The sequence below is a fragment of the Zalophus californianus genome, chromosome 14 (genome assembly GCF_009762305.2).
Source record: "Zalophus californianus isolate mZalCal1 chromosome 14, mZalCal1.pri.v2, whole genome shotgun sequence".
Lineage (NCBI taxonomy): Eukaryota > Metazoa > Chordata > Mammalia > Carnivora > Otariidae > Zalophus > Zalophus californianus.
The window spans coordinates 33985306-34057394 of NC_045608.1; the positions used below are offsets into that span (position 1 = coordinate 33985306).

General features: G+C 40.6%; 1 protein-coding gene across 1 annotated transcript; it reads right to left on the reverse strand.

Moving 5' to 3' along the window:
* Window positions 1–2811: 2811 nt before the first annotated feature.
* On the reverse strand, window positions 2812–39522 carry NAPG (NSF attachment protein gamma). Its single transcript, XM_027576798.1, has 12 exons — window positions 39306–39522; window positions 21998–22065; window positions 19924–20008; window positions 19165–19182; window positions 18478–18508; window positions 14899–15008; window positions 14717–14783; window positions 14364–14434; window positions 8689–8767; window positions 6805–6884; window positions 6131–6260; window positions 2812–5070 (listed from the first exon to the last, which is right to left on the reverse strand). The coding sequence occupies exons 1-12, from the start codon at window positions 39359–39361 to the stop codon at window positions 4930–4932; spliced, it is 936 nt and encodes a 311-aa protein (XP_027432599.1). The 5' UTR covers window positions 39362–39522; the 3' UTR covers window positions 2812–4929.
* Between the last annotated feature and the right edge of the window lie 32567 nt (window positions 39523–72089).

Below are 72089 nucleotides of genomic sequence, written 5' to 3' on the forward strand. Positions count from 1 at the left end.
CACCACTCCAGCAGGCTGGGGTCTCTGGCAGCTGCAGAGCATCTCTTGGCAGCCCTAGCTCTAGGTCATCTGGGAACCTTGCGTTTTCTCCCTTGTGCGGCTGTCCGCAGCACACAACTGATGCAAGGGAGTGCGGGAAGTGGGGAGCAGGGCCATCGCTCACCATCCTGTGTAGCCACACACTAACATTCCAGTCCGTATTCACCGGATGAATTCACACCAGTGGGGTAAGAAGTCTCCAGGGTCTCAACAGCAGTCAGGGCCTGATAAGTCCTAATACTTCCATCACATTCATCTTTTCTTTTCGTGCCTTCTATGCCTTCTACACCCTTCTCTGATAACACAGATATATAAACCCACCTTGTTTGCCAAGATAATTGGTTAGGATTATTGCATTAGAATGTTTAAGCCAATGTTCAGCTCTGAACGTAAGCCTGGCTACCCCTCTCAAACATGTCTGCCGGGTGATGGGACAGTCTGGCTTCCGGGGGGGTGTTCAGCTGTCTGTATGCACACAAAAGCCATGGAGGTGGACCTTGAGCTATGAGGCCTCTGTAGAGGTGATGGTGGGACAAAGACATTCAGAGAACGAAGAAGCTGTTGAGGATGTTGGAAAGTGCAACTCAGCTACAAAACCACTTCCCAAATCTGGGAATGTATCAAAACACGTGTGGTCAATTCTACAATGCTCTAAACATCACAGTTCGATTGAGTTCACTTAGCATGCTTGATTTTGGCCCTGAAGTTAAAATTATTTACCCACATCGTTCTGGGAGGTATCCCTCTGCCCAGGGACATTTATACAGACTCAGTTTAAATCCTATTCCATCAAACCCCAAGAAACGTTGGCTGACACCACAGTTAAAAGGAGCTACTGGCATCAGGATTGAACCTGAGCACACTGAAGGTGAAACACTGGTTTGTTTTGAACAGAAATCCTCTGCAAGCTGTCTATGCACTAAGCTATGGCAATGCTGACCGTTCTGTCAAGGTCTTTAGGGCAGACGTAAGCTGGAGGATGTTCCAACTCTTGAACTGGGAAGCCCAGGTTCTAGAAGGAGCTTATGAAAGGCTTCAAGAGGAAAGGCAAGGTTTCTGTGTACGAGTTCTAAGATTTGAACAGTGCAGCTCAAACCACTTTTATTTCAGATTTCTGTTTCTTTCCCAATCACCATCCCTCTGATGGATCACCCCCGGGGATATCAAAGCCAAACTGTATCTCAGCTTCAAGCTATAAGACAACGTTATGGTTTGGCTCTGGTATCTGTAGTAGCCTGAAAATCACCCAAGATACCCTGGAAGGCAGGTAGCTGAACTGATCTCCATGTGCTCACATAGTTCTCAGAGCACATTATTATTTTTTTTAAGATTTTTATTTGAGAGCGCAAACAAGCTAGAACATACAAGAAGTGGGAGCAGCAGTGGGAGAGGGAGAAGTAGGCTCCCCGCTGAGCCAGGAGCCCGACATGGGACTCAATCCCAGCACCCTGGGATCATGACCTGAGCTGAAAGCTGACGCTTAAGTGACTGAGCCACCAGGCGCCCCCTCAGAGCACATCTCTAAATCTCTCATGTGCTTTAGCCTAATAATATCTAGCAGGCTATGTTCTATCCCTCTAAATTAGGCATGGAGGGGGAAAACAAAGAAGCCCGTAAATTAAAAAACGTTTTCATGAAATTAGTAATATTACACCTGTTCGGTTTGAAAAGCCCTGGGTAAGTACTGGCTAAGACACATTAAGAGTGACAAAGAGCAGGACCGGAAACCAGCCAATTTCAGAAAAAGCAAACAGTAACATTTGTTGAGTGCTTTTGTTCATGCTATTAATATTTATTTAATTCCTACTATGAGCCAAAAACTGTTCCGGAAGACTCACAGGTGAAGAAGAGAATGAAGGCCCTGCTCTCATGGAGGCCGTATTTTAATTTAATGGAGTTCACATTTTATTCACCGTTTGTAGATAATAAACTCATAAATACATAGCATAATTTCAAGTACTGAGAAGTGCTAGGAAGTAAAACATGATGAAGAGAGAGCAGCCGGGATAGTGAGAGCAAATCCCACCCTCTCTGGGAGGGAATGAACCCTGATTTGCTCAGCTTAAGTCAGAAGCCAACTTTGGGACCAAACCACTGTGGCCAGGTGTGGACACAGTGTTTCAACATGACCGTTGAGGGCCCACCACAGGGCTGAAAGGTAGCACAGTTTCCAAAGGGAGGAGGGAGATGTTGGGCTGTCACCCCACTACACCCCCAGGTCCAGAGCCCCCGGTCGTGGTCTGAAGGCAGGCAGAGGTCGGCCTCCAAGAGATCATGGAGCAATGAAGGATCCAAACAATATTAAGATGCACTGGAAACCGATTTCACTCCTGCTCCAGGTGCATCGCAGGTGACCTGAGGGCTCTGCTCCATGGCTCCCACTATCAGGGATGGACAAGGGACCATTACGGTCCTGAGTGGCAGGGGAAAGGGAACTCAAGTGTCCTCCACAATAAGTGGTCCGTCCCGGAAGCGATGCACTTCTTTCCCTCATCTCCCTTAATGAAAGAATGATCCTCTTGAAAGATGCATAAAATCTTCCATCTCACCAAGTAGCAGGTAGTACAGTATTATAGTAACTGGGTGATCAGTATCTTAAAAAGCTCGGGTAGTTTAAACTCCTAGAGGTACTTAACTGACTCCCAAAGAACAGAACATACAACTTAAGAGAACAAAATATCATTCTTGTGTAATATAGCTGGAATCACATAAATAATTAAGAATGAGTCCTCAGAAAAAAGGAAATAAGCAAAGCAAAATGAGCAATAGTAATAAATCACACTTATATAGTTTCAGGTTTTATTTTCATAATTATCTTCCCCATAGAAGCAATAATCTACATTTCCATAACAACACATTTAATATTTACTCATCAAAGAACTGGAAAAAATAGGAAGCACAGATTCCATACACAAATACCATATTCTGCATATGCACAAATAAATTCAATATATTAAATATATTTCTAGATTGACTTCACTTACAATATAATAGAACACTGAGCATATTCATGCAGGCTTCCACTTTGGTAAAAGTGATGACACGAGTTCTGGAAAAGTTTTTCCTGTTGTAAACACACGTTTCCCACTTCTGACCACACTCTCAGGATAAAGACTTCTATACATGGAAAAATAAAATGCAGGAAGATGGAACGAGGGTTCTTTCCTGGACACCACACAGAATAACCCTGACATCAAAGAAATATCCCGAAGTCCCGGCTCGTTAGTTCCCAAGTGTGGGCGGGGAGGGGTGGCAGGGTCGGGGGAAGAGGCTGCACTTGAAAGAAATAGAGCCTTTCATGTTGTTAAGGGTCAGCTGCCCTGCTGATACAGAATGCACTGAATCACTCCTCATTTTTAATATGTAACACTTAACTTTTCCAAGGCTGTAATGGGTAATGTAGTCTATAAACAAATGGTCTAAAATACCTTTTAAGTGCTGCCAAATCTGTTTAGACAGATGGTTGCTTAGCTCACATGAGCATGAACACGAGACTCCCGAAGTTTCTGACTGGATATAAAGGGCCCAGCAGCAGTGGCGGGCTCTCGAAGTATTACTATGCCATTCAGTACAAATGTCTAAGTACAGCCTCGCTGAGATTGTTCAAAGTTCGTCTCCACACGATTACTGAAAATGAGCTGCTACTGCAGAACTATGCAAGTAAGTTGAAGAATCAAAGCATTAAATTTGTTGGGTGTTTTAAATCAGATCTTCAATAACAACTTCTACCCTCCCACCGCCCCCAGCCAAGTGCACAGAGGATGCCATCCTGGCTAAGTCCTCTTCTCCCTCAGAAACAGCTGTGGCTAAAACCAGACATCAGGATGGGCCTTGGTGTCTTCAGGGAGCAGCAAAATGTGCACCTGCACTTGGAGAAGGCCGGCTCTGGGAAAAGGCAGATGGGCTGCGTGAACAGGGACCACTCTGGGTGGCATCTGCCTGCAGAATGCACACTGCTGCTAATGGGTGCCTCTCTTCAGTGAATAGATTTGGAGATGGGGCCAAGCCGCATGGGTGAAAAAGGAATGCTTCACAAATAGCTTTCTAGGACTACCTACAAGGACTGACATGTTGGCGGCTCAGTCCTCTCAACAGAAGTACCTCAGAAACAGTTCTCCCCATTCAGCTACACGTCTGCGGTATACACAGCGTCCCCGTGCCATGTTACTGTCCCACCGCAGCTCTAGATGAATCAGAAATTATTTCGGAGGGAACAAAGGCCTATATTCTAGACTGATGGGAATATTACCTCTTTGTTAGAATGCACAATAGTCCTCATTAGAGTTGACTATAGCTTCAAAACTTTCAACTTACACATAAGACTTTAAACATACCTTTTATTGGACTAAAGAATATTGTAAGGCTCCAAAGAGCATCCTGTCCCCGTCTTACCTCTGAAAAGATTTAAAGATTTGATAATTTAAATGTATCTAATATCAATGGGGATAAACTTCCTTTTCAAAACAAAAGTTTAAAATACTACTTTGTTTAACTCAGCAAACTTCACTTTTAGCAGCAATTATTAAATAAAACGCAAAGGAAATTCTCTAACAATAAATCACAAAAGCCCAAGAGAAAAGAATTTCTATGCCTAGTGTCCCTTTTGTTTGGAACATAATTTGTGGCTTGCAAATTTAAAAATCAACTGTATTAAAATGTGACAGTATATTTTTCTGTTAATTCCTGCTGATGTCTTAGAAAGGCTCTTATGGAAAGAGAAAGAAGTGTTTTCACATAGTGGGTACTTAGGGAAATGATGACTAAACATGAGTCTTTATTAGCATTTTCAAAACCACTACTGCAAAGAAGTCTGGATCCCCTTAGACAAGGTCCAAGTCCATGAATGGCATGTCAGGACACTTTTCTTCCTTTCTGTGGCAAAGCAAGGTCCTAGCACAGGCCTCCTGCGTACTCATCTTCGTCTTCCTCCGCTGTGGGGGCCGTGGCGCCTTCAGACTTAGCCTGTGGTGCTGCAGATTTCTTCTTGATTCCCCCTCCTGGAACCACCAAACTCAGGCCTAGCTTAGCATACTGTCAATGACAAAGCATGTTCTCAGAAGCCAGATAACCTGAATCTCAATATACCACGTGTCAAGAGTAGCTATCAATAAGAGACAGATCCTCATTTTCTACCTCAGGAAAACCAATACTACCATTTAGATGGAAAAACAACCAGAACAAAATTCAATACTTCTCTGCCATCAGATGGCTTGTGACTGTGACGTGGCAGGTACACAACTGGTAAAAATATCAGTTACACATCACACTTAGGAATTGGAGATAATCGGGACACACTCAGCTAAGTAATACCTACAGTGCCTACAAAATAAAGATCTGCTGAGTAAACGAAAAGAGTTAAGCTAGTGACAAATTCTTTAAAAATAATCAGACTTACAAAAGCCTATGTAAAACTTTAAAAAAACCCAAAAAAAACAAAAAACAATAGATTCCTTCTACATACATCATTACAAAAAAAACCTGAAGGTCTCAAGCTGATCTGATACCAAATCACATGAACAGGGGCTCAGAAATCTAGTGAAAAGGGAAAGCCAGTAACACTCAGGTTCTGAATACAGCAGTGTGTGAGGCCGTTTTGCACATGCAGACCACTCTATTCTGCGGGACAGGTTGGCAAGACAGGGGCCAGTGGCTTACAGGTGAGTTAATGGAGGCTTACAGAGTTAATTACTAACCTGCATCATACAACCAGCTGTCACAGAAGTGGGCCTCCGACAAGTCTATCCAATTACAAAGGCCACTACCTGATGAGCCCCTTTCAGACAGTGAAGCCTAAAACACACTTAAACTAAGCAACTACAGAGGTCAAGGGGTAGTAGGAGAGGCTAAGAAATGGAGCCCAATTAAAAAATACACATACAGTCAATACCACTGGATGGCTGGAAAAATGGCTGTAAACCCACACTGCTGACATCTCAGCCTTCTAAGCCTATGGTGAAATTCAGTGCCAATGCCACATTCCTTTGTAAGCAGTGGCTGGAGGTAAAAAATAAGAGGGGGAAATCTCACAAGTCCATAGGAGAAAAATCTAGAAGCCTCCACCTATCAAGAAGAAGGACAAAAGGCCACTTACATCATTGTCCATGTACTTGAAAAGCGGCGAGTTGCAGACCTCGGACACTTGGTCTTGGTCTTGCTGGTCATAGCCTTCAAGAAGCTGCTCCAGCGCAGCACAGTCTTCGCTCCCGCTGAACCCTGGGATGCTACAGCAACCACGAGTCACAGGTCTCCACCTGCCCCCGGGGGGTCTGCCTCTGCCCCCACTCCCAACAGATGTTTGCCAATAGCTGCAGACATTTTTGTTAACAAGTGGCTAGCAGCCTGGGATGCTCTAGACATCCCACAATGCACAGGACAGGCCCGAGAGCAAGGAATTAAGCAGCTCAAAATGTCAACAGTGCCCCGATTGGACCACTTATTTTAACTACCTCCAAGAAGAAATGATCTTCTTGTAATGCAATCTGAGAACATTTCTCTACTTTTTTTGGTTCTTTTTTTCTCAGAAGGCAAATGGAACAAAATAATTCCAGTCATTCACTCCCATGAAATCCCCAGGAGAAAAACCCAGGAAAGATCACAACTTGTAAAAATCCTGTTGAAATGGTAGGTAAGTCCTCCTACCACTGTGAAATTTATTAAAAACCAAAACTAGCTTCACGGCCAACAAGAGCTGTCTAAGCAGTGATCTTACACTGGGAAACAGAAATGCTGACACTGCAAGTCAAGACAGGGCTGCCAACACCTTACCTGTAGCTCTCCCTGACACACCGCTCGGCAGCCACGTAGTCATTTCTGTGGAGATGAACTAAGACTTGAGCAATTGTTTTCTAAAACAAAAGAGGGGATTATGATCCAAACTGACATCTATTTATTAGTAAAGTCAATTTCCTGACATCTGGAATTTAATTTTTAGAGTCTAGGCTTGCCTACAGAGATTGATAAATTCTTAGTAACTTCCACGGCACATGCGAGAGAGAATATACTGCGGCAAGCAGTATATCCCAAACTCTACTGTGCACAGAAACCACTCCAGCTCCTATTAAATGAAGACTGTGATTTAACGGGGTCCAAGGCAAGCCTGAGACTCTGCTCCCAGGTGGTCCCAATACTGCCAGTCTGAGGACCACACTGAATAACACAACTTAGAACACAAGCACCACACGTTGTAAAAAAAAAAAAAAAAAAAAGTCTCGTAACTATGTAAGTTTAATCTTGAAAAGGGAAATCTTGAAGCAGGACCCATGACTCCACAATACTTTGGAATTCTTAAAGAAATAACAGGAAAAGGTGAATGAACAAAAACTTTAGATAATAGGAACAATACTATTTATACGCCAACAAAGGCATTAATAAAACCAAAGATGTGACTGATAAGATCTTACTGGCAAACAGCTCTTCAAAAAGTGTTTTTCCATCTTTTTTCTTTATTTTTCAGATGACTTTCATTGATCTGTCCTTAAGTTCACTAATCTTTATCATCTCCATCATCAGATTAAGTTCATCCAGTATTTTACTGCAGACATTTGCTTTTTCAGTTCCAAAATTCTCATTTATTTTTAATTTCTATTTAAAACATAATAAAACAAAAACACAGTTCTCTTGTCCATTCATCTGTTTACCTTTGCACCTCATGGAATAGTTAAGATAGCGGCTTCGAAGTCGTGACCTGGTAATTTCCACATCTGGGTCATCTCTGGGTTGGCACCGGTTGTCTTCTCTTGGGAACTGGTCCTATTTCCTATGTTGAGTGCTTTGGGACTGTATCCTGGACGCTGTGGGTGTTCTGCTGCATAGACTCTCCTATAATTCTCAGGAGAATGTGAAGGTTTTCAGCAGGCAATCCAGCAGTCAGGCTCAGATGCATGGTCTGTCCGCACATGGTGGGCAGTGGCTCTAGTCTTTAGTGCCTCTGCCCCCTGCTGCGGCTCGGCCCCAAGCAAGAGCCCTGCGAGGGCGCTGTGAATCCTGGGCAGCGATCATACCTTACTGCAGCTCTCAAAGCTTATGCTCTGCTGCTCTGGGTCTGTCTGCCACACGCAGAGCTGGAGAGTAACCCCAGGCACCTGCTCACACCCACACTCGGGATTCCTGAGTTTTTCTCCTTGCTCTTAGCTCATTGTCCTAGCTCCTCTGACCAAAGAGACTCAGCCTCTTGGGGTGTTTTATCTGCTGCACCACTCTCACAGCCACTGCTCCATGACTAGGGCTCAACCTCAGAGCAAAGCCAAGGGAGAAACAAGAAGACAATGGGGCTGCTTTTCCCAGTCCCTCCAGTTAGAAACTTCGGATAGATGGGTTCCTTGGGCGTTTTGGGTGCTGCACCATCTGTTCCATGACTGGGGGCTTCTCTCAAGCAAGGCCACAAGAGAAACAGGGAAAGCCACTCCCGCACCAGCTACTTCTCCAAGTGCTCACTCCTCTTGCTCTTATTTTTCAGAGTTCTGAAGTTTTTGTATTTTGTCCAGAAGTTTTAGTTGTAATCAGCAGGAAAGATAGACTATAGTGGGCTTACTCCATCTTGGTCAAAATTATTTTTTAAAATATCCATGGAATGCAGAATTATGTACATAGTTACACCAATATGAAAAATTAACAAATATAAAGCCAAAAATAAGCACTTTCAAAACATACCTTGTAACAAGTTGGATAATTCTCAATCTCCTTATAAATATTTTTTTCTTTCTGAATAGAAAGTGCTGCCTCATCAAACCTAAAGACAAAACAAAGAAATGTCAAATAATGCAGCTCTAAATGATTTAAAGCAGAGATCACTTTTCTATTTGAGATTCTAGCAAGAAGGTATCAGGCATATTTAGCAATTGCTCTACCACAAAGTTTCCATGAGCTCTGCACATCTGGCTTATCTTTTAAACTCTTTGATTTGCCCATTCATGCATCATGCAGACAGACAAAAAGCAGAAGAACTTAAGGATAGGTTACTTCAAACAGAGTAGTTTAAGTCTGGTAAAGATCATCCATTAATGAGTATCTTAACCAATTCAACAAACTGCTCTCTGCAAGCTTTTGTGAAAAGCATTAGAAAAGCCCCAATTTAATCATCCCAGAGTTCTTTCCTTCCACTAAAGCCATCCAGACACCCCCAGAGCACCTCCTGCCTGCTGGAGAATTCCCTCCCCTACTCCGTCCTCACTACCATATTCCCCACTGCTGCCTCAGTGAGCCAAAGACAACGTCCTTCCTGCCAACTCTCACCCATTTTCCTTTTCTTCCATCCCACTCAGGTGGAAGGATGAAGAGGAAAGGCATCGCTAACACTGTTCCCCCAATCCTCCAAAGCCCTCACCTTTCCCCTCCCCCAGCCTCAAGCCCAGCACACCCTAAGCAGCTCCTCACCTCTTCAGATAGGTGCATCGTGCCCCTGTCCCAAGACTCTCTTCCTGGCATCTAACCTGTATCTGAAGGAAGTGTGCAGGCTTCACCCATCTCTCTCACCCCAAAAGCCAAAATGGCAAGCAATCTGCATGTTAGGATGCAGTGGGGGAAAAAGCTGTTTTGTAACCCAAATTAAAATATAAAAATGTTATACTATACTTTTCTGTATGTTAACAATTATGTTTTAAAAAGATCTGTGCACGTGCATACACACACAGTATGGCCTGTTTTAACTCATATGAATTAAACTGAATTTTTGTGGGCCATGCCCTGGTAACTTACTACTTCATACAATAAGGCTCATTGGAGAAATGCATTCTGAATTTCCAAAGATCAACTTGCTAAATTCTGGGAACAAAGCCAGTTTATAAATTGGGCACGGTAGCAGACTTCTAAGATTGTTCCCCAAGATTCTTGCTCCTCATATACACTCCTTGTATAGTCTCCTCTTGAAATGTGGGCACAACCTCTGAATATGATGGAACTCACTCCTGTGAGGATACTAATCAACGGACTTCAAGTGAAGCAGAGAGAATGTGTGGATGGGTCTGACCTAATCAATGAGCACTTAAAAGACCAGAGATTGAAAGTCAAGAGAGATGTGCTCTCACCAACCTTGAAAAAGCAGCAAACTACCATCTTATAAACTGTCCAGGCGGCACAAGCCAAGGAACTACAGGCCACAGCACCTCTAGAGCTGAGAACTGCCCCTTGCCAATAGCTAACAAGAAAACATGGGTGTGCGTCCTACAGCTGCAAGGAAAGGAATCCTGCCAACAACTGGTGAGCCGAGAATGAGATCGCAGTCATACCAGATACCTGAGTCTAGCCTGGTGAGACCCTGAGCACAGGATCCAGCTATACTGCGCCTGGACTTCTAACCTACAGATCTGTGAGGCAGTAAGTGATGTTGTTTTAAGCTGTTGGGTTTGTTTGTGGTTATTTGTCATATAGAAAAGGAAATTAATATGGGGGATTTTATCTATCTGTATCATTTGTAATTATGACCATGAGCTTAGCCCAGACTCTATTTTATAAAAAACATTACACCAGAACATTCGGTGACCATAACATCCACATTGTATCATTCTAGTAGGAATCTTAATGTTTTAAGGTTTTCACATATTTAACTATAAAGGCTGCATTCTTCCCACATGATTTATTTCCTTGGCATAAAAATAGCATTTCCATGTGCTAAAAGCTAGCTAGCAAAACAGCCATCTAAGAGAAATACTGTGTATTTATATGTAATCAAAAAAATCGATCAACTTGGCTAAAGGACCATGAAATTGACATATAAAGCCAACTGTTTTCAACTGTATCCAGGAAATTACTCATAAGTTATTATAATGAAACCCAGAGGTAATTCTTAATACTCCTAACAAAATAAAATGCATTTGGTTTTGCTAAAAAGAGAATAAATTGTTTTTATCTTCCTGTAATTCAAAAATAAAATAAAATGTAAGTCCCACAAAAATTATGTGCATACAACAGGAAATTGTCATAGGACTTCACTCAACCCAGCTTTCAATGGTCATCTCCCTCACCATGACTCAAAACTCCTCCTCTGGCCCCAACTGCCTCCTGAAGTCCAGAACATATTTTTAACTACCTACAAAATTTTTCAACCAATTCATTATATTGCCAACTAAGCTTATCACCCCAATAAACCTTGGCACCAAAATGGACAGGACAAAATTATGCAAGACAGAAACCTAGTGATTATGCTTAACTAGTACCTACTCCACAAACACATACCCAGGCCTCCCTGAGTTTAGAATGTAGTGACTGTCTCACTCAACTGGTAAAAGAGTCTGAGAGCCTCAGAAGTGGGGAGTCAGGTGGGGGTGGGGGGGTGGTTAAATGACAGAGAAGTCAGATTCTCCTCCTTGTTGGGAATCATGACAAAGCTCTGGAAAACTCTGGATTTGGTTCACTGAGTGCCAACCACACAGTGTTGCCAACCAGCTCAGCTGCCACAGAACCTCTCTGGAAGGCACAGGAATGTATGTCTCCCTGCTAAGATCAACCGGAAAGGCCTTTTCCAGGAGGGAACAATGGCACTGGTGTGGGACTGATTTAAGGCCTCACAGATGCAACCTAATTAACTCTGACTCACTTCTGAATTACGGCTCTCCAGAAATGGGGGAAGAGCAGGAGACTAATACAAACATATTACATAGGTTATTTAATTTTGCTATACTAAGATATAAACTATTGTTAACTTAGGATTAAATGTTACTGTAAAAATATACGCATATTATTTTAACGTAACAAACATAAAACTTAAAATTGCATGCTATACCCTATTAGATGTTATTTTTATAAACATACAAAATTATTATTTTCTTTTAAACAAATGGCAGCCCCAATTCAGATTATAACGAGAATATATATTCAAAATATTCAAATATCACATAAATTTTCCCAGCTATCTTTCTACTAATAAAAATCCTCCAGGTTTGGGCGCCTGGGTGGCTCAGATGGTTAAGCATCTGCCTTCGGCTCAGGTCATGATCCCAGGGTCCTGGGATCGAGTCCCGCATCAGGCTCCCTGCTCCTTGGGAGCCGGCTTCTCCCTCTGCCTCTCTCTCTCTCTCATGAATAAATAAATAAAATCTAAAAAAAAAAAAAAAAAAAATCCTCCAGGTTTTTCTCACCCTGCACTACAAAAATTCACGATGGCACTACTGTGACAGCTGACTTTTAATTCTTTCATGCTATCCATACCCAGTGGTACTTTTCAAATACCAAATTCCTTAACATTCCTGAATAAATTTAAATCAATTTTTGTTTCATTATATAACTTAAATTATTTCCATAAAATTTTTGTTTAAAACACTGCATGAAATACTATCAATTTTCCAATGCATTTTTACTAAAAAGAAAGAAAAAAGCAATAAAACAAAGCAAATAAAAGAAGTACCGGTTGCCCTAGATTTATAAATGTCCACCTTTCCAGCATCTCCATACCACTGTCCATGACAGTGAAGAAAACTTGGTATTTGTTCTAGAATAACGGTTCTCATTACACACATCACAACCAACCAGTAACTTCTGCGAATGATAGTGGCTACTACTCAACGGTGGAGCTTTCCAGAGGAACATGCCTATGTAGCTGGAAAACGCTGCAAAGCTGCCCTCCTGGGGAGGTCCTGGCCCGCTCCTCCCCTTTGCTACTCCAGCTACAACCCAGCTTTAGATAATCTCAGTCTGGAAAACAGAAGGAGAGCAGATGCAAAAGCAGAAAGACCCTAGGGAAGCTGAAGCAGAGCCCATGCCTACACAGAGGGGGGGCTTACTCTCTGCCCCTACCTCCAACTTCTGCTTCGTAGGCCTTCAGTGGTTAAGGAGCCTCGGGCCCTAAGAAGGCACTGGGGGCGTGGGGGAGGACTGTTAGGGGACTGGATGAGAAAAGGAGGTGAAAGTGTGCCAGAACGTGCCTGTCTGCCCTAGAATGAGTAGAGCCCAGGGTGCCATTCCCTGTTTCTACAAGTGTGAGGCCCTGCTCAAAGGGTCAGGCTCTAGATACTATCTTATAGTTCAGCTTTTTGGAAACACCTGGGACTATCACCACAAACAGCTCTGGTTCTGTTAAGAAGCCCTTCCAGGGGGCGCCTGGGTGGCCCAGTTAGTTAAACATCTGCCTTCACCTCAGGTCATGATCTGCAGGGTCCTGGGATCGAGCCCCATGTTGGGCTCTCTGCTCAGCAGGGAGCCTGCTTCCCCCTCTCCTCCTCGCTCATTCTCTCTCTCTCTCTCTCTCTCTCAAATAAATAAATAAAATCTATAAAAAAAAAAGAAACACTTTCACGGACTAACGTGAACTTACTATACAACCATTTATAAGTTGAGAATTGCCAGTTAGCGTTCCAGGCGTTTGCATTTCTAGGAAGCCAAGAGAATTAAGAAAAATAAAGGTAATGACCCAAGGCTGATAGGTATAAATTAAATTCTGCCTCATGGCTTAATACAAAAGTCCTAATTTAAAAGCAAAATAAAAATACTATTCCATTTAGACCAACAAAAAAACTGAATCAGTGAAAGAAGGTCTTATGAAGTAGTCCATCTAAATACCAACATGCAAGAGTTATTAATTCTTTTATTTATTCTGATGTTACTTTAAGCCTGTTTGAATTATATTTTAGAATCTGTAGTCTCCATGAAGACATTAAATTCAATCTCAGAAAGGGGTCAATAGATTCTTTAGTCATTTGTTTTTTGGTTCCTTCACAAAATTATCTTGTGTCTTTTCTGTCACTGGGGAACTAGAGGCAAATTTTAATGAAAAGATCTATCTTCAGACTTATAGTTTTCTAAGTGTGTTTACCTTAAATACTACTAAACAACATCTTGGCAAACAGAATCTTATTAATGACAGAAAATGTTTACTAAGTTTAAATTGAGGTAAAGTAAAAAACAAAGGAAAAGCCAATAGGATTCTAGGTTTCTGGGGTCCATCCAGTTATGCCTTAAGTCAAATGTTCAAAGGATGAAAAAACAAATACCAAACACCCTATTTAATGACACATTTGGTGAGAACCTATCAATTTTCATGGGTGAGCACTTAGGGTATCTTGTTATTTATGCAGATATTTCTCCTCCAGAAAAACACATTATAACCTAACCAAATAACGTATCAGGAAAACTGCTCTCATTGAGGCTGCTGAGCCACGTTCTAACCAATAAAAGAGGCATGATACATTTTGGCATCGGTTTAGCAAAACAGCAAATCCTTTGATATTTAATTCAGTATTCCATCTTGTAGACATCACTCTTTCTACTAGGCATCCTGGTATGCCTATGTCTTACACCAAAAAGATTAACAAGCCATTCCCCAAATTACTTCACAGCTCCAAATCTGGACTGGAGGTTTACCTGGATACACAGGAACACAGTTCTGGAAATCTTACCTGCGTCCTCGTACCAACAGTCTGGAGGCTTTTCCTAGTAATTCAACTGCCTGTCGTAACCGTTCCTCATTCTGAAGGAATCAAAGAAAAGAGACTATTGGCTGCTTTAATCTAGGAATCTTTTTTTCCTCCCAATAGTTATTTGATAAACAAGTAACAGCACTTGATCAAGCTGGCAGGGGGGAAATACCAAAGCTGTTAATCCATTTTATTAACTAATAAAAAAATACAGTTCAACTGTGAGCACAGAAAAATTTCAAAAAGCAGTCACAGCATTTCTCTGTTTTCCTACATGCTATGGATCTAAACATTCTAAGTATACTTAAAGGAAAAAAAATCAAATTCAAACTTACTTCAAACACATTAGCTGTCTGTTGATATAACTGTACAGCCTTTTCTGGATCTACATTTTCTATAAGCCTATATTAGACAAGAAAATGGGACATATATGAGAAATAGAAAACTTGTTTTTCAAAGGACTTTATGAAGACAAACAGCCAGTGACCTCTATGCAGACAGCTGTGTCCACACTCACTTGCCGGCTCGCTCCAATGCCATGGCTGCTGTGTCGGGCGTGCCATTTTCTAGGTACATCATGCTGGCTTTCTCAATCAGCTGAACGGCCTCAGGGAGTTTCTGCATCTCCTTCAGGCAAAGGGATACAGCACAGATCAGTAAATGCATCAACTTAAATGCAGAATTAACAATCTGAAAATCATTTTATTCCTAATTCATGAAGGTAGATGATTCAAAATGTTATACAACAAATATTTAAGACAAATGCCTTCACATGGTTATTCTTCCCCATCAAGCTTCTTTTAACTAAACTAAAAAGGTATCAGTGAATTTCTACAAAGAGTTCATCACCACTTTAGAGTTTCAGAAAAACTTTACAAATGGTAGAACCCAAAACACTTGCTCTTGACTGTTTTCTAAGATTTATAAATTTTTTGAGCATTTACTGAGTCCCTACTACAAATGAAGCTTATGCCAAAGGCTGCAAACTGGCAGCTCAAGGGCTATACCTCATTTCCAATTGCATCTTGCTTCAGTAGTTTTAAATCAGATCCTTTTACAAAGGTTCTGTTCTATGGCTTCCTACTTTTATAAAAGATCACAAGCTGTGGCATCAGCAGGCTCGGGTTCCCACATGGCAAAAATGGGTTGGGACTGTCAGCAGCTGTCCCTGGAGGCATGGTGCCTCCTGGCAGTGGCCACATTTCTCCCCACTCCTGACTGCCCTCCACACCTGGGCACGCCAGTCACTCCCCACGCCCTGAGCTCATCTGAGTCTGGAGACCTCTTCCAAGACGAGTGCCACCAACACATGAACTCTGTGTGTTACTATGAAATCATAGGTCTCAGCATCCTGTGGTCCTTGTATCTATTATCACCAAATCAAAACTCTTCTTAAAAAAGGAACAAAAGTCATTTAAAAGCTAGACATAAAGTTTACAGACATTTTCTACTTAGGGTTGCCATAGTAGATCTTCAAGTAGGCTCCATATTGACAGCTCCAGGGTTGTTTTCAAGTCTGACTATTCAGTCCCTCACTGAATTGACAAATCCTTTAGGATAACAAACTTGCTGGTCTCATTCTTAGTAACTTCCACATAAAACTTTATTATTTAGCTATGGAGTAAAAAAGGATGGGCTGCCTTCTTAAAAGTTACACTATTTTATATTCTTCCCCATGGTCTTGTAGCATGCCAAAATCATCAAGAAGAAAATAAAAATATGCCTATTTTAGTGGTTTGTGTGCCTTAGTCACCTTACTGCTTCTGTGGAGCAAACAGGATACAAAATCTTTTTTTTTTTTTTTTTTAAGATTTTATGTATTTGAGAGCAAGCGAGAGAGAGTGAGAAAGAGAGAGCGCGTGCGCGCGGGGCAGAGGGAGAGGGAGAAGCAGACTCCCTGCCGAGCAGGAAGCCAGATGCTGGACTCAACCCCAGGACACTGGGATCATGACCTGAGCTGAAGGTAGACACCTGACAGACTGAGCCACCCAGGCGCCCCCAGATTATGAAATCTAACAGCTGTAAAATGACAGAGCCAGAGGTTGCTCCAACAAGCAGTGTCTTCCACTCTGCTTCCTTCTACATACTATCACTTCCTAAAGCCTTGTTGGGGGATGAATATGAAGGTCTGTATGACAATCTGATGGAAATTTGAACCCACAGAATTAACACTGGGCCACATAGCTCAGGACCCCTAATGCCATTGAAGACTGTCTAAAGGCATTTAATTTAAATACGAGAGCATGCCAGAAAGCATTTTCTCTTGTCCTGTCCCCTATCCACTAGGTTTATTTTTCCTTCATTCAAAGTAGTACCTTCAAATCCTCAAATTAAATAGATACTAGGAATGGAAATTGTGTCTAAATAATATCTTTTGATGAAGACTCAAGTCTTAGCACAGCTGTTAGAATATAAACTGAAGCTGTGAGGATTATATATTATAGTGTTCTAGCATTTTTGTACTTTAAAAGGAATGTATCCTAATAATAGGCACAAAGTACACCAAGATGACAAGAGCCATCTGGGAGCTTCCTAGTTCTCAGGGGGAACTGGGACAACAGAAGGTCAGGGCGGATAACCTGGCTCCTTTGGCTATAAAAAAAATTCTATTTGCTAAGAAATTGCTGCTGATAACCTGACCTGCATCACCTAATATCAATCTGGTTGCACATTTGTTTTATCCAGAAAAGCTTTATTCCAACGGCTATGTAACAGTTTCTTATAAGGAAGCATAATTTATTTAAATATTTTATTATTAAAAATTTAGATAATTGCTATTTTTGTTAAGCAATATGCAATAAACATTTTTACACATAAATCTTTGCTATCTATTTCTTTACAAGAGAGTCACAAAATTGGAATTCCTGGCTATGAAAATTCTTAAAGCTGTTGATATACATTATGAAAGTAATTTTTTAAATGACAGTAGAAAATCTGCATTAAAAAGCTAAATGTAAAGTGTAGGATAACTGTGTGTAGAGCATTTTCTCAATTTGTGTATGTATATAAGTGAACATGTATGTGCATAGAAAAATAACTAGGAGAAAAAAACCTAAATACATTACTAACATTTTTTTGGTCTTTCCAGTTTCTACATGTTCTACAATGAGCATATACTCACTTAAAAAAATCAGCAAGATTATAAAAGTCACAAATTTTAAAAAAACATAAGTTTTACTAAAGTGTGAGTTCTTAGGGGTGCCTGGGTGGCTCAGTTGTTAAGTGTCTACCTTCAGCTCAGGTCATGATCTCAGGGTCCTGGGATCGAACCCCGCATCAGGCTCCCTGCTCGGCGGGCAGCCTGCTTCTCCCTCTCCCACTCCCCCGGCTTGTGTTCCCTCTCTCGCTGTCTCTCTCTGTCAAATAGATAAATAAAATCTTTAAAAAAAATAAAAATAAAAATAAAAATAAAGTGTGAGTTCTTAAAACAAAGCTTTATAATAATTCAAACAGCTTTTACTACATTAGGGAACATAAAAATGGAAAGGAAATGTTCAATTTCAATTGCTACTTGGCATACTTTGAGAGTGAATGTCAAAAAGTGTCATAAAGTACATGTTTTTTTCTTACCACAACAGGATATTAATTCCCAACCTGCTTTTAAGAGGCAGAAATATGAAAAGTGGCTCAGCCACATGAGCCAATGTATTCCATTCAATAAGAATCAGAATTAAATAGCAATAGCTTAGGTCTAAGGTTCTCTTCAATGCCAACTTTTAAAAAACAGCAAAAATCTCTTCTTTCTATAACCCAAGGGTAGTAAAAAATACATATATTTGTAAATTTTTACTACATTAAAATGTCCTGAAGTTCTCAGAAGTAGGGAAATCTCTCACACAGCTTTTTGTCTAGCAACACTCTCCTGGTTACAGAGCTTAGAAACTTGTTAATACAGTCTTAAATTTCACCTTTAAAACTCCCTTCTTAAGACACATACAATGTACCCTCGGGTCCAATTAGCATTACTTTGGATAAGAAATCTTAGCACCTCTTGCCTTACAGCTAGGAGACTTTTCAACCTCCATACAAATTTACTTTAACACCCTGTAGTTAGTAATTCATTTTACCTACAGAACAGTTGTGGCACATTACTGACCTTCAGCATCATGCCAGCTTGCTCATAAGCTCTGCAAAGAGAATACAATTTCTCAGATGAGACGTTAATGAAATAAGGGGGTGGAGAAACTTTCTACCACAGATATGAGAAGTTATGTCAATTAAAACTGGCTCAGGCACTACATATTGCTTTAGGCTTTTAATAACACATTTTTTTCCTTTTTATTTTTGTGGGCAATAATGCCTTGGAAACAACAGACATCTGAGCTAAAGGTATTTTATTTTGCAGATGCAAAATTAAGTAAAACTCAAAAATGTTAAAGGACTTTCTATGTGACAAACCTAACAAGTTTTGAAACAAGTAAATACTCTCCACAAAAGCAGGAGAAAGACCATTTCTCTCCACAAGTACTATGAATTATCAAAGAAAGAGGGAAAAAAAAAAAGATTCTAACTTACTTGTTCTTTCATATAAGTTATGGAAGAAAATTGTCCTAAAAATATTTGGTAAATTGAATATAAACACTGTATAACTTAGTTAGGAGTGACTTAGTTTCTAAGGGTCAGGTAAAGACTGAAACAAATGGAAATGATGATTTTATTTAAATCAATACAAAATAATTCACTATTTATGGATTTGTAACTTAGGAAAAATTTACTGACCTATGGAAAAACAACATTTAAAACAATCTCCAAATACATGAGAATATGGAAAATATTTACTTACTTGGCAGCATGAAAAAGACTGAATGGATGTAACAAAGTCAAAATTAAGGAAAAAAACCGAATCAAGTTTCCAAAGATCTACTATTTAAAAAACAATGTCAACTGCCCTAGTTTGTTCCAAAAGACAAATTTTACAAACAGATGAAGCAATCATTTTACGCCTGTTGCTGTCTCTCACAACTACATAATTCACAAAAACACTGACAAAACACTACATAGATTTTTAAGCTATTTCCATTGCCTGTTAATCTGAAAAATGTCACTGCAATACAAAGTTATTTACAACCATAATTTGAAAATGAGATAAAACTGACATTTTTTACTTAGTAAGTTTTAAAATACCTCAGGAAAATTTATTGTTTTAAACTACTTAAAAATCTTTTTTCAAATACCTAAGAAAGACTATATTTTAAAAATATTTACTGAGCAGTTTATACATTTCTAATACCCGAGCCGACTGCTTCATTCTTCAGCACCTGTGCATTTCCCTCACTTCATCCCAAGGAAAATCAGCATCAAGCAAATGCAGAAACAACAGAAATAAACTCTCAAATATAGCTCTGCAAAACAGTGTGAACATTATGATTAAAAGTCTCTGTAAATGCTCCTTTAGGGTCTAGAAATACAGAATTTTTCTAATCATTTTCTAATTTAATAGCATCGTAGTCCACATGTAGCAAATTTATAATAAAAGAAAATAATGAGTTGCTGTCCAAATCATCAAATTGTGGAATTTCTTTGTAAAGGCTGAAAAGGATACGCCCTGTTATTCTCATGGGCAACAGCTTCTCTCAGGCAGGCATCTTTTGCTTGCTCAAACTGTTTGGCATTTTTAAAAGCAACAGCTGAAATAGAACAAAAACAACAAAAAACAGACTCTGTAATTCATTGTTAAAAAAACTTCAAGTGAATCATTACCAAAATCTGCATCATGGGGGAAGCATTAGAAAATATCCTTATTTTAATCAAATACGTAAGAAGTTTTATACAATGCTACTTTTTTCTAAGGAATTTTCTTACAACCTTTTTGATTACCAATAACTTAGAAGTACTTTCAAAAGTTTAGTGTTTTGTTTTGTTAAATCGTAGACTACTGGCAATAAATCAGTGCCACTTCCACTCAAAACCAAGTCTTTTTAACAGCAGCACCTAAGCTTTGAAAAACTAAGATCGCATCAGTCAAACCAATACTGCCAAATAACAGGTCCCGTCACAAAAGATACTACCTTACTTCACCGGTTTTACATTTAATAATAAAGACAGTACTTTAGTTACAGCTTATGCCATCTTTTAAATTATTGAGAAATGGAAGACCGATAAACATATCCAACATTTGTACAATGAACCCTCCTTTTGGCACAATCTTGAAATAAATGCCTAAAACATTAATAATGCATTTCTTTTAAATAAAGCTTTTAAACTGTTTAGTAGGTTTCTATGAAAATGACATCTCCACTGTCCAAAGAGCTAAAATATATTGCTCACTGTTGTAAAAGTGTCATCATCAGAGCAAAACAGTAAGAAGTGGCCCTAAAATAGGATCTTCCAGATTTGGGGAAACTTGCCAAGGGTTCTTTACAAATAAATAAAAAAGGATACTGAAAAAAAAAATTTTGTTAAAACCAAACTCTTAAAATTCTCTTTAATAAAATATTGAAAATAAACAAACTATTGAACTATTTTCATCCCTGGACTTCCACATTTTGCTTTTTAAAAAATTTACTCTAATGATTAAACATATTTTGCATAACTCCTTAAAGAAAATAAACAAAGGATGACTTAATGGGAAAATATGACCTGAAATATGTATTTGTGACAGCAGGTCCTGGTCTCAGATGCTTATAAAACAAACCTGGGATAACTTTCCCTCATGAGCGTTGCAAAATGTTGTGCCCTCCAGTTACAAAAGCGTTCTTACACAAGGTGTTCATAGAATCCATGTGAAGTTTGAACTTTTAATAATTTTCCTTTTAAACAGGACATAATTTGCATAATTTGGCAGAGAGAATTTAGTCAGGATTTAAATAAAAGTGCTAAAGACTCATTAGCTTTCTATTTACCTGATTTCTCTATTCTTTGGTGATATACCGAAACTAAAGTCTATCAAAAGCACATTATGTAAGTGGTCTCTATGTCAGGCTAACAAACGTGATCTGAGCTATGGCTGAAACACGACTGCAAATGTGTTCTGAGTACTTCAAAAACTGCACTATGCTTTGCATCCAAAATAATTGTGCATATGCTGAAAGCTATCATTCCATAATTAAATGCTAAATTTTTAGTAAGGTCCCTCTCTGTTGCATATTGCAGATCATTTTTATCTTATATACAGATAAATTTATTCAAATACTTATGTAGCTTAACATTTCATGAACATTTATCAGCGGATCTCAAAAGTGCGGTTCTTAAAAAGACATGTGCCAAACAAACACAGGATTTGCAGATCTGCTCAGAATAAGGTTAAATTAAAAAATAAAAAGTTAACAAAGAAAAGTCTTTATTCAATTATAGGAAGTACAATAAAGGCATATGGCGAAAACTCCTGGAAACAGTGTGCAACTGACTAAAGTTCAAGAATATCTGAAAAATGCGAAAAACCTGCAGCTATGTACTGCCAACCCTACTCACCCCTGCTGTCAGGAGAGAGCTGCAGGTCACTGGATCTCTAACTCAGCCCTCAACACATCTGAAAACAAGTGGGAAAAAAGCAAGGGCTTGGGCAGGTTTGTTTAACTATTAAAATCTCACAGAAAGCATTAAGTGTAAGTATTTTGTGGAGGTGAAGTTATCAGCCTATGTTAAGACCACATATTGGAGTCACACATCACACATACCTGCTTTTCCATATTCAGAAGCAGCACTGTCATAATCCGGTTTCCATTTTAAAAAACCAGTTTTCAGGCTAAAATGAAAAGAAGACACATTTAACAGAAGTTCCCAACCACATTAATAAGTCAGAATCCTGCTTTAATGGCTTTGTAGGTGATTAAAAAAAGACACTGGGTACGAAGTCCCCATCTCACCCACCTCCACCCAAATTTATTTACAATGAAATACAACCTCGCCATTTTCCCTCTATCACAGACATGGTTTTTTCGTTCTGATATGTCTGTATAATACCAAGTACAGTAGAGATTCTCCGTGCATGGTCCCCAGTCCAGCATTACCAAGAAATGTGCTAGAAATATAAACTCATCCCACTCAGACCTACAGAACCACCAACTCCGGGGTGGCAGCAGCAATCAGGGTATAACAAGCCCTGAGGTGCATTAAAGCTTGAGACCCTCTGAAGCACGGCATCAAGTAAGCAGTTGGATTCGGGAGCTCAGGAGAGGCTAGAGATATTAACTAAGGAGCCACTGGCATATGCCACATCAAGGGCTTAGTTAAGATCTGCCAGGGAGATCTCAGAGAGTGAGCCGAAAGACAACAGAATACAAACATTCAGAGCAATAACACAGGGAGTCAGAAACCAGGTTGAGAATTAGCCACCAGTGAACAGGAAGGGTAGCCAGAAAGATGAGGATGTTATAAGAACAACAGAAGCTGCTTTCTAGGATCACTACTGGTTTCTCAGATGTCAAAGCAAAGGACCATCAATTTTGAGTCCTTACGTTACTTGCTCTTCCTTCAATATTTTATTTTATTTCTTTTTTTTTCAGACTTTCAGTTTAAAGTCACTTAGTGACTGATTGGCAAAAAACAGATGGCAGAGGAGTAGGGGATCCTATTCCAACTGCTCCCCGGAACTGAGCTGGATATCTATCAGACCACTCTGAGCACCCACGAAATCAGCCTGAGATGTAAGAATATCTGGATCCCTACAAACAGAATATCGTGGGTGGTTGGTTTCAAGATACGAAGTGGGGAGCCGTGATTCCAGGGGCAGATATCGGAGGATAAATGGCAGTGGGTGGGAGCCTGGCCATGGGGATCCTACACCGCCCGTGAGCAACAGCCTCCTGTGCTGGGGACTGGGCACAGACTTGCAGACCTGTAGTGGTGGGGAAAGGACTTTAGGGCAGCCCCTGGGACAGAAACCGGGAGCGGCACGGTCACGTGTGCAAACTGGGAGCGGCTGGCGGTTTTAGAAGAACAAAGGGCAGAGACGTGCCCTGACCTGGAGGCAGGACTGGGGGTGCTGCAGAGGGGTGCACAACCCAGAACCTGCAGTTTATAGCAGCACAGACAGAAATGGAGAAACTGTGGCTGGAGAGTTCACTGACGAACAGACTGCGATCTCTCTGCTCTGAGGCAGAGGGTTGGAAACGGTCTCTTCTGCTCTGACTCTTGGAAGAGAGGCGGAAAGCCTCCCAGGAAAACCGCCAGAGAACAAAAGCCCCCCAAAACTAGTTCCCACTGAGGCCATCCACAGCCACAGAGGGGCAGGGCAACTCTCCCCAAACAGGGTTGCCTGAGTAACAGCGCAGCAGGCCACTCCCACAGAAGACAGGCTGGGAAAACAAGAGGCCAGCAACCCTAAGGTCCCTAGAAAACAGGTGCATCTTGCTTGAGTTGTGATCAATAATTTGGACTCTATACATTCCCTCAACCACCCATCCACAGAATGGCTAGGAGAAGGAACCCCCAAAATAGAAAAGACTCAGAGATTATGACTTATGCTGCAGATTTACAAATGGATGCAGATATAACCAAAATGTTGGAGACAGAATTCAGGCTAGCAATTGTGAAGACAATGGCTAGAATGGAGAAATCAATTAATGGCAACATAGAGTCTCTAAGGGAAGAAATGAAAGCTGAACTGGCAGAACTTAAAAAAGCTATCAATGAGATCCCATCTAATCTAGATAATCTAAAGGCTAGGGTAAGTGAGGCAGAAGAACGAATAAGTAACCTGGAGGACAATTTAATAGATAAAAGGGGAAAAGAGGAGGCCAGGGAAAAACAACTCAGAATCCATGAAAATAGAATCAGAGAAATAAGTGACACCATGAAGCGTTCCAATGTCAGAATTATTGGAATCCCTGAGGGGGTGGAGAGAAAGTGAGGACTAGAAGATATATTTGAGCAAATCGTAGCTGAGAACTTCCCTAATCTGGGGAATGAAACAAACATTCGTGTCCTAGAGGCAGAGAGGATCCCTCCCAAGATCAAGGAAAACAAGTCCACACCCCAGCATGTAATAGTAAAACTCGCAAATCTTAGAACCAAGGAAACCATCTTAAGGGCAGTTGGAGGAAGAGATTCCTTACGTAGAGAGGGAGGAACATCAAAATAAGGTCAGACCTATCCACAGAGACCTGGCCAGCCAGAAAGGCCTGGCAAGACACATTCAGGGTACTAAATGAGAAGAACATGTAGCCAAGAATACCTTATCCAACAAGGCTGTCATTTAGAATGGATGGAGAGATGCAGAGCTTCTAAGACTGGCAGAAACTGAAAGAATATGTGACCACTAAGCCAACCCTGCAAGAAATATTAAGGGGGGGTTCCATAAAAGGAGAAAGACCCCAAGAGTGATATACAACAGAAATTTACAGGGACAATCTATAAAAACAAGGTCTTCACAAGCAACATGATGACAATAAATTTTTATCTTTCAATAATCACTCTCAACGTGAACGGCCTAAATGCTCCCATAAAATGGCACAGGGGTGCAGATTGGATAAAAAGACAGGACCCATCCATATGTTGTCTACAAGAGACTGATTTTGGACTTAAAGATACATCCAGACTGAAAGTGAAGGGATGGAGATCCATCTTCCACGCCAGCGGACCTAAAAAGAAGGCTGGGGTAGCAACTCTTATATCAGACATATTAGATTTTAAACTAAAGTCTGTAGTTAGAGACACAGAAGGACACTATATCATTCTTAAAGGGTCTATCCAACAAGACCTAACAATTGTAAATATCTGTGTTGGGAGCAGTCATCTACATAAGCCAACTGTTAACCAAAATAAAGAGTCATATTGATAACAATACGTTAATTGTAGGAGACCTCAATACTCCACTCTCAGCAACAGACACATCATCTAAGCAGAAAATCAACAAAGAAACAAGAGCTTAGAATGACACGCTGGACCAGATGGACTTCATAGATATATACAGAGCATTCCACCCTCAAACAACAGAATACTCATTCTTCTCGAGCACACATGGAACTTTCTCCAGAATAGACCACATACTGGGTCACAAATCAGGTCTCAACTGATACCAAAAGATTGAGATTATTCCCTGCATATTCTCAGACCATAATGCTTTAAAACTGGAACTCAATCACAGGAAAAAATTCGGCAGAAATTCAAACACTTGGAAGCTAAAGACAACTCTGCTCAAGAATGTTTGGGTCAACCAGGAAATCAAAGAAGAACTTAAACAATTCATGGAAATCAATGAGAACGAAACACATGGGTCCAAAACCAATAGGATACTGCAAAGGCGGTCCTAAGGGGGAAATACATAGCCATCCAAGCCTCACTCAAGAAAATAGAAAAATCCCAAATTCACCAACTAACCCTACACCTTAAAGAACTAGAGAAAAAGCAACAAGTGATGCCTAAGCCATGCATTAGAAGAGAAATAATTAAGATTAGTGCAGGGATCAATGAATTAGAAACCAGAAACACAGTGGATCAGATCAACGAAACTAGAAGTTGGATCTTTGAAGGACTATATGAGATTGATAAATCACTGGCCAGACTTATCCAAAAGAAAAGAGAAAGGATCCAAATTAATAAAATTATGAATGAAAGGGGACAGATCACGACTAACACAAAGGAAACAGAAACAATTATTAGAAATTATTATCAACAACTATATGCCACTACATTAAGCAACCTGGAAGAAATGGATGCCTTCCTGGAAACCTATAAACTGCCAAGACTGAAACAGGAAGAAATTGACAACCTGAATAGCCAATAACCAGTGGCGAGATTGAAGCAGTGATCAAAAACCTCCCAAAAAACAAGAGTCCAGGGCCTCGTGGATTCCCTGGGGAATTCTACCAAACATTCAAAGAAGAAATAATACCTACTCTACTGAAGCTGTTTCAAAAAATAGAAACAGAAAGAAAACTTCCAAACTCATTCTATGAGGCCAGCATTACCTTAATCCCCAAACCAGGCAAAGACCCCATCAAAAAGGAGAATTTCAGACTGATATCCCTGATGAATATGGATTCCAAAATCCTCAACAAAATCCTAGCTAAGAGGATCCAACAATATATTAAAGGGATCATCCACCATGACCAAGTGGGATTTATCCCCGGGATGCAAGGGTGGTTCAACATTCGCAAATCAATGTGATAGAACACATTAATAAGAGGAGGGAGAAGAACCATATGGTCCTCTCAACTGATGCAGAAAAAGCATTTCACAAAATACAACATCCTTTCCGGATTAAAACTCTTCAGAGTAGAGGGATAGAGGGAACATTCCTCAAGTTCATAAAATCCATCTACAAAAAACCCACAGCGAATATCATCCTCAATGGGGAAAAGCTGAGAGCCTTTCCCTTAAATTCAGGAACACGTCAAAGATGCCCACTCTCGCCACTATTGTTCAACATAGTACTAGAAGTCCTAGCAACAGCAATCAGACAACAAAAAGAAATAAAGGTATTCAATTTGGCAAAGAAGTCAAACTCTCTCTCTTTGCAGATGAGATGATACTTGATGTGGAAAAAACAAAAGACTCCACCCCCAAATTCGTAGAACTCATACAGCAATTCAGTAATGTGGCAGGATACAGAATCAATGCACAGAAATCAGTTGCTTTCTTATACACTAACAACACAACTGTAGAAAGAGAAATTAGAGAAACGAGTCCATTTACAATAGCACCAAAAACCATAAGATACCTCGGAAAAACCTAACCAAAGAGGTAAAGGATCTATACTCTAGGAACTACAGAACACTCATGAAACAAATTGAAGACACAAAAAGATGGAAAAATATTCCATGCTCATGGATCGGAAGAATAAACATTGTTAAAATGCCTATGCTACACAGAGCAATCTATACCTTCAATGCCATCCCAATCAAAATTCCAATGACATTTTTCAAAGTGCTGGAACAAACAATCCTAAAATTTGTATGGAATCAGAAAAGACCCCGAATCGCCAAGGAAATGTAGAAAAAGAAAAACAAGGATGGGGGCATCACGTTGCCCGATTTCAAGCTCTATTATAAAGCTGGGATCACCAAGACAGCATGGTACTGGCACAAAAACAGACATACATTTCAATGGAACAGAATAGAGAACCCAGATATGGACCCTCAACTCTATGGTCAAATAATCTTGGACAAAGCAGGAAAAAAACATGCAATGGAAAAAAGACAGTCTCTTCAATAAATGTTGCTGGGAAAACTGGACAGCCACATGCAGAAGAATGAAACTTGACCATTCTCTAACACCATACACAAAGATAAACTCAAAATGGATGAACGACCTCAGTGTGAGACAGGAATCCATCAAAATCCTAGAGGAGAACATAGGCAGTAACCTCTCTGACATCAGCCACAGCAACTTCTTTCAAGATACATCTCCAAACGCTAGTGAAACAAAAGCAAAAATGAACTTTTGGGACTTCATCAAGATAAAAAGCTTCTGCACAGCAAAGGAAACAGTCAACAAAACAAAGAGGCAACCCACAGAATGGGAGAAGATATTTGCAAATGACACTACAGACAAAAGGCTGGTATCCAAAATCTATAAAGAATTTCTCAATCTCAACACCCAAAAAACAAATAATCAAGTCAAAAAGTGGGCAGAAGACATGAAAAGACAGTTCTCCGAAGAAGACATACAAATGGCTAACAGACACATGAAGAAATGTTCATCATCATTTGCCATCAGGGAAATTCAAATCAAAACCACATTGAGATACCACCTTACACCAGTTAGAATGGCAAAAATGGACAGGGAAAGAACCAACAAATGTTGGAGAGGTTGTGGAGAAAGGGGAACCCTAAAAAAAAAAAAAAGGGCGCCTGGGTGGCTCAGTCGTTAAGTGTCTGCCTTCGGCTCAGGTCATGATCCCAGGGTCCTGGGATCGAGCCCCACATTGGGCTCCTTGCTCGGCAGGAAGCCTGCTTCTCCCTCTACCACTCTCCCTGCTTGTGTTCCTTCTCTCACTGTGTCTCTCTCTGTCAAATAAATAAATAAATAATCTTTAAAAAAAAAAAAAGAGAAAGGGGAACCCTCTTACACTGTTGGTGGGAATGCAAGTTGGTACAGCCACTTTGGAAAACAGTGTGGTGGTTCCTCAAAATTTTAAAAATAGAGCTACCCTATGACCCAGCAATTGCACTCCTGGGTATTTACCCCAAAGACACAGACGTAGTGAAAAGAAGGGCCATGTGCACCCCAATGTTCATAGCAGCAATGTCCACAATAGCCAAACTGTGGAAAGAGCCAAGATGCCCTTCAACAGATGAATGGATAAAGAAGATGTGGTCCATATATACAATGGAATATCACTCAGCCATCAGAAAGGATGAATACCCAACTTTTACATCCACATGGATGGGACTGGAGGAGATGATGCTAAGTGAAATAAGTCAAACAGAGAAAGTCAATTATCATATGGTTTCACTTATTTGTGGAACATAAGGAATAGCCTGGAGGACATTAGGAGAAGGAAGGGAAAAATGAAGGGGGGAATCGGAGGAGAGATGAACCATGAGAGACTATGGACTCTGAGAAAGAAACAGGGTTCTAGAGGGGAGGGCGTAGGGGGGATGGGTTAGTCCGGGGATGGGTATTAAGGAGGGCACGTGCTGCATGGAGCACTGGGTGCTATATGAGAACAATGGATCGTGGATCACCACATCAAAAACTAATGATGTATTGTATGGTGACTAACATAACATAATAAAATTTAAAAAATAAAGTAACTCAGTGACTGTCAAACTTATTGTGTGCGTAAGAATTGCTAAATAAATGCCATCTTAAATTCTATATTTCAATTCAATTAGGAAAAGCCTGCTTACATAGTAACCACTGTAAGGTACTTCAAAGGAGCACCTTAACTGAAAGGGGAATCCCCAAGAGCCTTCAAAAGTATGCCTTCATTGTGTGACACTTGTGTGAACTGCCCCGAAGCCCTAACTTTTAAGCAACATTTTTTGCCAATTAAATGCATTTAACAGGGTGGGGGCTCGGTTGGTTAAGCGTCTGCCTTCGGCTCAGATCATGAGTCCAGGGTCCTCGGATGGAACCCTTCATAGATCTCCCTGCTGAGTGGGGTGCATGGCTCCCCCTCTCCCACTCCCCCTCTCTTTCTGTAAAATAAATAAATAAAATCTTTAAAAAAATGTATTTAACATTTGTGTTTGCATATATACTAAGATCCAAACGTGTGAGCAATTTTTTAGACTTACCAAGAACAGTATTGCTCAGAAAAATAAAATCCGGGGCGGAGCAAGATGGCGGAGGAGTAGGAGACCTAGATTTTGTCTGGTCTCAGGAATTCAGCTGAATAGGGAAAAAACCATTCTGAACACCTACGAACTCAACAGGAGATCGAACAGGAGAGTAGCAACAACTCTCTGAACAGAGAAGCGACCACTTACTGGAAGGTAGGGCATGCGAAGTGAATCCGAGGCGATATTCGGGAGGATAGACGGCGGGGGAGGGGCCTCCGCGGGCCGCTTCTGGCAAGTGCTAGAGCCGCAGAGCACAAAATCGGACCTTTTAGAAGTTGGCTCGGCGGAGGGACGTCGCTGCAGTGGCTAAGCGGGGGGTGGAATCCTCCCGGGACAGTGTGGTCTCAGGACCCTTGGGGTCACAGAGAGACTGGGGGTGCCTGAGTGCGGCAGAGCTCCCAGGTGTCGGGGCGGGGAAGCCGGCTGCAGAGACGGAGCAGAGTCGCGGGCTCTCAGCTCTGGGTTGCCACAAACTGTGATCTGCGGCCCAGTCGGGGCACGGCTCCCCCAGCAGGGACCCAACAAGCAGCAGATCCGGGGAGACTCCCCTTCCTTCCCGGGGAGGAGCGGTGCGGGAACACACTGCAGGGATCTGCTGGGTTTGGAGACTCCGAGCGGGGTCGGGTGCCAGAGATAGCAACGCTCAATCACAGGCCGGGTGAGCACGGAGTGCGGCCAGAGACCGGGGACACGGGAGTGACTGCTTTTCTCTGGGGGCGCACTGAGGAGTGGGGCCCCGAGTTCTCGGCTCCTCCGGGCGGAGACTGGAGGCCGCCATTTTCGCCCTGGTCCTCCAAAGCTGTACCGAGAGCTTGCAGGGAACAAAAGCTCCTGAGAGCAAACTGGAGCAGCTTCCTTAGCCCGGACCGACAAGGGCGGGGCAATTCCGCCTCCGGCAAAGACATTTGGAAACCACAGCAACAGGCCCCTCCCCAGAAGATCAGCACAAACAGCCGGCAAGCCAAGACCAAGTTGATCGATCAAGGAGAAATAGGAGAACTCCAGCGCTAGGGGAATACTGCACATAGATTCATGGCTTCTTTTTTTTTTTTTTTTTTTTTACTATGATTCATTATTTCATCAAAGTTAATTTTTGTTGACTTTTTTTATTTTTGTTTTTCCCCTTTTTCAACCAACATCTTATAAATCCCTTTTTTTTTAGAAAAAAATTTTTTTTTATTTTTTTTTCATTTTTAGAGTCATATTTTATCCCTTCATAGTAGTTATCCTTGTTTTTGGCATATATATATAAGTTGTTCTCTCTTTAAAATTTTGAGGTACAGTTTCTTCTAACAGATCAAAATATACCCTAAACCACTAGTGTATGGCTTTGTTCTAGTCTCCTGCCTGATCACATTCTCTCCCTTTTTCCTTTTTTTTTTTTTCCTTAAATCTTCTTTCTTTTTTCAAACAACTTATCTTACCAAGTCCTTTTATAAAATCTTTTATAATTTTCATCTTTATAGTCATCTTCCATCCCTTCATTGTATCAACCCTTATTTTGTACATATATGTCTTTCTTCCTTTAAAATTTTAGGAGGCACTTTTTCTAACAGACCAAAATACGCCCAAAATCTAGTGTGTGGCACTGATCTATGCACTAGCCTGATCATATTTGATCATATTCTGCCTTTTTTGAATTCTTCTGTTTTTGTTTTTATCTTTTTTTTCTTTTTTTTTTCTTTTTCTCTTTCTTTTTCTTTCTTTCCCTTTCTTTTCCCCTGGTTTCAGTCTTTTCTGATTTGTATACAGTATATTTGCTGGGGACGTTGTAAACCTGTTAGCCTTTTGTTCTCTCATTCATCTATTCTCCTCTGGACAAAATGACAAGACGAAAGAAATCACCTCAGCAAAAAGAACAAGAGGTAGTACCGTCAGCCAGGGACCTACTCAATACGGACATTAGTACGATGTCGGACCTAGAGTTCAGAATCATGACTTTAAAGATACTAGCTGGGCTTGAAAAAAGCGTGGAAGTTATTAGAGAAACCCTTTCTGGAGAAATAAAAGAACTAAAATCTAACCAAATCGAAATCAAAAAGGCTATTGATGAGGTGCAATCAAAAATGGGGGCACTAAATGCTAGGATAAATGAGGCAGAAGAGAGAATCAGCGATATAGAAGACCAAATGATGGAAAATAAAGAGGCTGAGAAAAGAGAGAGAAACAACTACAGGATCACGAGGGCAGAATTCGAGAGATAAGTGATACGATAAGACGAAACAACATTAGAATAATTGGGATCCCAGAAGAAGAAGAGAGAGAGAGGGGGCAGAAGGTATATTGGGAGCAAATTTATAGCAGAGAACTTCCCTAATGTGAGGAAGGAAACAGGCATTAAAATCCAGGAGGCACAGAGAACCCCTCTCAAAATCAATAAAAATAGGTCAACACCCCGACATCTAATAGTAAAACTTACGAGTCTCAGAGACAAAGAGAAAATCCTGAAAGCAGCTCGGGAGAAGAGATATGTAACCTACAATGGTAGAAACATTAGATTGGCAACAGACCTATCCACAGAGACCTGGCAGGCCAGAAAGGACTGGCAAGATATCTTCAGAGCACTAAACGAGAAAAATATGCAGCCAAGAATACTATATCCAGCTAGGCTATCATTGAAAATAGAAGGAGAGATAAAAAGCTTCCAGAACAAACAAAAACTAAAGGAATTTGCAAACACGAAACCAGCCCTCCAAGAAATATTGAGAGGGGTCCTCTAAGCAAAGAGAGAACCTAAAAGCAGCAAAGAGCAGAAACGAACACAGACAACAGACAGTTAACAGTCACCTTACAGGTAATACAATGGCACTAAATTCATACCTTTCAATAGTTACCCTGAATGTAAATGGGCTAAATGCCCCAATCAAAAGACACAGGCTATCAGATTGGATTAAAAAACAAGACCCATCAATATGCTGTCTGCAAGAGACTCATTTACACCCAAAGACACCCCCAGATTGAAAGTGAGGGGGTGGAAAACCATTTACCATGCTAATGGACACCAAAAGAAAGCTGGGGTGGCAATCCTTATATCAGACAAACTAGATTTTAAAACAAAGACTGTAATAAGAGATGAGGAAGGACACTATATCCTACTTAAAGGGTCTATCCAACAAGAAGATCTAACAATTGTAAATATCTATGCCCCGAACATGGGAGCAGCCAATTATATAAGGCAATTAATAACAAAAGCAAAGAAACACATTGACAACAATACAATAATACTGGGGACTTTAACACCCCCTGACTGAAATGGACAGATCATCTAAGCAAAAGATCAACAAGGAAATAAAGACTTTAAATGACACACTGGACCAAATGGACTTCACAGACATATTCAGAACATTCCATCCCAAAGCAACGGAATACACATTCTTCTCTAGTGCCCATGGAACATTCTCCAGAATTGATCACATCCTAGGTCACAAATCAGGTCTCAATCGGTACCAAAAGATTGGGATCATTCCCTGCATATTTTCAGACCACAATGCTTTGAAACTAGAACTCAACCACAAGAGGAAAGTCGGAAAGAACTCAAATACATGGAGGCTAAAGAGCATCCTACTAAAGAATGAATGGGTCAACCAAGAAATTAAAGAAGAATTAAAAAAATTCATGGAAACCAATGAAAATGAAAACACAACTGTTCAAAATCTTTGGGATACAGCAAAGGCAGTCCTGAGAGGAAAGTATATAGCAATACAAGCCTTTCTCAAGAAACAAGAAAGGTCTCAAATACACAACCTAACCCTACACCTAAAGGAGCTGGAGAAAGAACAACAAAGAAAGCCTAACCCAGCAGGAGAAGAGAAATCATAAAGATCAGAGCAGAAATCAATGAACTAGAAACCAAAAGAACAGTAGAACAGATCAACGAAACTAGCAGCTGGTTCTTTGAAAGAATTAACAAGATTGATAAACCCCTGGCCAGACTGATCAAAAAGAAAAGAGAAATGACCCAAATCAACAAAATCATGAATGAAAGAGGAGAGATCACAAGCAACACCAAAGAAATACAAACAATTATAAGAACATATTATGAGCAACTCTATGCCAGCAAATTAGATAACCTGGAAGAAATGGGTGCATTCCTAGAGATGTATCAACTGCCAAAATTGAACCAGGAAGAAATAGAAAACCTGAACAGACCTATAACCACTAAGGAATTGAAACAGTCATCAAAAATCTCCCAAGAAACAAAAGCCCAGGGCCAGATGGCTTCCCAGGGGAATTCTATCAGACATTTCAAGAAGAATTAATACCTATTCTCCTGAAACTGTTCCAAAAAAATAGAAATGGAAGGGAAACTTCCAAACTCATTTTATGAGGCCAGCATTACCTTGATCCCAAAACCAGACAAAGACCCCATCAAAAAGAGAATTACAGACCAATATCCTTGATGAACATGGATGCAAAAATTCTCACCAAAATACTAGCCAATAGGATCCAACAGTACATTAAAAGGATTATTCACCACGACCAAGTGGGATTTATCCCTGGGCTGCAAGGCTGGTTCAACATCCGCAATCAATCAACGTGATACAATATATTAACAAAAGAAAGAACAAGAATCATATGATCCTCTCAATAGATGCAGAAAAAGCATTTGACAAAGTACAACATCCTTTCTTGATCAAAACTCTTCAGAGTATAGGGATAGAGGGTACATACCTCAATATCATAAAAGCCATCTATGAAAAACCTACAGCGAATATCATTCTCAATGGGGAAAGGCTGAGAGCTTTTCCCCTAAGGTCAGGAACGCGGCAGGGATGTCCACTCTCACCACTGCTATTCAACATAGTATTAGAAGTCCTAGCCACAGCAATCAGACAACAAAAAGAAATCAAAGGCATCCAAATCGGCAAAGAGGAAGTCAAACTCTCACTCTTTGCAGATGATATGATACTGTATGTGGAAAACCCAAAAGACTCCACCCAAAACTGCTAGAACTCATACAGGAATTCAGTCAAGTAGCAGGATATAAAATCAATGCACAGAAATCAGTGGCATTCCTATACACCAACAACAAGACAGAAGAGAGACAAATCAAGGAGTCGATCCCATTTACAATTGCACCCAAAACCATTAGATACCTAGGAATAAATCTAACCAAAGAGGCAAAGGATCTGTACACAGAAAACTATAAAATACTCAGGAAAGAAATTGAAGAAGACACAAAGAAATGGAAAAACGTTCCATGCTCATGGATTGGGGAGAATCAACATTGTGAAGATGTCAATGCTACCTAGAGCAATCTACACATTCAATGCAATCCCCATCAAAATACCATCCACTTTTTTCAAAGAAATGGAACAAATAATCCTAAAATTTGTATGGAACCAGAAGAGACCCAGAATAGCCAGAGGAATACTGAAAAAGAAAAGCAAAGCTGGCGGCATCACAATTCCGGACTTCCAGCTCTATTACAAAGCTGTCATCATCAAGACAGTATGGTACTGGCACAAAAACAGACACATAGATCAATGGAACAGAATTGAGAGCCCAGAAATGGACCCTCAACTCTATGGTCAACTTATTTTTGACAAAGCAGGAAAGAATGTCCAATGGCAAAAAGACAGTCTCTTCAACAAATGGTGTTGGGAAAATTGGACAGCCACATGCAGAAGAATGAAACTGGACCATTTCCTTACACCACACACAAAAATAGACTCCAAATGGTTGAAAGACCTAAACGTGAGACAGGAGTCCATCCAAATCCTAAAGGAGAACACAGGTAGCAACGTTTTCGACCTTAGCCGCAGCAACTTCTTCCTAGAAACATCGCCAAAGGCACGGGAAGCCAGGGCAAAAATGAACTATTGGGATTTCATCAAGATAAAAAGCTTCTGCACAGCAAAAGAAACAGTCCACAAAACCAAAAGACAACCGACAGAATGGGAGAAAATATTTGCAAATGACATATCAGATAAAGGGCTAATATCCAAAATCTATAAAGAACTTATCAAACTCAACACCCAAAGAACAAATAATCCAATCAAGAAATGGGCAGAAGACATGAACAGACATTTCTCCAAAGAAGACATCCAAATGGCCAACAGGCACATGAAAAAGTGCTCAACATCGCTTGGCATCAGGGAAATCCAAATCAAAACCTCAATGAGATACCATCTCCACACCCGTCAGAATGGCTAAAATTAACAAGTCAGGGAACGACAGATGTTGGCGGGGATGTGGAGAAAGGGGAACCCTCCTACACTGTTGGTGGGAATGCAAGCTGGTGCAACCCCTCTGGAAAACAGTATGGAGGTTCCTCAAACAGTTGAAATTAGAGCTACCGTTCGATCCAGCAATTGCACTACTGGGTATTTACCACAAAGATACAAATGTAGGGACCCGAAGGGGTACGTGTACCCCAATGTTTATAGCAGCAATGTCCACCATAGCCAAACTGTGGAAAGAGCCAAGATGCCCATCAACAGATGAATGGATAAAGAAGATGTGGTATATATACACAATGGAATATTATGCAGCCATCAAAAGGAATGAGATCTTGCCATTTGCAACGACGTGGATGGAACTGGAGGGTGTTATGCTGAGTGAAATAAGTCAATCAGAGAAAGACATGTATCACATGACCTCACTGATATGAGGAATTCTTAATCTCAGGAAAGAAACTGAGTGTTACTGGAGTGGTTGGGGGTGGGAGGGATGGGGTGGCTGGGTGATAGATATTGGGGAGGGTATGTGCTATGGTGAGCGCTGTGAATTGTGCAAGACTGTTGAATCACAGATCTGTACTTCTGAAACAAATAACGCAACATATTTTAAGAAAAAAGAAAAAGAAGAAGATAACAGGAGAGGAAGAAAAGGGGAGTATGTCAGAGGGGGAGACGAACCATGAGAGATGATGGACTCTGAAAAACAAACTGAGCATTCTAGAGGGGAGGGGGGTGGGGGGATGGGTTAGCCTGGTGATGGGTATTGAGGAGGGCACGTTCTGCATGGAGCACTGGGTGTTATGAACAAACAATGAATCATGGAACACTGCACCAAAAACTAATGATGTAATATATGGTGATTAACATAACAATAAAAAATTAAAAAAAAAAAAAAAAAAAGAAAAATAAAATCCTTAAATTGCAGTCTATCTAATCCACAAAACTGGGGAAGTACTGCAATAAGATGAAATTCTAATCCCCCACCCCTACCCCTTATAAGGGGTTCATTATATTCTATATATTAACATAATTTGTTAAATCCCACCCAAAACACAGTGCAATCATTCAGTTGTCTAACGTGCTACACGTGGAAAAAACTAGAGATTTAAAAATATAGCAAATCATCCCCAGTCAACTAAACAACTCTAATAAGAGAGAAGGCACGCCGGTTAATTTAATGGCTCTACCTGTTAGTGTTTTTGATATTTTGGTCAAGAGTCAATAAGGAAGTTCCTTTGAGGCCAAAAGATCAATTTCCACAGGACCAAAACCCACAAAACCACTATTTGCTTGAGGGAAATGATTAAAATGATTAAAAAATGATTAAAAATGACAATATTGAACCATATTATCATTAGAAAACAGAGAAAAACACAATCTTCTCTCCTAAGCTCCTGGCCGATTTTTCCTGTCATCTACTGACAACTCTGTCTAGAGGCACTTCATACATAACACACTCGAGCTGAATCCAGCAACTGCCTGCCCCAGCCCTACCCCACCCATCATCTTCATGCCTCAGTATCCCCTATCTTAGCTGAAGGTCTCTCCTCTACTTCATCTCCCAAATTAGAAACCTAAGAGTCAAGCTTTTCCCTCCATATCCAGTCATTAAAACTTACCAATCCTGACAGACGTCGTCCAATCCTGCCTCTTGTATTGTTACTTTATTTTTTTTTAAGATTTTATCTATTTTATTTAAGAGAGAGTGAGTGAGCATGAGCAGGGGAAGGAGCAGAGGGAGAAGCAGACACCCTCCTTGTTCAGCAGGGAGCCAGATGCGGGGCCCAAACCCAGGACCCCGGGATCATGATCTGATTCGAAGGCCGACTTGAGCACTGCAAAAGATCTAACTCCCTCCCACAGGCGCCCCTTGTATTGTTACTTTAATTCAGACCCTCATCACGAGTCTACTAACCCTTCATGTAAAGTCCCCTTTCCTGCCTGCCCTCCCCTTCCATTCCCCCCACCTTGAGGATATTAATTCTTCCTTACTTTGTATACCCACTGAAACAACTGCATACCTCTATTCTAACATTTAATATCTTATTTTTACTCATCTGTGGACTTGTATGCCTGCCTGTGAATTTTAAGCTCCTGAGTAAAGGACCACTTTTGGTTACCTCAATAACCCCGATGGCTGGGTCAGATATATGCTTGCTGAGTACGCCAAAGTTCTCACTTTTCTCTCCCACTGTACATGCTCCACTTTGCCACCACATTTCCTTCGCCAAAAATAAACCTAACTAGGTCCCACTGGTTATATGATCCCTAGAAAAGCTAAGGTTCAGGACCATCTGAAGGGCAGCCCCCTCACGGTGGGACCCCAACTTCTCTGCTCTAGCTCATCCCCTAGCACTGCAACTACTCTACGTTAACTATTCCCACATATTTTCAGGCCCATGCACATACAACACGCTGTGCATAGATTCTGTCTCACAGGCTTTGCCTTCTGTCTAAAAAATTCCTTATTTTCCAGGCCCCGCTCAGAAATCACCTCTGGGAAACCTTCCTAAATCTCTCCAGACAGAATAAACTTCTCCCCACCCCCACCCCCGGGCTACCAAAGCAAAGTTAACACAGCTTTATTATGGTCCTTATTAAACACACTATTCTAATACTTTTATGTTTGCTCCCAGTAAAAAAGTAAGATTGTTGTCGGCATCTCCCGCACTGAAAGAGCTCCAGTACTTTACACACTGCCTGGAAGGAGTAATACAGTAAAACAGAAAGAACTTGAATTTTTTCCACTGTTCAAAACCTGGCGCTGCCATCTTTCAACTGGGCAGCCTTGGGCAAGTCATCATAAGGCTTGTCCAGGCCTCACCTCTTCTACTGTTTATCGAAAGTTGTAAAGATCTCGGATCAGGTATGTAAAGCATCTAACACACGGCACCATGTAGACTTTTCATTTTCTGTAATTGCCAGATAAAAATTCGTTGCGGTAATGACACTGAGGAGGAGGGGAGTGTTCAAAGGACTGACTTGAGCAGGATCAGTTCAATTCTGCAAATATTTGTTGGGTGGCTACTATTTACGTATCAGAAGCTGGGAGACACATAAAATGACTAAGAAAGGGCAAACCCCAGGAACCAGATATTGGGACACGACAAAAGACCCCTTCGGAATTTTCAGATACATCTGTAGCCCCCTTCCCAACACGAGAATCTTTTAGAGCGCTGGTTCTCAACAAGGCGAGCCCCCCCCCACCCCCGCAGGAGTCAGTTTTGGTTGTCACGAAGAGGGAAGAGAAGTGCTGCGGGCATCTAGGTAGAGCCCAGGGATGTTGCTAAACTACAATGCACAGGGGAGTCTCCTCAACGAATCATCCATTCCGGAGTGTCCAGACCAAAAGCAACAGAGACTCCAGAAGAGAGCAGAGACGACTTCCGGCAGGGGGACCAAGTCCGCTTCCGGAGGTGCAGTAGGCCCCGCCCCGGCCCCCAGGCCGCGGAAGCCACCGACTTTCCGGCTCGCTCTCCGGCGCCCTCCCTCCAACTCCCGGACCGCCTAGCCCGGCATGGGGCACGGACCCAGCGCCGGGACAGCGGCCCACGTCTGAGGCTCTCACTCACTATTTCTCTGCTTTGGCGAGATGCTCCAGCCCCTCATTTATCTTCTGAGCCGCCATCTCGAAGGTCCGGGCCGTGACGTGGAAGAGGAGAGCCCGGCTGAGGCGGCGTGGGAACGCCGAGTGAAAGCCGGGACGGCGCCGCAGCCCAGCTGCTACAGCGGCCTATAGGGCTCAAACCTAATGCGGCAAAGCGGCCTCGGGAGCCGGGAGGGGCTCAGCGCAGGCATACACCGCGCAGGCGCAGAGCGCCAGGGTTCGCCTGAGCCGCAGGCTTCTAGCGCAAGCGCAGTGGGCACTGAAGGCCGTTCGTTCCTGCAGTCATTCATTCAGTATTTATTGAGCACCTAATATATGCTGGGAACTGTTCCAAGCATCAGGAAATCAGTAGGGAGTACAACAGACAAAAAAACCCGCCCTCCTAGAGCCTTGCTTTTCCATTCATGTGAAACACGTTGGTGCTATAATTATGGATTATGGAACAAATTACATTCGTTCCATAGCTGGAATAGTGTTCATTCATTCATCCTGCCTCTGAGCCCCAACTATATGTCAGTCGGTAAGCAAAACAGTCCCGTTCACTGTCAAATAGTCACCCGACGGACACAAACTCTGGTGAGTGCTCTGAATGAAAAGTTCAGGGAGTTAGATCTTTTGCAGTGCTCAAGCAGAAATAACAGCCAGTAATACTCTTGGCTCAACTGATAACTCACGGTCATTTCAATATCCACATAGATGATTTCTGCAATGCCTATGCACCAACTCAGCCACCCATTTCCAGGATCACACCCTTGACCTTACTAATTACTAGTAACTGTGTGCCTTCCACTATGTCCATTTTCTTCGCCTTCAACAGAACTCTCTCCTTTTTCTTATTCTTTTGCTCTTATTCACACTTCCCTCTTTACCCAGCATAGATTCCATGTTCCATCATTTTAGCTACTCTGTGGTAGCTAAGCCCTTTAACCGTAGTGTCATTTGCAAATATCTTCTCCTATTCTGTGGGTTGCCTCTTTGTTTTGTTGACTGTTTCCTTTGCTGTGCAGAAGCTTTTTATCTTGATGCAGTCCCAAAAGTTCATTTTTGCTTTTGTTTCCCTAGCTTTTGGAGATGTATCTTGAAAGAAGTTGCTGTGGCTGATGTCAAAGAGGTTACTGCCTATGTTCTCCTCTAGGATTTTGATGGATTCCTATCTCACATTGAGGTCTTTCATCCATTTTGAGTTTATCTTTGTGTATGGTGTTAGAGAATGGTCAAGTTTCATTCTTCTGCATGTGGCTGTCCAATTTTCCCAGCACCATTTATTGAAGAGAGTGTCTTTTTTCCATTACATATTTTTTCCTGCTTTGTCCAAGATTATTTGACCATAGAGTTGAGGGTCCATATCTGGGTTCTCTATTCTGTTCCATTGGTCTATATGTCTGTTTTTGTGCCAGTACCATGCTGTCTTGGTGATCACAGCTTTGTAATATAGCTTGAAATCGGGCAACGTGATGCCCCCAGCCTTGTTTTTCTTTTTCAACATTTCCTTGGCGATTCAGGGTCTTTTCTGATTCCATACAAATTTTAGGATTGTTTGTTCCAGCATTTTGAAAAATGTCATTGGAATTTTGATCGGGATAGCACTGAAGGTATAGATTGCCCTGGGTAGCATAGACATTTTAACAATGTTTATTCTTCCGATCCATGAGCATGCAATGTTTTTCCATCTTTCTATGTCTTCTTCAATTTCTTTCATGAGTGTTCTGTATTTCCTAGAGTATAGATCCTTTACCTCTTTGGTTAGGTTTTTCCGAGGTATCTTATGGTTTTTGGTGCTATTGTAAATGGACTCGTTTCTCTAATTTCTCTTTCTACAGTTGTGTTAGTGTATAAGAAAGCAACTGAAAAAAAAAAGAAAAAAAAAGAGGAAAAAAATAAATAAATAAAAAGAAAGCAACTGATTTCTGTGCCTTGATTTTGTATCCTGCCACATTACTGAATTGCTGTATGAGTTCTAGGAATTTGGGGGTGGAGTCTTTTGGGTTTTCCACATCAAGTATCATGTCATCTGCGAAAAGAGAGAGTTTGACTTCTTTGCCAAATTGAATACCTTTTATTTCTTTTTGTTGTCTGATTGCTGTTGCTAGGACTTCTAGTACTATGTTGAACAATAGTGGCAAGAGTGGGCATCCTGATCTTAAGGGAAGGACTCTCAGCTTTTCCCCATTGAGGATGATATTCGCTGTGGGTTTCTCATAGATGGATTTTATGAACTTGAGGAATGTTCCCTCTATCCCTCTACTCTGAAGAGTTTTAATCCGGAAAGGATGCTGTATTTTGTCAAATGCTTTTTCTGCATCAATTGAGAGGACCATATGGTTCTTCTCCCTCCTCTTATTAATGTGTTCTATCACATTGATTAATTTGTGAATGTTGAACCACCCTTGCATCCCGGGGATAAATCCCACTTGGTCGTGGTGGATGATCCTTTTAATGTATTGTTGGATCCTATTAGCTAGGATTTTGTTGAGGATTTTGGAATCCATATTCATCAGGGATATCGGTCTGCAATTCTTTTTGGTGGGGTCTTGGCCTGGTTTGGGGATTAAGGTAATGCTGGCCTCATAGAATGAGTCTGGAAGCTTTCCTTCTGTTTCTATTCTTTGAAACAGCTTCAGTAGAAAAGGTATTATTTCTTCTTTGAATGTTTGGTAGAATTCCCCAGGGAATCCACGAGGCCCTGGACTCCTGTTTTTTGGGAGGTTTTTGATCACTGCTTCAATCTCATTACTGGTTATTGGCCTATTAGGTTGCCAATTTCTTCCTGTTTCAGCTTATAGGTTTCCAGGAAGGCATCCATTTCTTCCAGGTTGCTTAATGTATTGGCATATAGTTGTTGATAATAATTTCTCATAATTGTTTCTGTTTCCTTGGTGTTAGTCATGATCTCTCCCCTTTCATTCATAATTTTATTAATTTGGATCCTTTCTCTTTTCTTTTGGATAAGTCTGGCCAGTGGTTTATCGATCTCATATAGTCCTTCAAAGATCCAACTTCTAGTTTCGTTGATCTGATCCACTGTGTTTCTGGTTTCTAATTCATTGATCTCTGCGCTAATCTTAATTATTTCTCTTCTAATGCATGGCTTAGGCATCACTTGTTGCTTTTTCTCTAGTTCTTTAAGGTGTAGGGTTAGTTGGTGAATTTGGGATTTTTCTATTTTCTTGAGTGAGGCTTGGATGGCTATGTATTTCCCCCTTAGGACCGCCTTTGCAGTATCCTATTGGTTTTGGACCCATGTGTTTTCGTTCTCATTGATTTCCATGAATTGTTTAAGTTCTTCTTTGATTTCCTGGTTGACCCAAACATTCTTGAGCAGAGTTGTCTTTAGCTTCCAAGTGTTTGAATTTCTGCCGAATTTTTTCCTGTGATTGAGTTCCAGTTTTAAAGCATTATGGTCTGAGAATATGCAGGGAATAATCTCAATCTTTTGGTATCAGTTGAGACCTGATTTGTGACCCAGTATGTGGTCTATTCTGGAGAAAGTTCCATGTGTGCTCGAGAAGAATGAGTATTCTGTTGTTTGAGGGTGGAATGCTCTGTATATATCTATGAAGTCCATCTGGTCCAGCGTGTCATTCTAAGCTCTTGTTTCTTTGTTGATTTTCTGCTTAGATGATGTGTCTGTTGCTGAGAGTGGAGTATTGAGGTCTCCTACAATTAACGTATTGTTATCAATATGACTCTTTATTTTGGTTAACAGTTGGCTTATGTAGATGGCTGCTCCCAACACAGATATTTACAATTGTTAGATCTTGTTGGATAGACCCTTTAAGAATGATATAGTGTCCTTCTGTGTCTCTAACTACAGACTTTAGTTTAAAATCTAATATGTCTGATATAAGAATTGCTACCCCAGCTTTCTTTTGAGGTCCGCTGGCGTGGAAGATGGATCTCCATCCCTTCACTTTCAGTCTGGATGTATCTTTAAGTCCAAAATCAGTCTCTTGTAGACAACATATGGATGGGTCCTGTCTTTTTATCCAATCTGCACCCCTGTGCCATTTTATGGGAGCATTTAGGCCGTTCACGTTGAGAGTGATTATTAAAAGATATGAATTTATTGTCCTCATGTTGCTTGTGAAGACCTTGTTTTTATAGATTGTCCCTATAAAGTTCTGTTGTATATCACTCTTGGGGTCTTTCTCCTTTTATAGAACCCCCCCCTTAATATTTCTTGCAGGGTTGGCTTAGTGGTCACATATTCTTTCAGTTTCTGCCGGTCTTGGAAGCTCTGTATCTCTCCATCCCTTCTAAATGACAGCCTTGCTGGATAAAGTATTCTTGGCTGCATGTTCTTCTCTTTTAGTACCCTGAATATGTCTTGCCAGGCCTTTCTGGCTTGCCAGGTCTCTGTGGATAGGTCTGACCTTATTCTGATGTTCTTCCCTCTGTATGTAAGGTATCTTTTCCCCTAACTGCCTTTAAGGTGGTTTCCTTGGTTCTAAGATTTGAGAGTTTTACTATTACATGCTGGGCTGTGGGCCTGTTTTCCTTGATCTTGGGAGGGGTCCTCTCTGCCTCTTTGACACGAATGTTTGTTTCATTCCCCAGATTATGGAAGTTCTCAGCTATGATTTGCTCAAATACATCTTCTAGTCCTCGCTTTCTCTCCACCCCTTCAGGATTCCAATTATTCTGACATTGGAACACTTCATGGTGTCACTTATTTCTCTGATTCTATTTTCATGGATTCTGAGTTGTTTTTCCCCAGCCTCCTCTTTTCCCTTTTTATCTATTAAATTGTCTTCCAGGTTGCTTATTCGTTCTTCTGCCTCAGTTACCCTAGCTGTTAGATTATCTAGATTGGATTGGATCTCATTGATAGCATTTTTAAGTTCTGCCAATTCAGCTTTCATTTCTGCCCTTAGAGACTCTATGTTGCCATTAATTGATTTCTCCATTCTAGCTACTGTCTTCACAATTGCTAGCCTGAATTCCATCTCTGACATCTTGGATGTATCTGCATCCATTTGTAAATCTGGTGCATAAGTCATAATCTCTGAGTCTTTCTTATTTTGGGGGTTCCTCCTCCTAGTCATTCCGTTGATGGGTGGTTGAGGGAATGTATAGAGTCCAAATTATTGACCACAACCCAAGCAAGATGCACCTGTTTTCTAGGGACCTTAGGGTTGCTGGCCTCTTGTTTTCCCAGCCTGTCTTCTAGGGGAGGGGCCTGCTGCACTGTTACTCAGGCAACCCTGTTTGGGCAGAGTTGCCCTGCTCCCCTGTGGCAGGGAATGGGCTCAGTGGGAACCGGTTTTTTGGGGCTTTTGTTCTCTTCCATGTCTCTTCTGAGAGTCAGAGCAGATGAGACTGTTTCCAACCCTCTGCCTCAGAGCAGAGAGACTGCAGTCTGTTCTTCAGTGAGCTCTCCAGGCCATAATGTCTCCGTTTCTGTCTGTGCTGCTATAAACTGCTGCGTCCTGGGTTGTGCGCCCCTCTGCAGCACTCCCAGTCCTGCCTCCAGGTTGGGGCACATCTCTGCCCTTTGTGCTTCTAAAACTGCCAGCCACCCCCAGTTCACATGCATGCTCCTGAATTTCCAGGTTTCAGTCCAGGCAGCTGCCCTAAAGTCCTTTCCCTGCCGCTACCGGACTGCGAGTCTTTGTGGGTTCCCCAGCTCAGGAGGCTATCGTCACCGGCAGTTCAGGATCCCCACAGCCAGGCTCCCTCCCACTGCAGTTTATCCTCAGATATCTGCCCACGGAATCACGGCTCCCAGCTTCGTACCTCGAAAGCAACCGCCTGCAACCTTCTGTTTGTAGAGATCCAGAGCTATCTTCTTACATCTCAGGCTGATTTCGTGGGTGCTCAGAATGGTCTGGTAGATATCCAGTTCAATTCCGGGGACCAGTTGGAATAGAGCCCCCTACTCCTCTGCCATCTTTTCCTCTCCCCTCATTTTTTTTTTACATTTTCAAAGAATTTCCAAAACAGAGCAAGAGAGCAAGTCTGTGGGATGGAGAAAGACCCATCCATGGGTGCCAGTCCTCTTACCTGGGCACGGGACAGTGCAGACCAGCGTAGGTCAAGCCAGAGCAGAGCTCCCAATGTAGGCACTGTCCCACAGTCGCCTCTGCATCAGTGCGGAGGAGGTGGGTGACCGTGGTATGGATAGTGGACCCCACCCTGTCCAGCTTGCTTGACCCTGCAGGCTCCCCAGGGAGGCCAGCAACTAAGCCCCTGATCCTGGGGGTCTGTGGCAGCCATGAGACAAACGGCTCAATAGAGCAGCTACAATCTGCCAGATATTTTACTCAGTGTTTTATGCTTAGCACCTTAGAAGCACTATAATGATCCAGTTTCACACAGGAGAAGACTAAGGCTCAGAGAAGCTAAGGGACTGGCTTAAGATCATACAGTCAGTAAGTGGGAAGGCAGAACTTGAACGCAGGACCTTTTGACTCCAAAATATATAGTCGAGCCGCTGTAATGGACTGAAAAATGGTCTCTGTTTTATAGTAGTTTAATAACAACTCACACAATACCCCCACTCAGTTACATGGATCCATTACAGAAGTCCAAATGTTTTTGAAAAAAAAAAAAAATTCAGAGTGCACTTTACTACATATCTGTTAGCGTTTGGAAATTTCACTAACAGTTGAAAAATGGAGTTGGGAATTTACTAGGTATGACTGAAGTAAGTTGCCAAATCGCTGAGAAGGAAACATCCCTGCCAGATGCCCTAAGTATATTTTACTGAGACTTTCCCGGGTTCATTCGGGTTTTGCTCATGGCCATGTAGTTCTCCTGAAGAAACACACGGTGGCACCACTCGCGCAGGTTTTATAGCCACGAGCCACCCAAACAGCAGTGATTGCTACTTTGGGTTATAGAGTCAGATTCTGGCAACATTTCGCATTCATAACTGAACTTCCCACATAAAGGGGATACCTCTCACTATTTTGTACACAAAGTTAAGCAGTGTTGCCCAAGAGTTCAGAGTACAGTAAAGCTAGGAAGATCTGCCACATTATTAATATATCTAATAACAGATCTTTTATATCCACTTTAACTAACACAACTGTTTTGATGAATAATACTTTTAAGAAGAGAGAAGATGTAGAATTTACTCTGCTAGTTATTTTTGAATAAAAGTTGAAACCAGTTTACTAAATTGGCTTAGTAGAGTCCTACTGTATATTTTTTTGGACTACTTGCAGATAACCTAGTTCCATCCTGAAAGTATTCTCTTTCTAAAACTATATCCCAAAAATATACTGGTGAAGAAGATTTTAGATTAAATCATAATAATTTAATTTTTTGGCTACATTTTGTGCGAATATAAATTATACCGATTTGAAATAACACAACAAAAATTTATCAATGAAATTTTATAAATAACATGCATCTTCTACATTAAAAATTCGTCAAGAATTGCACAGTTTGGGGGCATCAGGGTGGCTCAGTCAGTTGAGTGTCTGCTTTCGGCTCAGGTCACGATCCCAGGGTTCTGAGATCGAGCCCCCAGCATCAGGCTCCCTGCTCAGTGGGAAGCCTGCTTCTCCTTCTGCCTCTGCCTCTCCCCTCCACTCATGCTCTCTCTCTCTCTCAAATAAATAAATACAATCTTAAAAAAAAAAGAATTGCATAATTTGAAGCCGTCAGGAACAAAGAGTTGTAGACTAGGTTTACACTATTTACTCTTTAGACATTCTTTCAAGAGATATTTGTGGAGTGGCTTCTCTGTGCCAGGCACTGTTCTAGGCTCTGGAGGTACAGCTGTGGATACAACAGTCAGAAATCCTTCCGGGTGCTCCCAGAGTTTACATGCTGGGGAGGGAAGCGCGTGGGTGGGGACTTAGGAGACAAGTGGGAATGCTAAATGGGATCCGTGCTTCTTGGAAAAGAAAGCAGGAAAAGGGCTGAGGCAGTGCCTATGCAAGTGTGGGGGCAGTTATCACTAGGCAGGTGACAGCTAAATGAAGACATTACAGGCATGATGGCTTGAGCCAATGGGCTATCTGGACAAGGAGCGCGGCTGACAGATAGAGTGAAGCAGCACGTTGGTGAGGCAGGGTGTGCCTGGCTTATTCCAGGGAACATAAGGGACCAGCAAGGCCCAGGCCGCTCCCAAGAGTGCAGGAGACCAACCACTCAGTGAATGAGCCAACACACCAATTCTTTGTCAAGACCCATCTAAAATCAGGCAAAGTTTGGATTATGTTTGAAAATCTTCAGGAACACGTCTTTTGCTTACATACAACTTCCGTCTGCTTGAGTGATTAGAAATGAACATATGTTAATAAAGAAGGTAAAAAATTGCTCATAGTCTGTGATGGAACGCTTACTCAAACATGAAAATGTCAAGCCCACAGAGTGCACTAGGTTTGCAAAAGCAGGCACAAGACCCTTTTTCTCAAGATTCTCCTGTCGCTGCGGAGATAGAATAACAACACTCTGGTGGGACACATGCTAGAAAAGAGACATAAAAGATCCGGAGAGGAATCCAGTTCACAGGACCCTTGAATTCCCAGCGAAAACTGGGCAGCCGGCACCTAGCTCCCCTCTGCCAGCCATTCTCGTTCCTCCCGCTGGGGGGAGCTCTAGGACCATGGCCATCGCCAGAGGAGGGCGTGGACTCTGAAATACGCTCTGGGGTAAGAAAGGATCTTTAGTCATGCTCACATTCGAAAGGAGACCTTCCAGATTTGGAAAAAAAAGAACAGAAAAAAAAAAGCAACAACAACACCCTCATCTCCCCAGCTCTCAACAAAGTCAGAGATGAAAGAAGACGGTTTTAGCATGGCAAATAAAAAAATAAACAAGTGCTTGAAATGGATAAGTTTTTCCTTTTAAATTTGTTTTTGCAAAGGGTTTTTTCTTCCCTGAAAAACAAAATACTAAAATAGCAAGTTATGTTTTCATTTATGAATCCTCCTCAAGAGGAAATCTAATAATAACAAGGGGTTCCCATTGGATCCAGCTTATTTCATAATGTAAGTATATTTATATCCTCTGGGGAAAGAAACCTACCCTGAGCCAGGTAGTTCTCATTTAAATTGGTGATTTTGTTCATTTGTATTTTTTCCTCTTCTTTTACCTTGAACAACCTCTCAAACTGGAGAGAAGCTTTAGATTCTACAGCTGTGTATTGGACGGGGTGCCTTTTGCTAGTGATAGAGGGTGAAAGACGGTAGCAAAAGGACTTGTTTTGCTTTATTCTATATCTGGTCAGAAAGGTGGTTTGCCCCTCACTAAGTATTATCTTATTACATCAAATGTTCAAATGTTGAGAGAGCAGGGTCATGTACCAGAAAGAGAAAAAGCTTAGAGGCAGTCCCACGTTCCAGTCTCAGCTGGGTTCCTCACAGGATGTAAATTATTTCACTTCTTTGCGCTTCCGTTTCCTCGTCTATAAAATAGGGATAATAATACTGTGGTGGATTCAAAATGGCAGTCAGATCTCTGACACTCCTCCCATGGAGAGGTGGAGTCAATGTCCTCTACCTTGAACCAAGGGTGGGGAGATGTTCTGTGGATGCTCTGACCAAGAGAACATGGAAGGAAAGATGTTGTTCCAGAAAGCTCCACTTCCTGCCTTTCCTGGAGCCCTGAACAGTACGACTACCCTGAGGCCACCATGATGGGAAGAAGCTTGAGTGAGCCAGGAGAGAGTCTGTGTGTATGTGGAGGGAGAGGTGCCCAGCCAGCTACCAGCTCTCCTGACTTCCAGCCATGTGAGCCATTTCAGCTGAGTACCCAGATGTCATGAGGCAGAGATGAGGCCCTCTGACTGCTCCTATCCAAATTCCTTTCTGCACTATCATGAGATATGCTAAGAACAAATTGTTGTTTTAAGCCACTGAGCTCTGGGATAGTTTACTAAGCTGCAGTAGATAAGCCCACTAAGTGCCTATTTTGAGGAGCTGTTGTCAATTTTACCAATAATAAATACCTCTGAGGCACCTAGCCCAGAACTGACACGTAGTAAGCACTCAGTAAACAGCATCATCATCATTCTTGCTGCTTGCATTTTCTTTCTATAGGACAGGTTATTATTATTTTTTTTTTTTCAAATGTGGGCAGAGAATCCTATCTGAGCTCACAGAGGACAATGAAATCCTTCACAGCTGACTTGCCTGGGAATCCACAGGCTTTGGGGCTGCAAATCCTCCCCAGCCTACGCAAGTCGGGCACAAGAGAGCCACTGAGTCCAGGCTTTGCTGGCATTCCCTTTAAACACATGCTCTGCCGGTGAGCGGGACGTGCTGGCCCTGCATTCCAGGGACACCACAGGGCACACAGTGAAGCTCTGTGCTTGCCTTTTGCTTTTTCTCTCCTGTAAATCTCCTTAACTACCTAAACTCAGTGGGCAACCAAACACAACTGGGTTTAAAGAAGGCATAGTGGCAAGAGATTGTCTTTAAATGCAGCTGCTGGTGCTGGTCTCCAGGGAGGAGTTGAGAGCTTGCCAGCCCGGCTGAGAGCCTCTCAAGCATTCACCCTCCCCATGGCCTCCAAGTGACCTTATCTTTGGTGACAGCATTTAGAGGATACTCCCAGTGATGACACTAGATGTCCTGGGACCATCGAGGCAGTAGGATATGAAGTATTAGTTAGGATATAAAGTATTCTTAATATAGTGATCTTATAGAACTCAAAATCCCAAGAACTATCATGATCTTATAGAACTCTGATTCCTAATCTGTCCTGCATGAACCTGCCGCTCCCCATCACTACTGCCATTGGCCCCTTCTCTGGCCCGGACTGCTGGTCAACCTGTTCTTACTGGTCAGTCGTCCTGCCACGACTCAGACTTCTGTAGAAGCCTCAGCCTCTCTGCAGCCTTCTGGAAGCACCAGTGTCACGGTATGACCACACCCCTCCCTCTTTCAACGACTTCAGTATTTCCTCTGAGGACAGAAGAAAACATAGCAAGTCCAGGGTTGGGAGCCCAGCTTTCCTAGCCCGGGCCCTGTGTTTGCCCCACCTGCTCTGACTGATGGCTCAGGCCAATGCTATGCCCATCCCCAGATAGGAGGGGAAGTCGGGAGGAGTGGGGGATGAAGGCGGGGATGACACTGCCCAAAGGTGACAGAAGCAGACGACTCAGCTGGAGGTGAGGTGGGGATCTTTTGTTTAAGGACTTTGTATGTCTCACGATCCACCTCTGGATCCTAAGCTGGGAACCTCAGGATCGGTTCAAATGACTAGGACTAGAACAACTAACTTTGGATGATACGCTTGCCCCAATGGTGCTTTAGAACTGCTTGAAAAAAGGCAGGATTCGCTAAAATCAAAAAGCAAAAAAGGAAAAACTGAAAAGAGGGAGACCTCCAGCCAAGGCTCCCGCGTTCCCCAGTGGACTGGGACCAGGCACTTCAGTTCTTGTGCTGATGCTTCCACACCCCTCTGTTCCCCACAGAGTGCAGCTCTGCACCAGGGCACACAGCCACTGTGACCTCCTCTATCCCCACTTAGAAACCGAGCTTCGGGGCACCTGGTGGCTCCGTTGGTTAAGCATCTGACGCTTGATCTCAGCTCAGGTCTTGACCTCAGAGTTGTGAGTTCAAGCCCCATACTGGGCTCCATTCTGGGTGTGGAGCCTACTTAAGAAAGAAGGAAAGGAAGGAAGGAAGGAAGGAAGAAAGAAAGAAAGAGAGAGAGAAAGAAAAAAGGCTTCTATTTCTCATGTTTCTGGTCTCTCTTGTCACATGAGCTCATGTTTTCAGTTCCTTCTTTGGGGTCATAGCACACATCTCCACAGTATTCCCATAGGCTTGACCCTGGTGTCTTCTGTTGACCTGGCATACAGCCCCAGCTCACTTCTGTTCTCCCCACTGGCCTCATTACCTTTGAAGGACACTCCCTGTGTGGCTCCTTGTTGCCTTTGCTTGCTTCCTTACCCACCAAGTAGCGTACTGGAGACAGAAAGACAAAGGGGCTGGCAATTTCCACCTGGTGGGCTCCGTGTTTAACGCTGGGACCCCATACCCACAGACAGATGGTTATGAGGATGCAGGGTGTTTGTGGGTGGTTCTAGAAAGTGTTTCTGCATTAGCTATGATTTGCTCGAACTCTCTCCATTTCCAGGGGTCAGTGCTGGTCCTGAAGACAAACGAGGAAAAATCTTGCTTCGGCTCAGTGGGAAGGGACAGCAGCAATCCACCTGAACAAATAATCTCATGGTTCTACTCAAGCTACATTTTCAGAGTCACCCTTTAGAAGCTGTCTCATTTATCACTTTAGAACTTGAATTTGATGGTTTTGATTTTTTAGTCCAAGACTGAACCTGTGATTTAGGTGAGCATCCACCAGCAGGCAACTTACAGTTTAAACTATAGTGTGGGTTTTAGATATTCAAAATCAGCTCTCAAATCAACCCTCTTACTGAATTACAACCTTCTATATCTTACTTCTTTTTTTATTTTAAAGATTTTTATTTGTTTATTTGACAGAGAGAGACACAGCGAGAGAGGGAACACAAGCAGGGGGAATGGGAGAGGGAGAAACAGGCTTCCTGCCAAGCAGGGAGCCTTACAGTAGAGGTGGCCCCCTACCTTGGACTGGGTCCCTGTCAAGGTCGGCCGAGTTGGTGCTCTTGGCGCCCAGAGACCAGCTTCAGCTGCCTTGCTCGCCGGGCATTGAACAGAAAAGACATAGATCTTCACACTTGTTGCTGGGACTATCTGTGTGTAATTTTCCCAGACTAGATTATTTTTTCTGCCTCTGGAAGAAAGGCTTCCCTTTCTGTGTCTTAATAGGCAAGCACTGGATGTCTTTACATAGAGGAGTACTTTCAGTTAAGTTTGCTCCTGACGATAGTTTAAGGTTGAAAATTAGAATAACATTCCTCTTCAGAAAAAAATCTGCATGTTCTATACAGAACTGAACATTCTGGATTGAATCAAAAGATCATTTTTTGAAGCTAGAGTTCTGTTAATTTTATTGCCAGAGCTATGATGAAATCTGTTTATGTTCAAATTTTGTAATATTGTATGATTTTGAATTCTTCCTGGGACAGTTTTTAATGAAGCCAGGCTTTATGGTTAGTGGGGAAACCAGACGATGTACTCAATGTTCACTTCCTCATCTAGAACATGTTTGCAAAGTACTGAGGTCCATGATGTGAACACAGCAAGGGCAAGTCAGGCACCTTCCGTTCCCTGGAGGAGCTCACTCTGTAGCAAAAGCAACAGATACTAAAGAACATTTTTAAAAATTGCAAGTATGGAAGTAGAGCCTGTAGGGGGTTGGGGTGGGGAGTGTAGGGAAGGATGGGCATGGTGTAATCTCAAACAGCTCAGGAAAAAGTTAAGGAGATGAGATTCTAAGGAAGAGGGCACACTGATAACTGAGGGAGCTACTTGCCCATGAGCCCCAGCTATACTTTGGTGCAGATGTGGACCTCTGAGCAGCCAGGCCCTCAGTCCCTATCAACTGAATGCTTCATAGGCATGTTACGGGTTACATCTCAAATACTGAATAGTTGGCAGAAAAGGTTGAAAAATAATAATATAAGAATTAGAGAGAAAGAAACATTCTGGTAACTCTAGTATTTTTCATATTTGAAGGTTATTCCTTAAAATGATTGGCTTTTAAGTGATTGGTTATTTATATGTAGGTAGTATAATTGTATGAAGATGAACAGAGGAAACACTTTTATGGGGGGAAGGGAATGGAAGAAAGAAAGAGTCTAATTTGGATTATGCTTGGATTGGAAGCAACTCCAGGGGAGGGTTGGATGCTACTCTTAGAAAAATTGCTCTATCCTGTGGTGCCTTGCTTGCTTCCGGTGATGGAATCCATCCCAGCTCATGCCATTGCAAAAGATGAGGAGGATTTGGAGGGGTCTCTTTTTAACTTGTTTTGAACCCATTTAGGGACCACTGCCTTGTCCTGCTGTTTGGGCGCAGCTGTGACCCAGCCAAGAAGGCAACCCCTTTAATAAAGCCCAGGACACTGGTTAGTAAGACAAAGGAAAAGCTTTGTGATGCAAAACACAGACACACACATGCACACACACACACACACACACAGATGCACATACAGACACACAATACACACATACACAAATACAGATGCACACACAGACACACACATGCACACATACACAAATACAGATGCACACACAGACACACAATACACACATACACAAATACAGATGTACACACAGACACACAATACACACATACACAAATACAGATGCACACACAGACACACACAAATACAGATGCACACAGACACACAATACACACACACAAATACAGATGCACACACAGACACACAGAGATACACACACCCACAGATGCACACACAGACACACAATACACACATACACAAATACAGATGTACACACAGACACACAATACACACATACACAAATACAGATGCACACACAGACACACACAAATACAGATGCACATACAGACACACAATACACACACACACAAATACAGATGCCCACACAGACACACAATACACACACACAAATACAGATGCACACACAGACACACAGAGATACACACACCCACAGATGCACACACAGACACACAATACACACATACACAAATACAAATGCGCACACACACACACACACACACACACACACACACACACACCTCTCTTAGGGAGAGCAGAGAGTTCTCTGAAAAGAGGTTGGCCTGGATTGAGGACTTAAAAAATAACCCTCTGCAAGAAGATAAAGGAGAACTGAAGAAAGCAAGGTAAGAGGCTAGACAGCGGGCATCTGAAGGGCTCAGCTCTAGAAGACCCATTACCTATGGGTAGGACAAGAGAATGATTTGTGACCAAGAGAAAGAAAAATTCTATCCTTAATGTTTCAGACGCTATGCCATGGCCCTGAAAGCTAGCTGATTCATCATAAAGAAATACCACCAAAGTCTGATGTCATTGGTCTGGGGTAAATTGTCTAGGTGGGAGGGATCCTGGAAAAAAAGACTCTCCTACTGCCAGCCATTTGGTGAGAGAGCTGGGGTGAAGGAGGGCAAGGCTGATGCCATTAACATTGGTGCAGAGAGCAGTAGACCCACTTGCTGGCCTCATCAAGAGCCTTCAGTAGTGGGGACAGTAAGCAGAACTCCCTGTTGCACTTACTCCTACTCCTCCCTCTAAAACACTTTTCCCAAGAACATCTTGGATACATATAAAAAAGCAAGGACCCTTCCACATGGAGGTTACACAAGAAACGGTTTTGCTCTAAAGAAGTAGAGCAATTTAGGGTTTTAAAGTTGGATAAGCTTAACAAAGACCGTCATGTCAAATATCCCGCAGAATGTACTCTGCATACAGACTGCATGTTTGGGCATTCATTGACACCTGAGAATAGCATACCGTAATTATGGGAGCACTCTGGGGACAGATAATTAAGACCCTTTGATGGGAATGCAGCCTCCTGTTTATGACTGGGGTAATAAGGAGACAATCTGCCTTTCATTAGCACATAATAACATCTCACTTTTATGGGAAGTTCCTTCAGTTGATTTTCTTAATTAGATTTAACTGAAGGATGAAAGTCAACTTTTGCTACACAAAGCCCTGGAAAGGAAGACCACTGTGTTTAACACAGTAATTGAACATGAAAGCCACATACATCAAAGGTACGCACAAATAAGAGAAGTATGTTTTCTAAAGATCCCTGGACCAGTGAAGGCTAATTTCAGATGGACGCAGGGTTTTCAATTTAAGTGAAAGCTTCCATAATGGGACTAAATTTGGTGCAGACCTGGAGTATGCAACACAGGCATCCTTACTGCGTCTTCCAAAAATTACACAAAAGGCATCCAGTTCAGTAGGTGCAAAGATTGTGTGGCTTTCAAATTCCTCAATGGAAATGACTAGCCTGAGGAATAAACAAGTGGGTTCTTCTTTACTGAATAAGTTTTCCAAAGAAGAATCTCTCTCTGCTTTCAGAAATAATCCTTCTTTTTTTCTGAGCAATTAATTTGTTTAAGTCATATGAAATTTGAAGTCATGTTGCCATTTTGGCTTCTAGAGAGCCTGACATTAAATATGGCTCCCCTTGAAGTGAGGGGCTGAGGTTCGCCAGCACATCTTGACAATACCCTGTCACATCCGGATTGTTCTTGTTTTTGTAGCTCTACATTCTGTTTGCTCAGATGCACTCAGCTATTTTGATATTTTATTTGGTCTTGCAGGTATTTCTGTAAGCTGCCTTGAATCATTTTGGGAATAAAGTGGGATATAAATAAGTAAATAAAGAAACATTGATTGCAAATTAAAGAACTCAAACAATTTAAATCTACTTAAAGTAATGCAGTAAGATCAAAGCCAGGAGTAGAGCTCAACCCCTCAAAAGCACAAACAATAATGCAGTAAGATAAGCAAAATATAAGTTTATAACCACTCCTCTGCTCTAAATACAACCATTCGCTATCAGGCCAAGGTGATGTTCCCTATTTTACCTTCCCCTGAAAATGTACCAAATTCTTAAAACTTCTTGGTCCTTAATGGAAATGAAACTCAGGAGTCCTGCCCCCAGGGATTCCCAAACAGGCCCTCATGTCTCATCCTGAAGACTGACCTTGTTCCTCCATTACAATTAAGTATCATCTGTGAGCTTTGATAAGCACTGAGTCTGTCAAAGGTAAAATATTTTAACCAATATCATCATGCAATATCTGTTATTTTGTGGATTGTATATAATGCATGTCTTAGATGCCAGACATGAAGGAAGTGAAGTTGATGGTGCATTGGAAGAGCTTCTAGACAGACACAACAAATACATAAATTATTCGTGTATGAAAAACTTTGAATCATCTCAAGTTCTTAGAGCAACTGAGTTCTTACATTTCTGCACCATACAACATTAAAAGAGACAACTTTAGCTTCTAAATTTTTAAGGACACAATGCCAAGAATAAATGCAAGTCTTAGATTTAAAACTGTAAGTTACTGATATGACCAGAATTGGTTTAGAATAAGGGAAGCAGTGGTACTAATATTATTTTCATTTGTCCAGTTCATTGGTCTGTTCATTTAAATATCTATGATATTTTATTCAGTATTTTAAGAGAAATGTTAATTTGTCAGACTGAAGCTAACTAAAAGAGAAAGAATAGAGAAGTGAATTTTAGCACTGTAGCCAAGTCATATTAGGGAAGTTTGAAGAAACTACCAAAGAACAGAACTGGAAAGAATAGTTATTGGGAAGCCTATCAGGTGAATGAACAGTCTAACTTATTCTAACAAAACTAGGGCCATGGGTGGAAGCAAATTCGTTTTAACTCAGTATTAGAAAGTTTTTTGAGAATTTCATTTAAGCAATGCTTCTGGAAGTGTTTGAGCTAACACTGGGTGTCCCCATCAGTTATAGCATTGAGAGGATCACTGCATTGGGTATGTGGTAGGACTAGATAGATTCAAAGTTTCATTGGATATAAAATTCTCTATTTTTTGCAACATATTTGCTATTGCTAAATCATAGAAGGGCATAGCCCAATGATTGGTTTACATAATGTTGATGATGTAAAAATAAGTGAAAAACTATCAAACTATGTGAACTTTCGAATAATTAAAGTCATGCCATCTAAGATTAGCTAATCTGCATGCACCACTATCTTGTAGCATAACTTCTAGTAAAAAGCAGTAGTAAAAAGCAGTACAAAAGACATGTAATTTGCATGAAGGAAGATGCTGGGATTTCACAGACCCTACTTCCATTTTACCAGAGTCCCTGGTAATAAGACTAAAGAATCACGGATTGTGGGGCAAGGCTTTGAAGTCACAAGTCACCCAAAATGTACCAAAAATAATCTGATAACTATGAAGAGCCAAGTTCCCATTCCCAACTGTTACTCTTGGGTCCGTTCTGAGACATAGGACATAATAAAACAGTATTAGTCTCCAGCTTGTTGTTCACAGATGGTATTATTTAAGAACCAGGTCCTAAAATTTATTAGAAAAAAAAGAAGGCCTAAGGTTTTAAGACATGGTCAATAGATAGATAGATTTTATTTTGAGGCAATCAAGGATTACCATACAATTTTTTCCATAATTTTTTGTTCCATAAAAATACATGGAATAGACCCTACTTCAATGCCCATCAAGAAAATATGTAAAGATATCAGATAAAGGGCTAGTATCCAAAATCTATAGAGAACTTATCAAACTCAACATCCAAAAAAACAAAAAGTCCAGTCAAGAAATGGGTAGAAGCCATGAATAGATATTTCTCCAAAGAGGACATAGAAATGGCTAACAGACACATGAAAAAGTGTTCAACATCACTCGGCATCAGGGAAATACAAATCAAAACCACAATGAGATACCACTTCACACCAGTTAGAATGGCTAAAATTAACAACTCAGGAAACAACAGATGTTGGCAAGGAGAAAGGGGAACCCTCTTACACTGTTGGTGGGAATGCAAGCTGGTGCAGCCACTCTGGAAAGCAGTATGGATGTTCCTCAAAAAGTTAAATATAGAGCTACCCTATGACCCAGAAATTGTACTACTAGGTATTTATCCAAAGGATACAAACATAGTTATTCGAAGGGGCACATGCACCCCAATATTTATAGCAGCAATGTCCACAATAGCCAAAATATAGAAGGAGCCCAGATATGGAAGGAGCCCAGATGTCCGTCGACAGATGAATAGATAAAGAAGATGTGGTATATATATACAATGGAATGTTACTCAGCCATCAAAAAAAATCAATGTGGATGGAACTAGAGGGAATTATGCTAAGCGAAATAAGTCAATGAGAGAAAGACAAATACCATAGGATTTCACTCATATGACGAATTTAAGAAACAAAACAGGTGAACATAGGGAAGGGTAAGAAAAAATAAAACAAGACGAAATCAGTGAGGGAGACAAATCATAAGAGACTCAACTATAGACAACAAACTGAGGGTTGCTGGAGGGGAAGAGGGTGGGGGGATGTGGTAACTGTGTGATGGGCATTAAGGAGGGCACTTGTGATGAGCAGTGAGTGTTATGTGCAACTGATGAATCACTAAATTCTACCTCTGAAACTAATAACACACTATATGTTAACTAAATTGAATTTAAATAAAAAATTTTAAAAAAAGAAAATATGTAAAGAAAATTTGATTCACAAGTGTGGCAAGATCTTGGACTTTCAGCACAAAGATCCTTTCTGGGATCAGCATAAATTGTGCTATTAAATATGAAACATGAGTAACAGTTGTAGAAAAGTTTAGGTTAAAACATTACATAACTGGGGTGCCTGGGTCGCTCGCCTTCAGCTCAGGTCATAGCCCCAGGGTCCTGGGATTGAGTCCCCGCATCAGGCTCCCTGCTCCACAGACAGCCTACTTCTCCCTCTCCCGCTCCCCCTGCTTGTGTTCCCTCTCTCGCCATGTCTCTCTCTGTCAAACAAAAAAATAAAATCTTTAAAAAAAATTATTACATAACTGAAAATGATAGTATAGAGAACTCCAAAACTACCTCTCCCTATCCCCACCCCCCACTAAAGCAATGATTAAGTTAGCAAAATTAACTCTTTGGAGTTAATTCTGTATGTAATGTAGTATGTTCTCTGGAACATAATTTAAAAACTTACAACAACTAGGGAATGATTAAAGAAGGAAGAAGCTAGGGGCACCTGGGTGGCTTAGTCGTTAAGCATCTGCCTTTGGCTCGGGTCATGATCTCAGGGTCCTGGAATCGAGCCCCGTGTCGGGCTCCCTGCTCTGCGGGAAGTCTGCCTCTCCCTCTCCCACTCCCCCTGCTTGTGTTCCCTCTCTCGCTGTGTCTCTCTCTGTCAAATAAATAAATAAAATCTTAAAAAAAAAAAGAAGGAAGAAGCTACTAAAATTCAATAAGAGATAATGGTGGCATTTTTCCTTACCTGCCCATGATCGACCATGCCTCAGCATGGCAGCAATCAGGAATCCATGATGCAGCTTGCTAGAATCAGTGGGAGCAGTGTGGGCCTTGTTATCAGAGGATTGTGTTTGTGGGCTTTGATCTGTCTAGTGGCTCCCTGAGGCTTGGTTCTGGGGAGCCTGGGGTGGGGCTCCATGGAGATAACCTTTGTTTTCCTGCCTTGGAGCTTTCTCAGGGCTGGATGGCCTCCTAGGGAGTATTTGTCAAGTGCATTCAAACACAAATACACTAGTAGAAGCCATCCACCAAAGAGCAAGGAGCAGACCAAAAAACCAGGGAAGGAAAAGGCGAGGAAGGAGACACCTTGGGGGTGTCTTGGGGGCACCATGGGGAAACAAGGGCTTTGAAAAGCTCCTGTGTATACCAGGGAATCTAGAAGGCTCATGCCCAAGGCTAGATAGATGTTCAGAAAAGACCTGAGAAGACACTGACATTTCTCCTCTGGCTGACCATTAGGCTCTGGATAAGTGGGAAATGGAAGTTAAGACAGATTTGTCAACAGCCTGGCTAAATGTGGAAAGAGTGTCCCAACAAAAGCTAACCTGCAAACTCAGGATTTTTTTTTTCTTTAGCTCCAGGCATTTAAGGAAATCTGTCTAATGACAAAGTTAATTAAACAGAGACCTCAGTAACCTTGAGTAACAATGAATACAGTCTTTACAAAACTCATTTAGAAAAGTCACTAGATAGGGGTGCCTGGGTGGCGCAGTTGGTTGAGCAACAGACTGTTTGATTCAGCTCAGGTTGTGATCTCAGGGTCATGCAATCCAGCCTCACATCAGGCTCCATGCTCTATAGAACATACTACTAAACAATAGTAGAACACACATCCTTCTCAAGTACTCATGGAACATTCTCCAGGATGGCTATATGTTAGGCCACAAACAACTATATAAAATTTAAAAGATTAAAATTATATGAAGTATCTTCTCTGATGGAATAAAACTAGAAATCAGTAATGGAAATAAACTGGAAAATAACAAATTTGTGAAAATTAAACAACGCACTCTTAAACCACCAATGGGTCAAAGAAGAAATTGCAAGAGAAAATAAGAAAATACTTTGAGACAAATGAAAACAAAAATACGACATACTAAAACTTATGGGTTGTAGTGAAAGCAGTGCTCAGAGAGAAATTTTTAACTATGGATATTGACATTAAAAAGGAAGGTGGATCTCAAATCAATATGTTAACTGTCCACCTTTAGGAAGTAGAAAAGCAAGGGCAAACTAAAACCAAAGCTAGCAGTAGGGAGGAAATAATCAAGATTAGCACAGAGCTAAATGAAATAGAGAGTAGAAAAACAAAAAAAATTAAAAATTAGTTCTTTGAAAAGATCAACAAAATTGAAAAACTAAGAAAAAAGAAGATTCAAATTACTGAAATCAGAAATGAGAGTACCAACTTGTGGAAATAAAGAGTTATAAAACAATACAATGAAAACCTGTACATCACAAATGAGATAACCTAGACAAAATGAACAAATTTCTAGAAACAACACTACCAAAACTGACTGAAGAAGAAATAGAAAATCTCAATGACCTATAATAAGTAAAGCGATTAAATGATTAACCAAAAACCTGCCAACAAAGAGAAGCCCAGGATGGTGACTTCTATCAAATATTAAAAAAATTAAACCTAAGCTTTTTTCAAATGCTTTAAAAAAATAGTAGAGGAAGGAACTTCTTAACTCATTCTATGAGGCCAGCATTACCCTGATACCAAAGCCAGACAAAGACATTACAAGAAAATGAAAATGATAGACCAACATCCCCAATGAATATAGACTCAAAACTCCTGAACAAAATGCTAGCAAACTGAATCCAGTAGCATAGTGAACATATTATACATAATGACCAAGTGGGATTTATCCCAGAAATGCAAGGGTGGTTCAACATAAGAAAATTAATCAATTCAACATACTACATTAATAGAACAAAGAAAGAAAAAAAACCCACGATCACCTCAATTGATGGAGAAAAAGCATTTGACAAAATCCAGTACCCTTTCATCATAAAAACACTCAACAGACTAGAAATAGAATGAACATCCTCAAAATGGCAATGGGCATTCATGTAAAACCCCATAGCTAACATCACACTCAATGGTGAAAAACTGATAACTCCTAACATCAGGAACAAGACAAGGCTGCCTACTTTTGCCACTGATATTCAAAATTTTACTGATTGTTCTATCCAGAACAAATAAGAAGAAAAGGAATAAAAGGAATAAAAGACATCCAAATTATAAAGAAAGAAATAAAACTATCCATATTCACATATGACATAATCTTATATAAAATCCTACAATATCCTTATAAAAACTATTAGAGCTAATAGATGAATTCAGCAAGTTGCAGGACACTAGATCACACAAAACTCAGTTGTATTTCTATATACTAGCAATGAACAATCTAAAGGGAAGTTAAAAAAGCAATTGCATTTTTACAATAAGGTTAAAAAGAATAAAACAGTTCAGAATAAACAACTGAAAAGATACAAGACTTGTATACTGAAAACCACAAAATATTGTTGAAAGAAATTCGAGAAGACCTAAGTAAATGGAAAGTCATCTGTGTCCATGGGTTAGAAGACAATACTGATGTGGCGCATGGGTTGCTCAGTCGGTTGAGGATCTGACTCTTGATTTCTGCTCAGGTCATGATCTCAGGGTCATGCGATCAAGTCGCGAGTCAGGCTCTGCATTCATCTGGAAGTCTGCTTAAGATTCTCTCCCTCTGCCTCTCTCTCCCTCTCTCTCTCTCAAATATATAAATGTACCTTAAAAAAAGATTAAATACTATTAAAACAGCAGTATTCCCCAAAGCAATTTATAGATCCAATGCAATCAAAATTCCAAGAGCCTTTTTTTTGCAGCAATGGGAAAGCCAATCCTGGAGTTCATACAGATTTGCAGAGCACCTTACACAGCCAAAACAATATTGAAAAAGAAGGGCAAAGTGGCAGTATTTATATTTCTCAATTTCAAAGCTACAGTAATCAAAATAATGTGGTATTGTCCTATGGATATTCTATAAATAAAGGTATATATGAGATCATATTCATATAGATCATGGAATAGTATTGAGACTTTATAAGTTACCTATACATCTAATTTTCAATAAGTCTGTCAAGACCATTTAATGGGAAAAGAATAGTCTCCTCAACAAATTGTGCTGAGACAACTGGGTATTCAAGTATAAAAGAAGGACATTGGACCTTTATGTCACCCCATGTACAAGAATTAATGCAAAATGGTCTGAAGATCTAAATGTGAGAGTGTTTAAAACTAAAAAATTCCTAGAAGAAAAGATAGGAGTAAATCTTTATAATCTCAGATTTGGCAATGATTTCTTACATATAATATCAAAAGTATATTTGAGAAAAGAAAAAAAAGTGAACTTCATCAAAGTTAAAAACTTCTGTGCATCAAAGAACACAGTCAACAAAAAGGGAAAAGCCTCCAAATCAGAGAAAATATTTGTAAATCATATATTCGATCCTGATCTAGGATCCAAAATATGTAAAGAACTCTTAAAACTCAACAACTAAAAGACAAATAACCCAATTCAAAAGGTGCCAAAGACTGGAATAGACATTTCTCTGGAGTAGATGTACAAATGGCCACTGAGCATATGAAAAGATGCTCAATATCAATAGTCATTAGGGAAATGCAAATTAAAACTACAATGAGATACAAATTCACAACCACTAGGATGGCTATAACAACAATGAAAGGGAAATAAGTGTTGGCAAGGGTGTAGAGAAATTGAAACCCTCATACACGGCTGGTTGGAACATAAAGTGATGCAGTTGTCCCTCAATACTTTAAACATTAGTCTAACATATATTGCATTATTTGTTTCAGAAGTACAGATCCGTGATTCATCATATGTTAAAAAAAAAAGAAGAAGAAGATAGCAGGAGGGGAAGAATGAAGGGGAGCAAGTCGGAGGGGGAGACGAACCATTAGAGATGATGGACTCTGAAAAACAAACTGAGGGTTCTAGAGGGGAGGGGGGTGGGGGGATGGGTTAGCCTGGTGATGGGTATTAAAGAGCACACATTCTGCGTGGAGCACTGGGTGTTATGCACAAACAATGAATCATGGAACACTACATCAAAAACTAATGATGTAATGTATGGTGATTAACATAACAATAAAAATTATTTAAAAAAATAAACATTAGTCTATGACTTAGCAATTCTACTCCCCGGAAAAAAACCAAAAGATTTGAAAACAGGTGTTCAGACAAAAACTTGTACACAAATGCTCATAACAGCACTATTTGCAATAGATCGAAGTTGGAAACAACTCAAATGCTCAGGAGCTAATGAATGAATAAACAAAATGTGATATGCAATAGAATATTATTTAGCCATAAAAACGAATAAAGTACTGATAAATGTCACAACATAGATGAACACAGAAAACATGCTGAGTGAAGAAGCCAGACAGAAAAAGTAACATATTGTATGATTCCATTCAAATGAAATATCTAGAATAGGCAAATCCATAGAGACAGAAAGCAGATCAGTCATTGCCTGGGGTGGGGGGTAGTGGGTAATGGGAGTGACTGCTTAAAGGGTGATGAGAATGCTCAGGAACTGAATGGTGGTGATGGGTGCCTAACACTGTGAATGTACTGAATGCCACTGAACAGTACACTTTAGAGTAGTTAAAATGGAGAATGTTAAGTTATGTGACTTTAAGCACAATAAAAACCATTATTATTCAAATGGTAATTTATAGACATTGTCTATACTTCATTGGGTGTCACATTTTTCTGAAAGTGAGTATCAAAATGCACAGATAACAGCTTGCCTTAAATGAATGTTATTACTATTGTTTTATCAATATTCAATTGCAAATGGTTGTAAGCCAGAGTCAGTGTACTAATCTCTTTGTATTTTTCACAGTGCTGCTTTCAACGTCCTTAGAGTAAAATGCTTCATGGGGAGGAAAGAATTCCCCAAATGCATCATAGCCCCAAAGCCCCAAGATGCACGATGACAAGCAGCATGACCACTGTAATAACTTAAATTCTTTTTTTTTTTAAAGATTTTATTTATTTACTCATGAGAGACAGAGGGAGAGAGAGAGAGAGAAGCAGAGGGAGAAGCAGCCTCCCAAGGAGCAGGGAGCCCGATGTGGGACTCGATCCCAGGACCCTGGGATCATGACCTGAGCCGAAGGCAGACGCTTAACCATCTGAGCCACCCAGGCGCCCATGTAATAACTTAAATTCTTGAGCACCTACCCTGAACCAAGCACATTCATCATTTCTAATCTTTACAACAATTCTGCAAAGTGGGTACCACAGTGTACCCATGCCACGGGGGTGTTGGTCAGCTGATACCAAGAGTGCGTTAAAATAAAAATATTCTAGCTGATGATCCAAATATATCCTTGAACATTTTATTTTAACTGAAAACATACAAACATACATTTACTCATTAGTCTTTTCATAAGGAACTAGGAACTTCCTTTTCCCATTTGTTCATCGATTTCTTTTATACAGCTCACTTATAGCACATGACCCCGTTTCCCAATTTCCAGTTTGGGTTTCCTCCAAGAGAAGGGGGAGAATTTTGAAACTCTTGTGAAATCATTAGAGCTCAGATTCTTTCTATATTGTTATGTCCCACCATCCCAGCCGGTGATGTTCAGTTGTCTTATTTCCAGCTTACTCAGCAGGAACATTTTTCATTCCCTTTTTATACTGTCTTTCCAACACATTCAATGTCAATTTCATGGGGACAACAATTCTCTTTTGAAATTTTTAAAATCATTATTTTGTTTATTAATTTTTCTGTTTTCTATGATTTTTTTAAAGGTTTTATTTATTTATTTGAGAGAGAGAGCCAGAGGTAGTGACAGAGATAGTAAGAGAGAGAGCACAAGCAGGGAGGAGCGGGAGAGGCAGACTCCCCACTGAGCAGGGAGCCCGACGGGACTTGATCATGACCTGAGCTGACAGCAGATGCTTAACCAACTGACCCACCCAGGCGTCCCTTTTTTCTATCATTTTAAAAAATCAGCTTTGAGGTTATTTATATAATGACAACAAAAAGAAGAGCAAGCATAAATGAGCGTGGGAATTAAAACAACTTCTTAGTGGATATACAAGTCAGCTGGTAGCAACAGAAGTGCTGAGTACACTTGTGAGCAAGCTAAAGTCAGACTTCTCAAACTTGAATGTGCACATGAACCACCTAGAGAGAGATCTTATTGAAATGCAGATTCTGATTTAGCAGGTCTGGAATGGGGCCTGGGATTGTGCATTTCTTTTTTTTTTTAAAGATTTTATTTATTTATTGGAGAGAGAGAGAGGGAGAGCACAGAGCAAGAGGGAGAAGCAGGACTTGATCCTGGACCCTGAGATCATGACCTAAGCCAAAGGCAGACGCTTAACCAACTGAGCCACCCAGACGCCCCTAGGGTTGTGAATTTCTAACAAACTCCCAAGTGATGCAATGCCACTAGTTCATGGTCCCCACTCTGAGAAGCAAGGGGCTAAAGCCGGCCGTGGCATCAGCCAGGATATTTTCTGGAGGGAATGGGAGAGTCCGTGAATTCAGGTCACTGAGAAGTTCAGGTCTGCTATAAAAGCTTCTGTTTCACCAGCTTATGATTCTCATTATATAAACGCGGAAGCTGAGGGACTTACCCAAAGAGGGCAAGTGGGCAGTGGGTGAGCAGGAACTCAACAGGGGTCTGTTTGGCTCCAAAGCCCATGATCTTACCACTGGATGTCCTGCACAAGATGCCTAGGGAAGGGCTGTAGGAAATGATGGCAACCCTGCCCAACCTGCTCAGAGGAAACAGCAAAAAGGAGAGAACAGTTTCCAGGGCAAGATCGGTGACTTTCTGGATCTCATACATACAGATCATTAGAAGGGTCAGCTAAAGGTAAGAGACCTCACATTCTCTTCCTTAAATTTATGTATTGTCACAAACATTTGGGGCCTGCAGAGTTCCTATGAGTTTTTGATTATTTTTATCACCACCATTTGCTCCAACATCCTGGTGCTCTTCAAGTGAATTGCAACTGGAAAGTTAACATATTGGCTCTCTGTTGTTTGGAAAAATGATCAGAAACTAGGCACAAATGAACAATTGGGCATAATACGGTGATGTTAGTGCCTATCTCATTCCTTAGAAGAAAGGTTGCTCCAGAAATAGAAAGTATTGTTGTTGTTGTTGTTGTTGTTGTTTTTTCCAATCAGGCTGCTTATTTGAATTCATATTCACTGCTTTATTATGTTGAAAATTGGACATCACTTCTTTGGATCTTTGGCTCAATAATCACTTTGATGTTTTATTTATTGATGTAAAAAAGGGACTTGCCTTTCAAGTTTGTTATCTCTCATTTCAATGGAATTTTTCAAAGTATTAAGAAACTAGCTCCATAGTACTGTCTACCCAGTTTGGAATTGGCACAAGATTCTCAAGTGTTATTGGTGCCCCTGGGTGTTTCCTGCCATTTAGTTTTAAGCTTTAAGGAAATGCAGAGGTTGGCTAGAGTTTGCTATGAATACTGTAGATAGACATTTGTGCTGGAACACACTCAAAGAAGTTTCTTCAGAGAATGCATTTTATCGTACCAGGGACTTTGTTTTTTTGGCCATTGAAATGATTTGTATTTGGAAATCAGAGCTATTTCTCATCTTTGACCAACTCTTTTGTGAAGTCTGAACTTCCATGTTTATGAATCTGTCTGTGACATCATTCAGTTGTTTCCAAGGCAGAAAAAGTAATTTAAAAAAGTTTAGAAAAAGTCAAGGAAGAAACAATATAAAATATAATATTGTTTGGAGAAAATCCTTGGCCCATATTTGAAAATTGAGTTATTTTCCTTGTGTTTGGCTATTGAGTTATAGTAGTTCTTTATACCTTATATTTCTTAGATATTAACCCCTTATCAGATATATGATTTGAAATATTTTTTCCCATTCCATAGGTTGCCTTTTCATTCTATTGATTTTGCTGTGCAGAAGGTTTTGGTTTGATATAGGCTCACTTGTCTATTTTTCCTTTTGTTGCCTTTGCTTTTGGAGTCAAGAAATCATTGCCAAGACCAAAGTCATGAAGCTATTCTTCTATGTTTTTTTCTTGGGAATTTTACAGTTTCAGGACTTTAAGTTTTTAATCCATTTTGATTTGATTCTTATATATGATGAAGGATCCACTTTTACTCTTTGGGTGTGGATATCCAGTTTTCCCAGCACCATTGTTGAAGAGACTGTTCCCATGCATTCTTAGTACCCATGTCAAAGATCAGTTGACTGTATAAATCTGAGTTTATTTCTCGACTCTCCATTCTGTTCTATTGGTCTGTGTCTTTATGCCAATGCCACACTGTTTTAATTACTGTAGCTTTGTAATGTATTTTGAAATCAGGGTGTATGATGCCTCTAGTTTTGTTCTTCTTTCTCAAGACAGCTTTGGCTCTTCAGAGTCCTTTGTGGTTCCATATAAATTTTAGGATTATATTTTCTATTTGTGTAAGAAATGCCATTGAGATTTTGAAGGAATTACATTGAATCTATAGATCTCTCTGGATAGTATGGACATTTTAACAACATTAATTTGTCCAATCCATGAACATGGAGACCTTTTCATTTTTTATGTCTTCTTTAATTTCTTTCATCAATGTTTTGTAGTTTTCAGTGTACAAGTCTTTCACTTAGTTAAGTTCATTCTATTGTGAAAAGCAAGCTATGGAATTGCAGAAAATATTTGCAAACTATATATCTGATAAGGGGTTAATATATATATATATATATATATATATATATATATATATATATATGGAACTCTTAAAACACAAGAACAAAAAATAAATATCCTGATTATACAATGAATAATGAAAAGAATTATGCACAATGACTAAGTAAAATTTATTTCAGGTATGCAAGTCTGGTTCAATATTTGAAAATCAAAAATGTAATCCATCACATCAATAGGGTGAAAAAGAAAAACCACATGATGATATCAATAGATGCAGTAAAAGTATTTGACAAAATCCAGCATCCATTCATGATAAAAATTCTCACTAAAGTAAGAATAGAGGACTTGGGTAAGTCCCCAACTTGATAAAGACTATCTACAAAAACCTGCAGCTAACATCATACCTATGGTAAGAAACTGAAAGTTTTCCCACTAAAATCAAGTACAAGGCCAGCATATCCCCTCTCACCATCACTTTTCAATATCATACTAGATGTTCTAGCTAATGCAAAAAGTCAAGAAAAGGAAATAAAAGGTATACAGATGGGAAGGAAGAAATAAATGGTGTTTGCAGTTGACACGATCATCTATGTAGAAAATCTAAAAGAATCAACAAAAACCTTCCAGGACTAATAGGTGATTATAGCAACGTTGCAGGACATGAGGTTAATATGCAAAAGTCAATCATTTTCCTATATACTAGCAATGAATAAGTGGAATTTAAAATTAAGAACACAATACCATTTACATTAGCACCCTAAAAAAGTAAGACTCAGCTATAAGTCAAACAAAATGTGTACAAGATCTATATGAGGAAAACTACAAACCTCTGATGAAAGAAACAAGGTAACTAAATAAATGAAGAAACATTCCATATTCATGGATAGGAAGTCTCAATATTGTCAAGATGTCAGTTCTTCCCAACCTGATCTTGGATTCAATGCATTCCCAATCAAAATCTCAGCAAGTTCTTTTGTGGATATTGACAAATGGGTTCTACAATTTATATAAAGGGGCAAAAGACCCAGAATAACCAACACAATACTGAAGAGGAAAAAAGTTGGAGGGCTGAGACTATTGAACTTCAAGGTTTACTTTAAAGCTACAGTAATCAAAACAGTATAGTATTGGCAAAAGAATAGACAAATAGATCAATGGAACAGAACAGAGAGCACCCAGAAATAGACTCACATTATTGTACTTAACTGATCTTTGACAAAAGAACAAAGGCAATGCAATGGATCAACAAATGGTGCTGGAACAAGTGGACATCCACGTACAAAAAAATGAATTTAGACACAGACCTTTCACCCATTATGAAAATTAACTCAAAGTGAATTGTAGACCTAAATGTAAAACATAAAACTCCTAGAAGATAACATAGGAAAAGACCTAGATGACCTTGGATATGGCAATGACTTTTTAGAGACAACATCAAAGGCATGATCCATGAAAAAAATAATTAATAAACTGGACTTCATCAAAATTAAAAACTTCTGCTTTGTGAAATATGTCAAAAGAATGAGAAGACAAGCTGCAGACTGGGAGAAAATATCTGCAAAATAAATATCTGACAAAGAACTGTTAGCCAAAATATACAAAGAACTTTTAAAATCCAACAATAAGAAAACAAACAACCCAATTTTAAAAATGGGCTCAAGACCTTAACAGACACCTCACCAAAGAAGATATGTGGATTGGGAAGGAAAATAAGCACATGAAAAGATGCTCCATATCATATATCATCAGGGAAATACAGATTAAAATGAGATACCACTACACACCTATTAGAACGGACAACACCAAATGCTGGTGAGGATGTAGAGCAGCAGGAACTCTCATTCATTGCTGGTGGGAATGCAAAACGGTACAGCCACTTGCAAGACAGTTTGGTAGTTTGTTACAACTAAATATACTCTTATCATATACTCCAGCAAGAATGCTCCTTGGTACATAGCCAAAGGGGTTGAAAACTCATGTCTACACAAAAACCAGCATGTGGATGTTCATAACAATTTTATTCATAATTGCCAAAACTTGGAAGCAACCAAGATGTCTTTCAGGGTGTGAATTGATAAACAAACTATGGTACATCCAGAAAGTGAAATATTATTCATTGCTAAAAAGAAATGATTGGTCAAACCATGAGAAAAACATGGAGGAACCTTAAATGCCTATCACTAAGTGAAAGAAGCCAATCTGAAAACACTACATGATGTATGATTCCAACAACATGGCCTTTTGGAAAATGTAAAACTATGGAGACAGTAAGATGATCAGTAGTTGCCAGGGTTTCATGGGGTGGAATGGGGGAGGGATGAATAGGCAGAACACAGAGGATTTTTAGGGCAATGAAAATACTCTGTATGACACCGTAATGATGGATACATGTTACTATACATTTAGCCAAACCCATAGAATGTACAACACCAAGAGTGAACTGTAAGGTAAATTCTGGACTTTGGGTGATAATGACATGTCAATGTAGGTTCATCAGTCCTAACAAATGTACCACTCTGGTGCCCGGATGTGGATGGGGGGGCGCTGTGCATATGTGGGGGCAGGGGGTATATGGGAAATCTCTGTACCTACTCCTAAATTCTGCTGTGAACTTTAAACTGCTCTAAAGGACTTAAATAAGCATTTCTCCAAAGAGATATATAAATGGCTAATAGGTATACTAAAATTGTCAGGGAAATGCGAATAAAAACCACAATGAAATATCACGTTATACCTGCTTAGATGGCCATTATACCCCCTCCCCCACCAGAAACCACTAACAAGTATTAGAGAAGATGTGGAGAAATTGGAACCCTTGTATACTGTTGATGAGAATGCAAAATGGTGTGGCCACTGTGGAAAATAATATGGTGATTCCTCAGGTAATTAAAAATAGAATTACCATCTGTTCCAGCAATTCCACTTCTGGGTATTTATTCAAAGGAAATGAGATCATTATCTTAAAAAGCTACCTGCACCATGTTCACTGCAGCATTATTTCTAATAACCAAGAAGTAGAGACAACCTAAATGTCCATCAACAGACAAATGGATAAACAAAAGGTAATATATGCATACCATGAAATATTACTCAGCATTAAAAAAGAAGGAAATCCTACAAAAGGTGACAACATGAAAGAGCTAGAAGTGCATTATGCTAAGTGCAATCAGCCACTCAGAAGGACAAATGCTGTAGGATTCCACTTATATGAGGTATATAATATCGCCAAATTCATAGAATCAGAGGGTAAAATAGTGGTTGTCCGTATTCCTCTTCAATAGGCGTAAAGTTTCAGTTATGCGAGATACGTAAGTTCTAGAGATCTGTTGTACGACCTTGTGCCTCTAGTTCACAATACTGTCCTGTACATTTTCAATTTTGTTAAAGGGCTAGACATTTTAAGTGTTATTACTACAATAAAAAATTAATATATATTTTAATACACAGCATGTCTCGGCATTGAACTTTTCATATTGAAAATAGAAGTATCAATTAACTCAAAGTTATAGTGACTACGTAAGTCATCCATGGGAAGATTAACAAAGAATGCAGACAAATAGAAAAGAGCTTGGGATAAAACATGAAATCTGAACTGAATTAAATGATCAGTTATTCTCCTCCCCTAAATGGAGAGGGAAGTTTGTGTAATATGGAAAATATTTCTCACTCAGCATGCCCTCATGGAATCTGAGCCGTTCAGCTTCTCGTCCACGTCTCTCCTGTTATCGTTTGTCCATCTGTCCTGCCCAGCAGCTAACCTGCCTCCATGGAAATGCAGTCGGCAGTGTGTGAAGGGCCACTGTGTGTGTGGGCACACGCCGCTGGAAGATTGGGTCAGGTGAGGAAGGACTTTATTGCTTATGAAAGAAAGCAGCTTCTCAGAAAGGCTGCCACCAAATTTGCCCAGATGTCCTAGAAACGCTAAGGCATCCTCTGACAAAATAATTCAAACTCATATTTCTGTGTTCCCTTTCATAAGGTCAGATGAGCCACAAAGTTAGATAAAGAGAGCTGGTCACCAAAAAGGGGAAATGACTCTTATTTATGAAGGAATGTACCAAAAGTTAAGGACAAGCAACAAGGGCTAGTGCGGTACTCCAGGGGATAGGCCTGGTGGGGAGCCATGAAGGGTATGGGAGGAAGGGCTTCCAGAGAGAGCAGAGAGGG

Coding starts and splice junctions, on each gene's coding strand:
- NAPG (XM_027576798.1), bottom strand. CDS start 39,361: ATGGCGGCTCAGAAGATAAATGAGGGGCTGGAGCATCTCGCCAAAGCA. Junction 22,066..39,305: donor CTCGCCAAAGCAGAGAAATA/GTGAGTGAGAGC, acceptor TTTTCATTTTAG/CCTGAAAACTGGTTTTTTAA. Junction 20,009..21,997: donor TTCTGAATATGGAAAAGCAG/GTATGTGTGATG, acceptor GTTCTATTTCAG/CTGTTGCTTTTAAAAATGCC.